We start from the raw sequence: 64,128 nt of genomic DNA on the forward strand, positions 1-64,128 counted from the left end.
TTTGATATATGAATGTGTATGTCTTTACAGATCGATATACGTTTAAATATTCAGAGTAGAACATGTTATTTCTAGCCTTAATGTATTGGTACTTTCATTACATTGAAAGGTAAAAAAGTATATGTACGTACTGACTTATAAAATGGTTCATCATCTAATGACAGCTACAGCATAAAAACTTAAATATAAGACTGCTAAATAGTATCGACATAATAAACATACAAACTTATTTCATTGATATCTAGTTCTAAATTCAAATATGCTTCATTTTTAAATATGCAGAATTATCAAACTACGAGTGTTGTCTCACTTTCCTTTACAATATTGTGCTACACTTAGTTAGAAATTATCCTGTTGCTTACTAGCAAGCTAAGCTTCAAATACAGTCAAATCCAGCTGCTAACATCGGGTCTTATCAAAGAAAATATGAGCGGTTTCTTAGATTAAGCGTTCTATGTTTCTATTTCACAATTTATTATACGTATAAAATATTTTTGTTAGACGTTAGCAAATTCAACAAAAATGGTACCTTTGCAATGGTAGCAATTTAGCATATGGAGTCAGAAGCGCACATTATTTCTAAGAAAAGAACACAAAGTCACGGTATCTTATAGTTTTGTCGCGTTTCTCTAAAGGTGTATTATCGTTGTTCGTATATTTTTGAGATATTTACGCAGTTTTAGATAACGAAATATAACATTCATAAACCTAAAGTTAAATAACTTGCATGTTGGTTTATGCAATATACGGAGGCAATTTCGTAACTATACATAATAAAATACTATGGAAAGGATTTATCAATTATACAGACTTTCTAGTAATGAGAAATGATGCCACTACCATACACCAAAATACTTCTAATTAAAAAGCAGAAGAAGAAAAAAACCAGGACACGTTTTTGTAATTAATACTACTGCGATGATTTTGTCAGATTGTGTCAAGATTTTTGTATTTTGAGTACACGTTTTCGTGGCAAATTTCGACTGTGGTGATAGTAATTATAACAATTTAAATAAAATCAAATGTACATGTTAAAATATAGATTTAATTTAAACTAAGAAACATAAGTGTTTTTAGAATGTTGTACTCTAATATTTGCACTTGACGAAACTTTTCACAGTCATAAGTATTTTAAAGCCATCAGTATTAAAAAAGATACCTAAATTTAATCCCTGTAGAACACCTAATTTAACACGTACTAAAAAGAGTCTTGCTGTTTATTATAACATGTTAAATTATTTAAGTATAGTCTTAAACAATGACAATGATATACATGCAACTAGCGCTGGAGCAATAAAATAAAACATAAAATTGACATTCAGGCTTTAAAATTTTATTACGTATCAAAAATTTACGTGACAGTAAATAAAAAAAAAAACTTATGGAAAGTATACCTATATATATTTTGTATTCAGCCTGCAACATCCCACTTTTTCATCAAGTATAAGGTGAGATTAAAAGACAAATCCGTTGACGGTCATCCACTACTAACCATCAAGTTCTCGCATGCTAGAAACTAGAAATATCTTTTAATTCACTTAAAGTTTGTATGTTGACTCACCACACTACTAAGGCATCAATAATAGTAACGCACCAGATTGGTAGTAGACGCCAAAATTATGTTTCCAAATACGGGCTTTTCCTTTCTAACACATTAGGACCAAAATAATCATCGATTCTCCAAAAAAGAAAATTTTAAAATATAGACTTCAGATCGATATGCAACTTGGTCATAACACCTAAAATGCTACACTTGGAACTTATCCGCACAATCGCAGAATCTCAAAACTGCCTCGATAACCTTGAATAAACGCTTATTCGAGGCTGTTTTTGTTATAAGAGTGCCGATGTAGTGCTGGCCAGCCCATCTGTTCGTTTTTGGCTGTTACCATGAATGTAGGTTCAATTAGGTTTTTAAATGTTCTTATATAAACTATAAAAATGCTTTATTAATATTTTAACATAATACATACATCTCAATTAAACTCATTACACATAGAACATTCTGTTATATTATGTGAGTCAGTGAAGCGAAAAATTCGTTACGAATGAGAAGACAAACTTTAAATTATATAAATATTGAACGCACAAAAAGGTTACAGCTAAGTTATAAATTTAACTTCTAATACTGTTATATTTTTTATCTGATACTGTAATATTTTTCATTCCAATTAATTTTCTTAGGGTATGATATTTTTATTTGTTTATGTCTAATATTTCTATCAATATTTAAAATGTGCCATAACAGTCGACTGTTACCTATAATTTAAGCATTAAGTTTCTTACCGTAGGAAGTGACGACCGTTTGTGTATTTTATACAACAGGATGGCCAAGGCCCTTGATAGTTCAAGCCATTTGTCAAAATTTAAATTTATCGCGAGCCACCATTAAAATCGCATTGAAAACGTATGCAAAAAAGGTAATAAATTTTTTTTTACAAAAATTATATTTAATGAAAAAATATAAATAAATGTACAAAATATATGTATTGAAATTAAGTTAATATTAAAAATATTTATTTTACTTACCTGAATAATTCTTTAAAATTTGGTGATGAATTGGTGGCAGCATTTCTCAGTAATTCTTGCAGATTCTGGTTAGTTAATACTGATCGATGTATGAATTTCACGAATCTTAAAGTAGAATAAAACGGCCTGAGGAGAGAAGATTACACCACTGTTTATATTCGTTCGTGCATTTTTCGATTAGTAATATCGTTCTTAATTTGTACGAAAATGAAATTCGTTACAACGTTGCACTTAATCGTTTGTATCGTAATTGTTGTCAGTAATTTAAAAGGCACTGAATCACATACGATACTGTAATATTTATTTAAAATATAATTAAACAAAAATGAAAAAGGAACTCGGGTATATTTATGGAGAGCCACAAACAATTCTTCAAACAGCCGCAGTGGCTCGCAAGCCGTAGGTTGGCCACCTCTGTTATATGATATTTATTTATTATCATTATTAAATTGCCTAAATAATGAAAGTAAAAATAATAACCTAAACTTATATAGTAATTCTGATATTTTATTTTCTGTAACTTTTTTTACATCAAAAAATGTTTTGTAAATTTAGTTCATTTTCTCCCTAATCCATTAAGACATGTGCTCCGAAAGGGACGTATTGAAATTAATAATGTTGATTCATGACATAATATATTGTATTTACAAGTACAAAGTTCTTTATCTCGTAATGTTTTCAGAGTTTAAAATGGCTTTGTTTGGTGTGTAACTGGAACGTTTGCAATGCGTCTTGGTAAAATAATCTCGAGTGCACCATTCGCTTAGAGTTACAAACTTCTGATCTGATGGGAAGAGACCACTAAGTCAATCTCAGCTTGCTTTAACTACTGATGAGCGGTCTCCCTATCTGCTCTGGGGTTATAACTTTCACATCTACCTCGAAGTTATGAATATGCTATGGTTACAGCTAAGTTTCAGAATCCAATTTATTAAATAAAAAACTTAGTAGTTTTTGTTATATATATTTTGTCGCAATCAGTTTATAGTTTCTTTTTTGTATTTCCTTATCGTTACTGTTCTTATAAGATAGTTAAATCTAGATTAAAGATTAAAAGCTTCATATGTTAGTGTACATATATGTTGCCTTTTTTAAAGATCATTTTTAAATTTACAATTTTAGCTTACTAGGGTACTGGAAAAACAAACAACAAAACAAAGGAATACTGGATTTAATTTATGTTTTTGGTTACTCATTTATGAGTAATTATTATAAAACAGTTTTACACGCGAATAAATATTCATTATAACTTTTTGTACGTTTACGACATTAAGATAGTATCTATATAAATTTGTAAGTTATAAAAATAAAGTAAATGGAAAATAATTGCGTTTGCTCGCAAACGAAAAAAAAACCGACTTCAATTACAGCGACGAGTAATACAACGTAGATCGACGAAAATATAGTCAAGTAACTACGCGTTATCAAAGATTACTCAAAAAGTAGTTATCATATCTCGATAAAATTTATATGTGACCACATGATAAACATCAGCTTTCGATTAAATTAAAAATTACCAAAATCGGTACACCCAGTAAAAAGTTATTGCGGATTTTCAAGAATTTCCATCAATTTCTCTAGGATCCCATCATCAGATCCTGGTTTCCTTATCATGGTACTAAACTTGGGATATCTCCTTTCCAACAAAAAAAGAATTATCAAAATCGGTACATCCAGTAGAAAGTTATGCGGTATAATACAACGTAGGTCGACGAAAAAAGCGTCAAGTAAAAACGCATTATTAGATATAGCTCGAAAAGTAGTTGTTAGATCTCAAATAAATTTAAATGGGACCAATTGGCACACACCACCTTTCGATTAAAAGAAAATTTGTCGAAATCGCTCCACCCAGTCAAAAGTTCTGATGTAACATACATAAAAAAAAAAAAAATACAGTCGAATTGAGAACCTCCTCCTTTTTTGGAAGTCGGTTAAAAATATATAAACTATTAAGTATTGAAAGGGTTTCTACTTCTCTGAATTTCCTAATATTAATATAAAACTTTTATTAAATATAATCCTGGCTCATCCCGAACCCACAAAAATTTTAATTGAAACAAAAATACATTCACATAAATCTGATAAAGCAACACAGCCGAGTAGCTTGACGTAAGTTTCTTGTACATTTATGACAGACCAAATTTCGTCGGAGAAAATATCAAGAGCAATATAAGAGCACCTGTCCGGTAAACTATGTTACAGTGTGACAATTTTCTAGTTCAGTGTTTCCCAAAGTGAAAGGATCGTTGGAGATATATAAAGAAATCAACAGTGATGGAAACTCGCTAAAGACGATTGATGAAAACGTATTATGAGAATATTAGAAAATGTAATAATTCTTTATATTTCAGTAAAAATAAAAATTTAAATTAACATTAAAAATTACGTGGACTAAACAAGTTGAACTTGACGATAGTTATCCATATCGAATAAAAAAAACGTATAAAGTTTAGAACGCATTTGCTTTGTTAATATGCAAGTGCACTTTTCTTTAAGCTTAGGTTATTAGTGGAAGGAGACAAATTCTAGCAAGGAGTTATTTTCATCGTCATTTTCATATCAGAAAAGTTTGTGATAGTGCCTATTATATATATCTACTAATAAGAATGTCACTGCTTAAAGTGTCTCGTCCGAAGTGTATCGTGTGATAAATCGATATGAAAAATCGATAAAAATAGATATATTTACTAAGCCAACATCTCTTACAATCCATTAATCTCAGTAAAAGATCACTAAAAACTGTACGCAGATATATGATCTTATATTCAAATAAACAAACCAGCTTACGATTTCATAAACCAAGAGATTTCTAAGAAATTATTTGTGCAAAATCAGATCAGAAGAAAATTCTAATTTCGCTTTCTAGAAACTCTTACACCTTAGTTGAAGTTGAGAAAGGCTGCTTAAGATAGCTCGAAATTGGATTTGTTACGTCTGTGACACGTCATATTGTTTCCATTTATTAGTCCGTTGCTACTATGAACGAAATAAATTGGACACTTGTTAGTTTCTTTCTCATTGTCATTTTATTATATTATAAAATGATAATTAAACATAATCTTTACTTACTAATTTCCTAAATTTCATATGAGAGACTTTTATTCGTGCTATACTATCGTAGGTACTTTTTAATTTATACTAACCAAGGAAATCAGAAACAAATACTTAGCAATACTACGCATAGCATAGGGTATACATTGAAATAAACATATTTGTGATAAGAAATACCATAGAACATGAATAATAGTAGTCGCTATTATTAAGATGGTTATTTTGGTAATTTTTTTTACATGTATCTGTGAAGTGCTGAAATGGACCACAGAGTCGATGATACGGGATTTAAAACCTATCGCGTCGGTACTTCACACGTGCTTCATACTAGTTAAGCTTATTTACACTTAATATTTAAAAAGATGCTTTTCAAAGTTAGTGTACCTTTAACAAATTTTACAACTACTATTACTTATGTACTTTATATTTAAAGATTTTCGAATGTGCTGAAACATGTAAAAGCTAAGGTTAATCTTGCTTACATTTATAAGACACATTTTTCTTCTAACTAGTGGTCGCCCATAATAAAAAATTTTAATTCAAGAAAACCAAAAAATTGTGGAAATAAAGACCTTTTTTAATTTTTTTCAATTTGACTACAGACTTTGACAATAAACAAAAGAGTATTTTATATCCATGTCAAATACATGCTAGTGTGTGCAATGTTTTTTTTATTGATTTAATATATTTTTTATGAATAATTAAAAAAAAAATATTAGCATTCTGCACTCCTTCTCTATATAAACTATAAGTGTACGAAATTTCATACTCGTCCGCAAATTTTCTTAAAAAAAGGGTACAAAGTTTTTGCTTTACGTTTTAATATGTTTTTCTTCTTATTTTAAAAATAGTATTTTACTTACTGTTACTAAAAACTTGGGCCTGCTTTTTATATTAAACACACACACGCGGTCATTCTTAAATTGCGCAAAAAGGTAGATAACGTAAAAAACCGACTTCAAATACGCATTATTAGTGATAACTACATAAAACTTAAATGTGGCTACATGACAAGCACCAAATTTCGAATAGGTACAGAAAGAATCGAAATTAGTTAAAAAACGGATCAACAACCAGTCAAAATTACTTTTGGAGTAAATGTGCAAATTTGCAACAATGAAAGGAATATAGGTCACTTCTTTTGCCTTTTCCGACGTTAATTTTCTATGCTGATTTCACTAATTTGGCAATTTTTGTGTGACAATCAAACACCCGTCGACCCTTTTATACTACTTGAAAGGTGTCACAATGTATCAATCATTGTTACTCTTTACTCAACATCAAAAAAGGACACGGTTCTCAATGCTATTATATTTTTATGTATATTATGTAACTTTTGACTAGGTGTATCGATTTTAATAATTCTTTTTGTGTTCGAAATACTGATCTGATCTAAAGGTTTGGCAGTTTGCATAGTCCCTAATTATACGTATTTGAAGTCGATTTTTTACTTTATTTTAGAACAAGCACACTTATTATTGTTTTGTGTATCGATTTTTATAGCAAAAATGCGAAGTAAAAACCAACAAATTTTAAAACCATTTGAGATATGTACTTATTGCATTTTATGTGGAAATAGGCAAATTTTTTGTCAAATTCCACGCATCATCTTAGTAAATCTTAGTACGTGTGATGTGAATCAATTAATATGTTATTATATAAAGATAATTTTTTGTTGTCTTATCGAAATTAAAACAAATAGAATTATTTAAGTTTATTCTTTATTACGATGAAATATTATGTTTTAATAGTATAACAATACAACTAGTTATACAAAAAAAATACTGTTCGGTATATTATATAGTTATATTTTCGTAAACAGGACATCTGACCTTTCTGAAATAATTTTTTTAGCATCCGGAAAAAAAGGTAAAATATTTATCCAAGCATCTAAGCTTAGAGTAAGAATGCTCACCTGAAAAACAAAGATGTTTCGAGTTATTGAAAAAATTAAAGTATAGAATAAAAGACTGCTAGAATGATTTTTGATTTTTATAAATTATTCTTCGTTAATTTATGTAACTAGATTTTAATAATTGAGGTATTTTTTTACTACTGTGTACTGTACTGTGTGGCTACGGTACTAAAGAATATAGCCACGCCCTCTCTTCCCGTGGGTGTCGTAAGAGGCGACTAAGGGATAACACAGTTCCACAACTAACATCTTGGAACTTAAAAAGCCGACTGGTGGCGGGATAACCATCCAAATGCTGGCTTTGAAATACACAGGCCGAAGACGGGCAGCAGCGTCTTCGGTGCGACAAAGCCAACCCTGCGGTCACCAACCAGCCTGCCTAGCGTGGTGACTATGGGCAAAACACATGAGTTTACGTTATTTTTGGCATAAACTTGTGGAGGTCTATGTCCAGCAGTGGACTGTATAGGCTGTAATGATGATGATGATGATGATGTTTTTAAGGTTTTTTGTGTGTGTTGCAATTATTTTGTAAAAGTAACGATGGGACTGGCGTGTCCATGTAGGAAAAAAGTCCCTAAAATTAATAAAAGAATTTAAAAAAACGTTTTCAGTATAAATAGCTTGTTGATATATAAAATTGATATTAATTTATATTTTTTTTTTATTATAAAAACGTTTATGGGCGAAAGTGATAAATTATTATTAATTGATATATCTATTTATTTCCTTGGTACTATCATCCATAATCCAAAATCAAAACTTGTATGTAAATCCTAAACCTAAGGCGGACAAGTCAGACAAAGACATTTGTTTCGATATCCAATGCCGTAACGACTATTTTAAAATAAAAATTTGAATAATTTAAAAAAGGTAAAATTTAGAAACACTAAATCATAATAAAATATTCTCTCCTTTTTTAATACCCTAGATCTTATCGCTACGAGATCAATTCTTTCCAAACAACCGATATACACAGGATAACACTGCTTAGAAGCCAAAAGAAATTAATTTATTACAAATAAAGGGGTTACCTTATCCTCAGCTCTATAAGAAAAACAGTGCGATACGCCATGGTTTAGTCCTTGTAGTAACCCAAATACATCTCCAGGGCCGAGGAGCTCGTGTGTGGTCTCAGTGAAGTCCTCTCGCACAGACACCACTGACACGGTCCCTGATGCCACCCAATGCATGCGAGCTTCGCTATCTCCTGCTACTACAATGTAATTGCCTAAAAGAAATAATAAAATACCACTACCTTTTATTTAGCACATTGATTAATACAATAGTTAATGACCCCTAATCATCTACCGTCTGAATTGAATGAAAGTATTACACGAATTGATTTAAAAAGTAAACTCAAAAGTCACTTAAAGCCGGCTTGATATCTCTGATATATTTTTATATGTGAATTTTCTTTTTATATAGTCTCTTTGTATCATTATTTGGTAAAAGTTATATGATTTGTCCAGTCCAATGTGTAAATGTGTGATTGCCTTAAGTTTGTTGTCTCGTTAGTGACTAAATAATAATAAAAAAATAATAATTTAACGGTATTATTTCACGTTAAAAACCATCCCTAATATATATATATATATATATATATATATATATATATATATATATATATATATATATATGATGGTATATATGATGGTATATATATATCTTACTCTGATTCTGATAAATGAATGATAGGGAAACCCCACCTGGGATTTTGGGAGATACTCGAGCGCATCACTTGAGCCCTTTATATAGTGTCGAATGCCTAGGGCAGCTGATCAGATTAGTAAAAAATACTATTGTTAAATGTAATCGGGCTCGTTAAATCATTATCTTATACAGACGCTTCATCTTGATGTTTGATTAATTATTTATCGTACTGACCCTTAATCTGACAATTGTGTGGAGAAAATTCTTTAATCTTACGGATTAAAAAAAATATACATATTTTTTTTTTAATATTTCTTATACCTTCGTATGATCACACAACAAATCTTCACAATAATATATTTCCATTATCAGGAACACGTAGAGCGCATTTAGTTACTATATTAATAGTACCTATACCCACTCGAGTATCTTTTTAGATTTTTAAAAATTATCACACGCTCTCCCCACCAGTAAAAGGCCACATACATCATCATAATATTTTTTTCATTTTTGCATCTAAACTCCACAATCTAATAGGTCCCCGCGACAGTCGAGTAAATCCCTATTTAGCTTTTTGGTCTCCACAACCATAATATACTGGTTCCACGAAATAATAGCTTTTTGGTGCAAATAATATCCTTTTATTATATGTATGTAACAAATTACTTCAATAATGTTATATAAAAAGTACATTATAATTTATATAAAAGACACTATAAGTCACATCCGAGCGTGATGTATTGCTTAATTAACTGACTCATTTTTCTCAATTTATCAACATCAGCGCACCAACTACTTACTAAGATTGCACGCATTTTGTTTGTGCTTTTTATTAATTAACTCTATTATATATTTATCTATATAAATAAATAAAATTGGAGTGTCTGTTTGTAATATTATGATTATATTTGCTCGCAAACAAAAAAAAAACGACTTCAATTACATCGACAAGTAATACAATGTAGGTAGACGAAAAAATAGTCAAGTAAATTTACTATTATTAAATATAACTCGAAAAATAGTTGTTAGATCTCAAATAAATTTAAATGGGCCCAATGACATGCACCACCTTTCGATTGAAACAAATTTGTCGCAATCGGGCTCCCAGTCAAAGTTCTGAAGTTAATATACATTAAAAAAAATACAGTCGAATTGAAAACTTCCTTCTTTTTTGTTAGTCGGATAAAAACAACATCTGTTAACTAAATTCATATGAATGTGTTAGTGGTACATATACTAAAATAACATTTTTTACAATTTTTGTCTGTCTGTCTGTCTATCTGTTTGTTCCGGTTAATCTCTGAAACGGCTGGACCATTTTTGACTGGTGTTTCACTGGCAGATAGCTAATGTAATAAGGAGTAACTTACACTACTTATATTTTAAAAATTTATTTATTTTGTAACTCTGCAAAGTGAATATTTTTTTTAAGTTCCACGCTGACGAAGTCGCTGACACAGCTAGTAGTATATAATTGATATCAATTCAAGCGACAATGACAATGAGAATCTTGGTACAGAATATTAGAAAAACAAATAAAAATTTTGTATAATATTCAACGTACGATATATTGACTTATAAAATCAACACAAAGCTACCTAAACGTGTACGTAGTTTTGTATGCTGAGATGATTTAAAGTATTCCTAATAGTAAACATTTGTTCTGTCGTCATTCCAACTGAAAAAATAAACTAAAGAAAACAGAAGCTAACATTTTTGGCTATTTTTTTGTTTGAATGTTTTCGTACCAGTTTACGGGAAGGTCCCCGTAAAAATATAATGATAATTTGATAATAAATAAGACTAGTCTAAAAAATAAGTCTAGAAATAAATAGTTGACGTCTTAAAAAATCCTTAGTGTGACAAAAGAGACACAAGACTGTTGTCCTTGAAATTGTTTTTTTCTTATATTACTTGTACCTTATTCAATGTAGATTGGTATCGACAAATATTCAGGCGCTACATTTAAACTTGAAATTATGAAGAGCCGTGAATAAAAACAGTATGGAAAAATCTTCATATATTAGAAGACATTCTTAAAAATATTCCCGCTGCAGTGGAACTGCGTGATCAATTAAGCTTCTACATATAATAAGAGGACTATGTTCAGTAGCGAGTAGTTTAAATGAGTGAGGTATTTTAGCAGCAACATTAAAGTATAATATTTTTTTTTATTTCCTAGAAGCACAATAGTATACAACAAAAAAGTAGGGATGAAGTACAAATAAATATATACTAGAAAGAGACAACTCTGCTACTGTACTTTCTTTATTGTGTACTAGCATTCCGCCCCGGCTTCGCACGGGTATCTAACAAAAATTTCATTTGTTTTAAATATAAAATAGCCTATGTCATCCGCGAATAGTGTAGCTTCCCAACAGTGAAAGAATTTTTCAAATCGGTTCAATAGTTTCGGAGCATATTTAATGCAAACAAACAAACAAATCTTTCCTCTTTATAGTACTAGTATAAAAACTGTGGAGTTTTTTGCCGATTCTTCTCTACAGAATCTGCAGTACGAATCGTTGGTAGCTTCACTTTTAACTATAATCAAATAAGACTAACATAATTTTTATTTGTAAAATGATGATTCAATGGTGCTTTTGAAGTCTACTTGAATCAAGTAATCTATGATTTTGATTTTGATTATTGTAGCCAATGTTTAGTTTTCGGGTAAGATTTGTTTTTACTGCTAAGCGATTTAGTTAATAAGGGTTATCGTTACCGGGAAAGTATATAGAATAATCCAGTAACACGGTGAGCTGGCGTAGGAACGGTTCGCCTGTGTCAGCGAATAAGTAACAGTTCCGCAAATGTTGGCCAAACATCGCCGACATAAGGTCGCAGCGGAGAACTTGGGGAGCTCTCGCTATCAACACTGGCAACTGCCACGAAAAACTTGTAAAATACCGGCTATTTTCGAACGGAAACTAAATTCCAGTTAAATTGTTCCTTTGAAACATTTCTATAATATATTTGAAAAACGAAACGAGCTACGAACATGTCGTGTTAAAATTTTAACGTCTCGTAAAAAAATTGCTGGGAGCAAAAAAAACTATTCTGAACACGGTAAAAATCTCTATAATATGTACTACGAGTATTTACGTGATAAAAAAAGTACCAAATAATGGGAATTTTATGGATACTAATATCGGAAATATAATTATTTACCTGTCGTCCTCTTTCGGTCTCCCAAAGCTGTCGTGCGTATTTCCAAAATTTCATTAATTGGTAGTCTAGAAAACAGAAAAAGAAAATTCAGATCATTTTTGAATAGATTTATATGTTAGAAAAATTCTTTTTTAGCCTTCGGTGTATTTAGACCTAACTATAAAAATTAGACGAATTTTACTTACTTGACAATCCTTGGTTCTTCAAAACATCAATTAATTCTTTAGTAGATTTCTCATAGCTATTCAAAGCATATTTAGTGGAGAACGCCACTTGCATACTAGTTGCTATAACCGTGGCTGCCAGAATTTTACCACTAACAAGTGATATTGCTAGAATTACCATGGGAAATATATTCTTCACTAAGAATTCATCACCTCCTGTTGACGTTAATTCTGCGATAACTACATATAATGAAGTCACATAGTCCCATTGCTGTTGTGGTGTATCACTGAAATCACGATTTAAATTTTATTTGTGATCTCTCTGGCGATTGTTAACGAAACTAAAATAAGTACACAATAAACGCAAATAATGTTTAAAAATAATAAAAATTGAATGCATGTGTTTAAGCTAAAGACCGTCTGACGTTAATATTTTTTTGTAATAAATGATTTTATTGCTTTTAATTATAATACTGTAACGAATTCTTCTGGATTACAAAAAAAATAGTTCGCTCACATTTATTAAAAAAAATATCCATGTACAAAAAATTCGAAACACCTTGTACTTACTCATCTAAAAAGTGTAATTTCACTGTCCGAATAATATTGTAAGGAGCTGTTGCTATCAAGCTTAAAAGCCAAATGCATGTCAGCGTATGTATCAACAAGATAACAACAAAAAATGTCATTGCGGACTGCAAACAAAATATGGATGTTATTCGTTATCAAACAATAATATTCTTTATATAATTAAGTAAATTCAGTGTGACCAAGATTCAGCCTGTAAAATCCTACTTCTGGTCACAGGCCTCTTTCTCCATGTAGGAGAAAGATCGAAGGTTAATCCACCACGCTGATCTGAGGGTTGGCAGATATATTTCCGACTATGATAACGATGGCTAATAGATGTATACGAGTATGATAACAACCGGGGCCGACAACTTCACGTGCTCTCCGAGTCATGGTGGGGAAATCCAAATATTTGTTCTAATATAAATATCCATTACGATCGTGAATCGAACCCACAAACCGCCAGTGTTTAGGCGCGTGTATGATGCACGCATCAACATTAGAGCGGTTGTTTGAATTAAACAAAATTATTAATAAATTGGGTTAATTTGAAGTGTATTTAATAAGTTTATATAGATTCGATAATCGTTAAAAGTAATTACAGATGTTTTATTACACAACGTAATTAATTTATTTAATACTAGCTGGTACCCGCGATTTCGTTTGCGTAGGATTAGTAAGTACTTCGAGTAGCTTATTATTTTCTCAATATCTATCATCATCATCGACATCATCATCACAGCCTTTCGCAGTTCACTACTGGACATAGGCCTCCACAAGTCCATGCCAAAAATGGCGTGAAATAAGGTGTTTTGCACATAGTCACCACGCTAGGGAGGCGGTTGGTGACTGCAGGGCTGGCTTTGTCGCACCGAAGACGCTGCTGCCCGTCTTCCGCCTGTGTATTTCAAAGCCAGCAGTTGGATGGTTATCCCGCCATCGGTCGGCTTTTTAAGTTCCAAGGTGGTAGTGGAAGTGTGTTATCCCTTATCCCTTAGGTTAGAGGGTTGCTATATTCTTTGATGCCGATATTCAAATCAATCTATATCTTTACACCAAAATTCATCAAAATTTGTTCTGTGACATAAAAATCAATTTGTTACTACCAATACTAGAAAAATATTATCAATTTGTATTGTATTTATGATTCACTATTTTTGCGATAATGGCTTACTCATATGAGATAAATATATGCTGTCGCGGACTTTTTTGTAGGACTAATTAAGATAAACATTTCTTTCATACATTATATACGTGTAAGCTCTACAATTTTTGCATCGTACGCCAGAATAGCTCGCAGATTGCAGATTTTTTCCGGCTTACTTGACAATTATCTTTATATTTTGGACAATTCACACACTATCTTTAAAAATTATAGCCTATGTGTTATTCTAATGTATAAGCTATATTATTGTAAACTTTAATTAAAATCCATTCGGTAGTTTTTGCGTGAGAAAGGAACAAACATCCATACATCCTTACATACTTATACAATGTACCACTTTATATACACATATTGTACGTTAATTAAATTGGAAGATAGCGTACTTAAGCCACAATAAACTAATCTAATCAAATAAACAGCCATCGTAATCAAACAATCTTATAATTAGTATAGGAACAACAAATATATTATACTAGAATACTATTATGCATGTATCTCTCGGAGAAACCGCAAAGCTGATTTGGTCGACCTCTAATCCCGCAGAAATATTTGGAGTAAGATCTTATTTACACTATCCGATATTTATGCCGTTCACGTCCAAATTATTACAAACTGTACAATTTGCGAGTATATTCACTAAATAATCAAAAATCTCAATCATGCTTTATTACTTTTTTAAGATTGTATCTGTTGTAAATATGTCTACCCCTTCTTATAAAACTTGTGCCAAAATTGTAGCATAGGGGAGGTTGGCTGATCATCCTTAACACAGATTATATCTATAATCCATATAGGATGATCAGTCTGAACTCAAAAATTTTGTGTATTTCACTTTATGCATAAGTGAATATTTGTAATTGTTACCATTTGTTTAAAATGTTTATTTTTAAATAAAGCTATTATTATTATTATTATTAAATCTAGTTCAGCAAACAAAATCAAAAAGCAACATAACTTTTCATAGTGACAATTATTTTATGTCAAAAAAAATATAAATAAAAAAATATATATAAAAAGCGTAAAATGATGTTATAATGGCGCGGATTCAAAGTTAGGATAGCTAGTTTTACTGGATTCCAATAGATGGCGTCGCGACAAACTACGTAACATGTGCACAGGCACGCTCACGCGTCATCAAAGATTACTCAAAAAGTATCCATTATATCTCAATCATATTTGCGAGATGGAAACACATGATAAGTATTAGCTTTTCGTTCATAAAAGAAAATTTAAAATGGGTGCACTCAGTAAAAACTTATGAGATATAATACAACGTAGGGTGACGAAAACACAGTTTAGAATATACGCATTATTAGATATAACTCAAAAATACCTATCAGATCTCAATTATTCAAATGGGACAACATGAAATGCAAACCTTTCATGTAAAAAAAAAAAAAAACTTTTGACTGGATAGTCACTACTTTTTAATGGATAGACACTCTATAATTCGTAATATTTTTCGAGTCCCCCGAGTTTCGAATTAACGAGAGTCGACTGTATTAGATACAAACAATAGCAATGTTGGGTAAGGCGCGGTTGGGCGAGCGCCCAGGGTACCAGATATAAAAGGGCGCCACAGTCTTGGACTCAGATAGGTCAGATCAGATAACTTTTGAAGGGATCCTAGATAAAGTTTCCCAAAGTGTGGAGACAAGTTGTGCTGCTATTAAGGATGCTGCTAAGGATGACTCCAGTGGCGATGTACGACAAATTTGCGTTATTGATTAATAAACAGCCTTTCTAAGGATCTAGTTTATTGTTATTGTTGCTAGCTATTTGATAGTAGACCAACGTCGAGCTTAGTACATGTAGAAACAACAACTGAAAACACATGCCGGAAGTGTCAAAAATACATTAAATTGACACTTCTTATAGAAGTTTTAAATTTCACTAGATGTATCATTAAATTCAATATTCGTTTAGTCATCGAATTCTATAAACTTTGCTTGCAGCAACTCCCCTGTCTCTAATTTATTATTCTCTACGAATAGCCGGTCATTTTATACTTCGAACAACACCCTTAACAACATTAACTAGGATGCGATTAACATTGCTGTTACGGTGTAACATAACTCGCGACCCTAGCGCTATATTTGCGTAATACGAGTATAATAACTCCACACACACGTGTGACTCGGGTTCAAATAGTAATTGAGATAGTTAATATATATTTTTTTAATTACAATAATTTTCAACTTAATTTTTAGATATTTTATATGGCTTTAAATTACACAGTGACAGCGTAAGACATAAGAAGATATAGATCATATTTTTTTAACACAAAGGTATTTTGATCTCTAGAGATCGCCATATTGGATTTAAGAGTAACGATATATATATATTTGACTTATGGCGTCCAAAATTCACCATTTTCATTTTTTTTGTTTTCAGTGTCAGTCGAGCTATCGAGACGAATCTAATGACACCTCAAACATTAAAATTCTTCAAGCCGTTTAAGTTGTAGTGGACAACATCAAAATCTACATACAGACATATACTCATAGATGCATACATGCATACATACATATATACACCCGAAAAACATTACCCTCCTTCTGTAGTCGGGTAAAAATGATACACACTACACGGTCCCGTAATCATACCTTACACCAGATGGAACGCTGTTAAAAATCACATTCTATACACTGTTAAACATCACATTCTATACACTGTGGCGAGGCCAAACCTGAGCTTATGCCCTTTACTCACTTCATGCATAATATTAATTTGCCATTCAAATGTATGTATTTATCACAACACATGTAAATGTCATGTTCTTTCAGACACAATTTAGGATTATCTTAAATCTGATTAATCCGTAGATATGTACGGTAGACAGTGCTCGATAACAATACCTTAACCTTGCCATAAAAATAATTAAACATTAACTCTATTTAACGAATGACAATATCTAACAGATAAAAATTTTTGATGCATTTTTCTTTTTCACTATCGAATTACACTTTATTTATGAGATATTTCTACTCGCAAATATGTCTTTAAAACTTGTACTTTATTGATTGATGTAAAACAGATCCTAATGGCCTGCTACTAATTTTTAATCGTAACTTATTTTCAGGACAACGTTCATCCATAACTGGTGAAACAGAACCTGACAATATTATCTGATTTTTTTTAATATCTGATTTTAAAAATAGAAATCCAGACAACTTAATGAATAATAGCATTTGATAAAAGCTAAGGTAACCGATGCATTGTACCACCTCCGTTCCTTTAAAGAGAGTGGTAGTGAGCAAATCAATAATAAAAAATCAACTCGAACTGAGGAGACTCGAACTCGTGAGAGGCAGACCTTGTACTAGGTAAAGTTGAGAGAATTGCTTTAAATAACTAGGAATAGTAATAGTAACAAGATAAGGTAAGGAAGATTTAATCTAAAGTAGACTCATCAATAAAAACGAGTAGAAATGTTATGAGACTGGTAAAATCGATTTATATCGATATAAGTAATATTGTGTTATGTAAACTCCTAAATATTTAAAATATTTTGTTAATATTTATTGTCATTTCGAAATATTGTTAAATTAATCGAACAACTTATTAATAAATGATTGTTTTTTTTTTTGTATTGATAATTTTTTTTTCTATTGATCACTAAACAAAGTACATTATAGTTAGCCCACTTCGAAAGGGGGCTGTTACGGTGTAACATAACTCGCGACCCTAGCGCTATATTTGCGTAATACGAGTATAATAACTCCACACACACGTGTGACTCGGGTTCAAATAGTAATTGAGATAGTTAATATATATTTTTTTAATTACAATAATTTTCAACTTAATTTTTAGATATTTTATATGGCTTTAAATTACACAGTGACAGCGTAAGACATAAGAAGATATAGATCATATTTTTTTAACACAAAGGTATTTTGATCTCTAGAGATCGCCATATTGGATTTAAGAGTAACGATATATATATATTTGACTTATGGCGTCCAAAATTCACCATTTTCATTTTTTTTGTTTTCAGTGTCAGTCGAGCTATCGAGACGAATCTAATGACACCTCAAACATTAAAATTCTTCAAGCCGTTTAAGTTGTAGTGGACAACATCAAAATCTACATACAGACATATACTCATAGATGCATACATGCATACATACATATATACACCCGAAAAACATTACCCTCCTTCTGTAGTCGGGTAAAAATGATACACACTACACGGTCCCGTAATCATACCTTACACCAGATGGAACGCTGTTAAAAATCACATTCTATACACTGTTAAACATCACATTCTATACACTGTGGCGAGGCCAAACCTGAGCTTATGCCCTTTACTCACTTCATGCATAATATTAATTTGCCATTCAAATGTATGTATTTATCACAACACATGTAAATGTCATGTTCTTTCAGACACAATTTAGGATTATCTTAAATCTGATTAATCCGTAGATATGTACGGTAGACAGTGCTCGATAACAATACCTTAACCTTGCCATAAAAATAATTAAACATTAACTCTATTTAACGAATGACAATATCTAACAGATAAAAATTTTTGATGCATTTTTCTTTTTCACTATCGAATTACACTTTATTTATGAGATATTTCTACTTGCAAATATGTCTTTAAAACTTGTACTTTACTGATTAATGTAAAACAGATCCTAATGGCCTGCTACTAATTTTTAATCGTAACTTATTTTCAGGACAACGTTCATCCATAACTGGTGAAACAGAACCTGACAATATTATCTGATTTTTTTTAATATCTGATTTTAAAAATAGAAATCCAGACAGCTTAATGAATAATAGCATTTAATAAAAGCTAAGGTAACCGATGCATTGTACCACCTCCGTTCCTTTAAAGAGAGTGGTAGTGAGCAAATCAATAATAAAAAATCAACTCGAACTGAGGAGACTCGAACTCGTGAGAGGCAGACCTTGTACTAGGTAAAGTTGAGAGGATTGCTTTAAATAACTAGGAATAGTAATAGTAACAAGATAAGGTAAGGAAGATTTAATCTAAAGTAGACTCATCAATAAAAACGAGTAGAAATGTTATGAGACTGGTAAAATCGATTTATATCGATATAAGTAATATTGTGTTATGTAAACTCCTAAATATTTAAAATATTTTGTTAATATTTATTGTCATTTCGCAATATTGTTAAATTAATCGAACAACTTATTAATAAATGATTGTTTTTTTTTTTGTATTGATATTTTTTTTTTCTATTGATCACTGAACAAAGTACATTATAGTTAGCACACTTCGAAAAGGGGCGATTTGACTATATTTTTAATGCATGTATCGATACATTTTACTGAGCTGGTGCTTACCATGTGGTTCAATTTAATTAAATCGGATATCAGGAATAATTTTTGAGCTATCCCTAATAATGCATATTTTATTGATTATTTTTTAACTTTGTATTACTTTTCGATATACATTAAAGTCGACTTTTTCGTTTTCGATCAAACACAATTATTATTATTTTTTAGCCGACTTCCAATAAAGGAGGAGGTTCTCAATTCGATTGCATTTTTTTATGTATGTTACCTCAAAACTTTTGACTGGATAGACCGATTTCAACGATTTTTATTTAATCAAAAGTTGATGTGTGTTATATAGTTTTATTTAAATTTAATTGAGATCTAACTAGTATTTTTTGAGTTACATGTAATAATGCGTATTTGCTTGACATTTTTTTTATCGAGCTACGTTGTATTATACCGCATAACTTTCCACTGTGTATATCGATTTTGATAATTCTTATTTTAATTAAAAGCTGATGCTTGCCTTGTAGTCCCATTTAATCGAGATCTAATGATAACTTTTTGAGTAATCTTTGATTATGCTGATTTATTTGACTATTTTGCGTCTACTTACGTCGTATACTTGTCGATGTAATTGAAGTCGGTTTTTTTTTGCGTTTGCGAGCAAAAACAATTATTGTTAATACGTAGACTGAATTGACATTACAAACTGTCTTTAATTTAAATTATTTAATTTGGAAAATCAAACTACCCTCGCAAAAACATATCACGACATAAAGAAGCTGGGTGACAACCATTGTACCTAAATTTTTTCGTCAGAATTTTCCAAAAATTCCCATCCATGGAACGCTTTCAATTTTGAGACAAACACATCCAGCTAAACTTATACGTTTTTACGTCTAGTTATTCATTCGGCAAGAGTCAGATATTCGAGTAATAAAGGAATTTCTGACAGTGCGTGAGTTCTAATAAAAAAATTGGCAAACGTAATGTGTCTTTCGATTAATATTAGATTTTAATGCAAGTATATTGAACTTAATATTGAGCACAGTTGGGCAGAAAAAATGTGAAACCGTTACGATTCTGTTTTATACCTGTAAAGTGGTGAGATTATTTGTAAGTTCTGCTGAAGTTTTATGATAGAACTCGACCAGATACTTTAATCGGAACAATTTGTTTACTCTCAGATAATGCATAGCTGTAAGAGGTACACTGAAAATAAAATATTTTAATTTTAAACCAGTTTAGAGATCGTAGAATTGCATTGTAAGCTATATTCTGCTGACGTTATTGTAGGTATCAAAACCGGATATGAAAGATTTTTAAAGAGGAGTAAATTCGTAATTAAAATTGACGTATAAATTATATAAACATTGTAGTTGAATTATTTCAATAACTATTGAATTAATATAGAAGATAACATTAATGTAAAACAGTTTACATTATACTCACGAGAAACAAAATCCAAATAGTTCTAGCGGTAGATTAGTTAATAAATCCGATAAGACCCACAGTTTGTGTCTGTAGTACCTGGCGCGGCATTTTGTTGCGTCTATTACGAGAATTCCGTGACGATTGACGTAGCCCTATAAAACAAGATTGTTTGAGCTCAAATTTTTTAAAATAAGCCTAACTTTTTTTGGTATCGCAGGGGAACCCATTTACGGGTGATATCTAGGACGCTTGGGTAGGCAGTCCTAGACCGTATATGTCAGCTTCAACACTTGGGGGTGCAATACTGACCAAAACCCCTGCGGGAGCCTTCGGCCGCTTCAATTGGAGGGTCCTGGATCTGCAGGCAACAGGATCCCTCCAGCGACCGGCTGGCCTCGGCGAAAAGGCCAGACTTCTCCTCCATGGGGACTGTCCGGCTCACCTCTGAACAATCCCGACGACGCCATATCTAGCAGGACCAGGTTCCCATCCCGGTCCGACACGGGCACAGGGACGTTACTGGAGGTGCATTAAGTAGCGCCTCCTACGCACCCCCGTTCGCCGCCTGCAGACGGAGGCCTTTTCGGCAACCTCCTCTCTCATCCGCTCGTCATTCTCCTTCTGGGACATTACTGTCTCGCAGAAGGAGACCATCATCTTCCAGGACTCATCGTCGCCGAGCATCGCGGTAAAATAAGCCTAACTTAGATTAGCCTAATTTAGGCGTATTAAGTAGTTAGTATTCTTATGAAATTACATACGTGGATTTCTCTTCACACATAAATATTAACACTATTAAATACTGGAAGTACTTACCGTATATATAATATTATTATATATAATATTATTAAAATTAAAACGGAAATGTAAAGATTAAAACGTAATGTTAAAATTTAAACGTAAAGGAATGTTTTTCAACTTACTCCTAGCAAGAGATTAATATTAACTGGAACAAATAATTTAAAACACTCACCTCGTGCATAGATAAATAGATTTTTATATAAAAATATATATCAAAAAACGACTGCAACCAATATATAATATAGCAGTCATTTAATGTTACAAGTTCGTAGAGTATCAAAACGTAATTTGCTGTCACCAATACACAGTTGAAATAACCAAAACCCTGAAATTGTAATAACAAATTTCAGTAGTGCAAAGATAGCTAAAGCAGCGACATCTTTATTGTAGCGTATAACATTTTACCAAGCTATTTAGGGCATTAATTGTAAGAATTTCTATATTCAAATATTATAATTAAATTATGGAATACTTGAAGATGAATTTTTTTCGTATCAAAACATTTTAATTAATTTTTTTGTATGTTACCTTCATTAAAGCATAAACATAAAGCGTAATGTGTAATTTGCTTAATTATTGTTGTTTTATATTTAGTGTACCGCTACTATGGGGGAAAAGTACAAAATTTAATATACCTGATACAACCTCGAACCAGGCTTCCGAAGACTGTTAACGTCTAAATAACTTTGGTATGTTAAAATACTAGCTGAAGACATCGCTTGACTCACGTTGCTTGTTGATTGAGAACTTGTGATAACGTACTGACCACCTTTGAATTCATACTAAATATATATTGGGGATTCTTATTAACTTGTTTTTTTTTTGTGTGTGTAACACATTATGACAATTTAAAAAACAATATAAAGAAATAGTGAGATGTAGTATCGTAAGTGTGTGTGTAAGTAATACTAAAACCTGCAAATGCTCCATCGTTGTTGTCATAAATGTTGGCTTTTTGAATTCATTAAAAAGTAAGTATTTTACGTAAAATTCAAAGCAAATAAACCGTACATTATTTATAGACGTGTAAGCTCTCAGAAACCACAGATTTATTTTTTCATAATACATTACAGTAAAAATATCGTTCGCACCCAATAATTATATATATATATATTTCTTTTATACAGATATGTGATTTACATATCATAAAAAGTCCGTAGTTGGAACAAGTGTAAATTCCACAATACCGATTGGAATAATTCCTTATCGTGTAATATTCAATAATAGACCGTCTTAGAAAATATTTAAAAAACAACCTACTTTATAGTAGTTATGAAATATTTATTCAAAAAGAAATTACCTGAACTATATCTACTGGAACCGCTTCTCGAATCAAACGCTGAATCTTGCGACAGTAAATCGAAATCAGAATTATCTAAAATAGCATTAATTTATCTTTATTGAAAACAATCACACGGTAGTGGTTATGATGATTCATGATAAAATCTTATGGTTGAAAATACAAAGAAATATCTTTGCTGTTCAGAATAATACTATAAAAGGATAACTAAGCAGATAATTTATGACACAAGTTTTTGCACAAGCAAGGCCTTGTTAGGTTTTAGTCATAGGAGAAAAAATAATATATTTTGAATTCATACTAAAGTCGCAGATCGAAATAGAACTGTGAAATAGCACGTACTAGTAGTCCCAGTAAACTTTTAATAATTCTGGAATGGTACAGACGAAGTTTGTATCTAATTTTTCACCTGAAGAGTCTTCCTCGACATTTTCCATAGATATAGGTAAGATGTAATCTTTCGATACTTCGAATGCCTTGCTTAACGGTTCTTGTATCCTCGGATAATACTTGACCAAACTAAAGAATGTTTGCGAAGGCAGCACTAGCAAGTCCAAGTTTCTGCTAGCGTAAATCGTAACTTCGGAACTTGAAATTGTTTGCTAAAAAGTCATATCTATTGAAGGTACTTCTCACAAAGACATATTAAACATAATGATTTAAGTCAGATTTGACTTAGATATTTGTTTGTTTCAATTTGCTTTACTTTATTTTCAAGTAACACTCTTAGATTTATGTAAACTTAGATAATATTAAATTTTCTTGTCCAATAATAGTTTGACATAGTTAGCTAACATAAGACAAACTTTGGTCTTACGTGTTGTTTTGGTAAAAAATAAAACATCTATGATCATAATCAGTTGGGACATTGAGAGATTTGGGCAAATTAATGAAAGTCAGATTTTTTGGATATGAAAGTTCAAATACATCATACTCACGCCACTAAAATTACCAAACATGCCACCAGGGCCCATGCAGGTGATCATTTCATTGTAAGAACTTAAAACATCAGCCTTTAATTTAAAAGGGAAAATTAAGATAAATATATTTTTTTTATTGGTTACGTTAACATCGTACTATGACTATATAGTTTTATAATTAAACAAACATTTCCGTTTAGTGATATTAATATAGAATTATAGACAGTACCTTCCCCCTGTAAATAATGTAAACGTTAGTTTGCATGTCCTTGCACTGTACTACAGTATCGCCTTTAAGGAAATACATTTCTTGCAAATGCTGTGTGATGACCCTGATAAAGGAACGCTCGACTCGCCCAAACAAGGGAACTTCGCGAAGAGCTTTCTCGTACATGAACACAAGCGTGTCTTCCATTAGCGCCGAATTTAGACCACGGCATATTTTCTGGGTTGGTAAATTAGAACAAATTGTAATTTATTTATCATTGAAGAACCGATGAGTCGGACGAGACCGAATGGAAAACGTAATGTCTATTTTTAATACTTAGTTCTGTTTTTGAAAAACTTATTTAGTTTGTAAATATGATTCTGGCAAATAATTATTTGAAAACAGAATACCCCTTGACTTAGATTATGGGTAAATTTAAAAAAAAAAGAGAAAATTACAAATCGAATGCCATAAAAATTTTCAATAAAAAATTCAAATATTATTATAGTTAACTAACATTAAATAGGACATTAGATTCTCCTTTGTCAGAAATAAATCTGACAACATAAGAATAATAATAGCCATAACTGAAGTCAGGTTATCATTTAGTTTTTAATAACGTCAGCAAGTTTATTATCACACATTTTTCACAAATTAAATTTTAGTTATTTCATTTCATCCGCGTAGATACCAAACTAACTACCTGTGTTTATACATTTAAAAGGACGTATTAGTTTAAATTATAGCTAGTAATAGCTAATAAATACGTCAATGAAAACTACAAAAATATCTATCACCACTCAAACACGTATATTTTTAAAAAATAGGAAATTGTATAATAATTTGTAAATAATAAACAAATTCTTGTAAAGGCTTTTTTTCTTTTATTAAAGAGCTTTGCCGCTACTGCGACCGAAATAAATTCTGATTTTGTCAAAATACTATTACATTCTCAAAAAAATCGGTGAATTCTGGTTTCATTCTTAACACATTTCATTAACATTTGATAGGCATCCCTACTCCACATACTGAATAATCAGGATGTGGAGTTATACGCATAAATTGGCAAAATTTATTGAAATTCGGTGCGAGAAAGTCAGCTCTGCGGTCACCAACCCGCCTGCCCAGCGTGGTGATTATGGACAACACACATGAGTTCACGCCAGTTTTGGCGCGAACTTGTGGAGGGCTATGTCTAGCAGTGCACTGCGATAGGCTGAAGTGATGATTGAATGGAATATGTCCAGACCGTAGCTGTAAAGCAGTGGCCACGTTTTTTCTGTCCCTGTAAAGTTTATTCAAAATAAACCGAGAATCCTGCTAAACGGCCGTTCCGTTATTTTTCCACTGCTATTTGAAATGTAAAAATGTCTTCGTAAAATTTCAAAGTAACGAAATAACGCGATGTGATTCGCTGATGAAAATTCACGCACCTGTGGATCGCTGCCGTGAGTTCTTTTCCAGACGTATTCAAAATATTTCAAAGTTTTTACAGTAAGCATTGGATCAACGTTCTGTCGATTCAAAAATTCAACCAAATCTTTTGTCTCTTCCTGTAAATACGCAAAGTTTATAAAAATTAATAAATTTTTCCATCCCGTCCCTTTTTATAAACCTTTTTTCGTAAAATAATAAACATTTACTCGTATACATTTTGAAGAAGCCCTTGTAAATATTTTCTCGTTAACACAAATTTTGCTCAGTGACCTTAAAATATGTTAACAAAATTACTTTGAATCTGAACTAACAAAAACAGTCGGTAATATCCTCATTTTTAATACATGAAAAGCCTTTTAGTAACTCAGTTGATAGGATTAGATATTACTTTCTTTGAACATTTTATTATAAACGTTAAATATGTAAGTAAAATTATTTTTACGATCTTTCAAAGTAATTTTATATACTGGGATTAAGATTCTCATTATAACTAATATTTATACTGCCTATGTTTATATTTTGGTGTATAATGAGAAAATAAATAAATTACATTTATGCATAACACACATTTACACATACACATATTATTACGCAACTCTGTGTGCCAACTTTGTCATCTCCGAAAGTTATTAAATAATTAAAAAAATGACTAAACTATTATGAATGAATAATTAAATTATGACTTATTAACCATTTTCTATGAACCACAAAGCTTATAATTATTGACATTAACAATTTTTTTTTTGCCTTTTCTCGTGTTTATTTGCTATGTTAATAACGTTCATGTCAATTAACTTATTTATAGTTGAGAATTGGTTCAAGGCCTTTAAAGATGAAGATTTTTAGAACGTAGATGCCATTTTATACAGACTATATATAATACGAGTACATAGAAAATGTGTCCATTGTAAAATAAATGCTATTACTATTTTAGTTTAAAATTATAATAATAAAAATCATATCAAATTAAAAATTTCATTTCAATTGTAAAAGAATTTAAGTAGATAAAACGTTACAGTCACACTCAAAAATATAAGATAGAAATCTGATAGGTAAAGTGAAAAATTCTTACCGTATGAGCTAGTAAGGCATGTGAAGCCGAAGAGCGAGTAGAAGCAATGTAACCAAACATGAATGCGAAATACATTAAGCCAATTATTTGCAATGTCATCGACAACCACACATCGTTTGTGTTAGAAGTTGTTTCTGGAGTACATCCACAACCTAAGACATTAAAAACTAAATTAGTGTTACTCTTATAAGATGTATACGGACTAGTCTAACATATTCTACTCCATTTACTAGAGACATATGTTAAAAGTATTACAGCTTAAGTGTCAAAAAGTTAGTGTTTAATGTACAGCGGAGGCTGAGCGATCAAACGTATTACTAAAAGCCTGCGTCAAAGGAAACACAAATTAGCTTTTCATGATAAACCTCTTGTGATGTGAATGTTTTATTACTAAAAAGTTATGATCATGCGATATACATATATATTTATTGGTTTAGTTATTATAAATTTAAAAAAATACATAGTCTGTATATATTTATTTAAAATACAAAATATATAAATGGATGAATGGATTTGTATCGGGAATTTTCAAATACAGACAACCCAACACCAAATAAATTAAAATTTTATTTTAATTAAAAAAAATTAATTAAATTTTTTTTATTAATAAATTTTGTATGGTATATAAATATTTCTATACAAATATTTGTCTAGAAGTATTGAATACGCGACAGTTAGAAGAACAGCTAGTTGCTATCGTCACTCAGTAAAATTGTCTTTAATTTTTATAGTACAAATGTCACCCTGCAGTCACCGACCCGCCTTCCCAGCGTGGTGATTATGGGCAAAACATATGAGTTCACGCCATTTTGGCGTAAACTTGTGGAGGCCTATGTCCAGTAGTGGACTGTGAAAGGCTGCTGTGATGGTGGTGATGAGTACAGATGTATTTATAAATCTTCTAATAACTTATACTAAAAGAGTTCCCTCCATAGCACACTCTAGTCAATACTTCATAAAATTTTAAATCAGTACCCGCAGTAGAGATATATTATTCTTCATATTACTTTTGTTAACCGACTTCCAAAAAAGGAGGAGGTTCTCAATTCGACTGTTTTTTTTTTTTTTTTTTTTAATGTATGTTACATCAGAACTTTTGATAGTGTGGACAGATTTCGACGATTTTTTTTTAATCGATAGGTGGTGTGTGTCAATTGGTCCCATTCAAATTTATTTGAGATCTAACAACTACTTTTCGAGTTATATCTAATAATGCGTTTTTACTTGACGCTTTTTTCGTCGACCTACGTTGTATTATATCGCATAACTTTCTACTGGATGTACCGATTTTGATAATTCTTTTTTTGTTGGAAAGGAGATATATCAAGTTTAGTACCATGATAAGGAAACCAGGATCTGATGATGGAATCCCAGAGAAATCGAGGGAAACTCTTAAAAATCCGCAATAACTTTTTACTGGGTATACCGATTTTGATAATTCTTTTTTTATTGGAAAGAAGATATATCTAGTTTAGTACCATGATAAGGAAACCAGGATCTATTGATGAGATCCCAGAGAAATCGAGGGAACTTCTTGAAAATCCGCAATAACTTTTTACTGGATGTTTCGATTTTGATAATTTTTAATTTAATGAAAAGCTGATGTTCATCGTGTGGTCACATTTAAATTTTATCGAGATCTGATAACTACTTTTTGAGTAATCTTTGATAACGCGTAGTTACTTGACTATTTTTTCGTCGATCTACGTTGTATTACTCGTCGATGTAATTGAAGTCGGTTTTTTTTTCGTTTGCGAGCAAACACAATTATTTACAAATTGTAACCGATAAATTTCTACAGTACCTACTCAAACGTATCTTAGTCATTCTTTCCTATTAAAAAAGGCTATCTAGAAGTAGCTTAGGCTATACAATTTTACGTTACGACGCATTAGCAGAAGTTGACATAAATGTTACAGCAGGTAAAATTAGGTAAAATAGGTAATAGCATAACATATAACAAGACGGTTATAGGGGGTTGTTAAAGGGTGGAACCGATTCGGTGTATGGCGCGAGCAGTCGCGTAAAACACCGAGGGTTAGCGGGTTTGATTCCCGCTCAGGTTGAAAATTTTATTTATACAAATATTTCATTCCGGTTTCGATATCTGTACTTGTGAGTCTCCCCACCGTGCCTCAGGTAGCACGTAAAGGCGTCGGTCTCGGTTATTATCATAAATACCTGGTTGGAATCGTTACTCATTGTAGGGAACATATCCTCCAACACGCAGTGAAGCAGCGTGGTAGATTGAGCTCCAACCCTTTTCCTACATGGAAAAAAAGTCTGTGTCCAACAGTAGAATGATACAGATTTAATCCGTTATAGAAAATTGTAGTGCAATTATATCATTACATAGTACAATCGGACTTACCCACAAATGTCTCGAATACCCAGAAAAAGTAATGAAAATATTCCGTCACAGCATCTAAAAATATTTCAAACTTTGTGAAAATGAAAGAATGAAAAGTCATAAATCATAAAATAAAAAAACAACTTACACTTTAATCGCTCTTTATTGCTAGAAAACATAAAATCTCTAGTGCAATTCACTATGATATAACTAGATGAAGGCACGGTAAAGGCCTTGCAGGAGTTCATAAATACGAATGCAGTGGCAAAGTTGACCAACGTTAGTGCGATCGGAAGGAATTTAAGCAGAACGACTACCTGATTCACTTGCATTATATTGCCTTCCCAGTACGAAAACGCTCCAGTTATTCGAAATACCTGTAAAATAGCTATTTTTTTAAACTGCTGATTTCCGTTAACTTTATAGTTTTCGCGTCCATTTAATCTTGAGCGCTACTTGGCAAATCGTCGAATTTACGGACTTTTTTTTATTATTTGTTTGATTTCTTATTTATAATCTGTGTCTCGATGTATATGTGAGAGTGTGTGTTTGTGTGTAAAAATGTATAGGAACTACTACTAAATCATTTTTTTTGTAATGTAATCACTCACCAGTAAAATTCGGTTAATCCTATAAAGATCAGCATTCGCATGCTCATTTATTACTTTGATCTGTAAAGTAAGTGATTATAATTAAAAAAGCGTTTATGGCTAGTAAAACGTTACTTTATTTTAAAGTCTGTTTTCCATTACGAAGGCAATAAAACACCTTTTTTTAACGTGGGGAAAATCCATCATGGATAGATTCCGGCGCGGGGGCGCCAGAGGGTTATGTCAGACGTCTACTGACTAAAAAACCACCACGTGTGAGCAGTCGTCCGCCTGGGTGGCGCGAGATGGGGTCGCGCTAGCATCGTCACCTCACTCCGGTGGCAATAAAATAAGTAAGTCAAGCATTGTTACGACGACGCGTTGGCGCAACGGTTACAGCCATGGATTGTACCTGTTGCGCTGGCGGTTGCGGGTTCGATCCCCGCACATGACAAACATTTGTATTTGCCATACAGGTGTTTCCGTGGTCTGGGTGTTTGTGCAGTCCTTGTGGTTCTCCCCACTGTGCCTCGGAGAGCACGTTAAGCTGTCGGTCCCGGTTGTTATCATGTACACCTGATAGCAATCGTTGCTCATAGTATATATATCCGCCAACCCACATTGGAGCAGCGTGTTGGATTAAGCTCTGATCCTTCTCCTACATGGGGAAAGAGGCCTATACCCAGTAGTGGGATATTACAGACTGAAGCGTAAGAATTGTTTAACAAATCATATTTATTCACTCTTAATACAATATAACAGCACGATCAAATAGAGAGTAATATAATTACTATTTTACTTTAATATTAATTATTATTTGCTATTCAATCAATTTCATAAGCTCACACCTACTACATATATCCCAAAACGCAAACTTAATTACAAGTAACTCGAGAAGTTTGTAACTAAATTCTCACCAATTCTTCAAACGGAAAAACACTAATAAAATCCAAGAGGAATGCGTGCTTCAAATATCTTGTAGCGGTTAGGAGCGGGTGTGTAATGAGAAGCGACTTTTCGTCGTAGTACGCTACATACGCCATCACAATAACATCTACGTATAATACTATATCAGTCCAATTGTATACGCCACTATTTTTACTTTGTTTTGTCTGAAATAAATCACACACTCAACGTTTACGGACAAGACTAACTGTAAGTTGGGAAACACCCACAACACAAACAGACCACTATCATGCTCAAATTTTATACTTTAACTGTTGCTATTGAAGAAGATTATAAATAGTTAATTACCATAGTCTTAATACATATATCTCTTTCTGTTTTTCTGCTTTCAACCTACCGCAGTCCATTGTTGGACACATTTTAAAATTTTTGGTAGATCCACAATTATACCAAAAAAACGAAATTTTTGGTATTATTGTGGATCTTATGCTTACTGTATTAATTTTTATAGTTTATGTATAATGAATAATAGTTTTATGGTGAAAAGGCATTGAATATGCAATTTTACTGCAGAATATGATAAGACCTCCTCAGCATCCAGTACTTAAAATGTTTAACATTAATTACACAAAAATGTTTGAAATTCGTTGACAAGAAATGCTTTGTCGCCTAAAATACAATTGAAAGCTTTGTATCCAAAATTAATCATACTTTACAATAGATCTTAATTATGTTACAAATTATTTTATGTATAAATTATTTTACATTGTTTAAATTGGATACCATATTTCAGTATTCTCAACCGATTTATTATAAAATATTAAATATTAAAACTTACAGCGATATTATAGGGAATGATCAGTACGTAATACATGGCCATTATAAATCTCACGATGCAGCAGAACTTCAAAAATAATCCGTGTGGTGTAATGCATCCCGGAAGAAAGAAATATCTTATATATCTATAAAGTAAACATAAAAATTGGTTCTCTGTAAAGTCAATAGTTTCAGACGTTCAAAGACGATAGTTTTACGTAATAACGTCATAAAGAAACATTTATGGAAAATTGCATACATTTATGATTTTAATTAGATTTTTATCACTAAATTATTTCGAACTGTTAGCTCTGGCGTCACGCGAGAAGAGAGATAAATTTGTCACAAGCCAAAGCTTGGGCTGATCGTGCCTCTCTATCTTGTTCCGCGCTCTTGTTTGTACGCTCTGGCTAAAGCGTAACGTAACACTTTTTCGTGCGTGCAGCCGGTGTCCATTGATAAAATATAAGACGTTATCCCGTCGAAAAGGTTACAAAATACTAATTAATCCTAACTTAGAGGCTTAGTATATAAAACCAAAATATCTATAGAATCTGGATTTTTGTGTGGCTAAAAATACGATTTTAAAACTACGTAAATATATTTTATATTTTAAATAATGATATTATAGTTAAATTGTATTATAATATAAAAGTAAAAATATTATAAGTTATTGATATGTTAACAATATTTATAAATAGCAGTAGCTAAACTTAAAGTAAATATAAAAAATAGCAGTAACTTTCATAATCACTAACACTATAATTTTTATATCTTACAAAATACCATTGTATATAAAATATGTTAGCACCATGGTCATCATGGGTACTTCCGTTCCCTTGCAATAAGGTAAAAATATCGTTTTTCTTATTTTTTTTATTACACAATACACCTACATACAATTATCTATATATATGTATACATACATAAGAAATGTACGCCCTGTAAGCATACAGCAAGTGAATGACTTACGCCGAGTTGCACGAAACAAAATTAAAATTTAAGTAGAGTTGTATGAAATTCTTGTGATTAAATTAGTTTAATCACTACTCAAATTTTAATTTCTTTTCGTGCGGCGTTAGTGACTTATATCATTTAGCTGTCGATATATAAAGCCATCGATATTAATTTACTAAATATACGTACCTCATAACGCCCAGCTTATCAAAAGCCTGTACAAACTGAGCTTTGTCTCTTCGCCCACTAACTACTACGAAACTCTCTTTTATTTCGCGCTATTAATTAAACAAAAGATCTATTAATATGCAACTAAATAAAATAAATAAAGATTAAATTAAAATAACACAAGATGTCGTAATCTTTGTGACTTCTCTGAACCTGGTCCAAAATAAAAAAGAACAAATTTTAAATTTAGAATCTACAATAGAAATAACATTGATTATCGGTACTCTTTTAGGAAAGCGACAGTCAATGCGATAAATAAAATTACTTTTCGTGTTTACGGCGAAATATATATGGTACATATTTTATATTGTGTTTCTAATATAGGAGTGTATTTATTTTTTGTATTCAATAATATTAGTGTAGAGTTACGACTTCCATTGATATTAAGATACGCTAAAACCAAACTCTCATTAAAAAGTAAATAATTCAAATTCTTTTTTTTTTAAGTGTAAAGAACGCTATATAAAGTTTAATATATCTTCATGTCGATTATCAAGATACGAGTAGAATCGTATCATCCTTATTATATGATTTGTACGCCGCGCGTAACATTTTTACATTACATTACATCATTTGACTAACGGAGGTTGGGCACAGCAGAAAATATCCTGCTCGAAAAAACTTACAGAAAATCACAATTAAATAATACTGCTTTTAAACAGTGTTGTGTTCTTGTGGTGAGTAAGGTGACCAGAGCTTCGGGGGGTATGGGGGGTAAGGACGGCAATACGCTTGCGATGCTTCTGGGTTGCAAGTATAAGCTACATTAATCGCTTTCCATCGGGTTCACCGTACGCGTGTTTGCCGACTTAGTTGTATAAAAAAAACCTATGCGGTTCAGCATAACGTGACGCTCACCCCTTGCACAATACTTAATGTGTGTCCGTTGATTCAAAATGACATTTATCGATTAATATTACAGCATTTTAATATATGTAAATGATACTTTTAACTTTTTGATAATTTTTTTTAAATCATTAATAAAAAATATTTGTCTTTTCAATCGAAACTATTTTATCATTACATGATTATTATTATTTTTAAACTATCATTATTTTGTCCTTTTTATTTATTATCTCTTGGAGAATAAATGAGATATAAATATTATTATTCCTGTATAAGTAAAGTGGCAAACTCTTACCGCTATCCTGTTTGTCTTTGCGTCTATTTTACCGACAAGAGGCTTACTTTCCTCGAATTTTGACGCCTGTCTACAAATATTTGGGTCTTTGATTGCCTGTTAAAATATAACAATAAAGTTAAAAAACTTTAGAAATAAAATAAGATTTATATTTTTATGGTCTCAAAATAAAATATTAAATATAATTACGATTTTATTGTGTGTAAATTATGTGTACTAAGTTTAGATGAAAAAAAATCGAAAATTTATCTTTTCTTAAGTAGTTTTCTATCTGTTAATTTTATGCAGAGTCACGTATAAAGTATTAAAAGAATTGTTATGCATTCATTAAAATGCTTCAGTTCAAAAACAATTTAGGTTTGTTTTCTTTAAACCGACTCTTATATTGAATTGTATTATCATTTTTAATTCAATCTAATTACTGATGTACCTATAACAAAAAAAAATGTCTTAACCATAATCATAACAAATAATAAATATATAGAGGCGTTAAGTTTTATAATTCAAGGAAAAAAAGTATTTTTATTTTTTAAATGCAAAAATGATAAGTACTTACTTTGTTACATATTGTCTCGGACTAAAAGTGATTTAAATAGTTATTTTCTCAATCCTTTATAATAAAAAGAGATTGTTTACGTAGCTGTTATAATTACTGAGGATGAGATTGACGTTATAGTACACGGATAGTATAAACTAAGCTGTAATAATTATTATACATATCGGTATGTTAAATTACGTCGTATATTCCGTGGTACGGATAGTATTAAAGTCATGAATCATACCGCTATAATAGGCTGACTGATGTCGGGGAATGTGCTCAAGCTCTGCATGAGCGCGGAGTATTCAACGTGCAACAATATGCAGTTTGTCGTTGTCAGGACCGTGTGCACCTGGATATGTTACATTTATTATAAATACAAATAGGTGTAGGGCTAGCCACGTCTCGTGATTCGGTCCGTTATTTTACCGATTACATTTTTAATTGTTTTTAATTAAATTCGGGTCGAAAGTTCTTACACTATGTGCTAGTCTGCGTAATCAACCGGATAAAAACATAGTTATACATCAAATTAGATCAAATTTTAGATTTAAAAGAAAAACATCAATTAAATATTAATTAAATTCTTGCTTCATTTTTGTATTCGTAACATTTAAAGGACACGTTGGTTAATAGTAGCCAGTACTGCATCAACCAAAATAATTTATACATCTACTAGCGACCCGCTCCGGCTTCGCACGGGTATAAAATATAATTATAGCCTATGTCTTTAATATGTACGATTTTTATTTTTGTGTTACCCACAATTAGGAATTCTAAACATTTTTTGAATATCATATCAAAAATTGACCGCTCCAGCGGGATTCGAACCCGCGTCTTCGACATACCGTGTCGACGCTCTAGCCAATTAAGCTATGGAACGATATACCACTAGAGCGAAACTTTTGACATGATGATTTTTACTTTCGGTTTAAGCGAACCGTGGCGCCGTCTATAGTGAGTTCTTTACAGAGACTCGTAACTATTCAAAGTTTCATATTACAATGAAAATCTTTGACAGGAGACGACACCATGCTATTTTTAATATGTACGATTTTTATTTTTGTGTTACCCACAATTAGGAATTCTAAACATTTTTTGAATATCATATCAAAAATTGACCGCTCCAGCGGGATTCGAACCCGCGTCTTCGACATACCGTGTCGACGCTCTAGCCAATTAAGCTATGGAACGATATACCACTAGAGCGAAACTTTTGACATGATGATTTTTACTTTCGGTTTAAGCGAACCGTGGCGCCGTCTATAGTGAGTTCTTTACAGAGACTCGTAACTATTCAAAGTTTCATATTACAATGAAAATCTTTGACAGGAGACGACACCATGCTATTTTTAATATGTACGATTTTTATTTTTGTGTTACCCACAATTAGGAATTCTAAACATTTTTTGAATATCATATCAAAAATTGACCGCTCCAGCGGGATTCGAACCCGCGTCTTCGACATACCGTGTCGACGCTCTAGCCAATTAAGCTATGGAACGATATACCACTAGAGCGAAACTTTTGACATGATGATTTTTACTTTCGGTTTAAGCGAAACGTGGCGCCGTCTATAGTGAGTTCTTTACAGAGACTCGTAACTATTCAAAGTTTCATATTACAATGAAAATCTTTGACAGGAGACGACACCATGCTATTTTTAATATGTACGATTTTTATTTTTGTGTTACCCACAATTAGGAATTCTAAACATTTTTTGAATATCATATCAAAAATTGACCGCTCCAGCGGGATTCGAACCCGCGTCTTCGACATACCGTGTCGACGCTCTAGCCAATTAAGCTATGGAACGATATACCACTAGAGCGAAACTTTTGACATGATGATTTTTACTTTCGGTTTAAGCGAACCGTGGCGCCGTCTATAGTGAGTTCTTTACAGAGACTCGTAACTATTCAAAGTTTCATATTACAATGAAAATCTTTGACAGGAGACGACACCATGCTATTTTTAATATGTACGATTTTTATTTTTGTGTTACCCACAATTAGGAATTCTAAACATTTTTTGAATATCATATCAAAAATTGACCGCTCCAGCGGGATTCGAACCCGCGTCTTCGACATACCGTGTCGACGCTCTAGCCAATTAAGCTATGGAACGATATACCACTAGAGCGAAACTTTTGACATGATGATTTTTACTTTCGGTTTAAGCGAACCGTGGCGCCGTCTATAGTGAGTTCTTTACAGAGACTCGTAACTATTCAAAGTTTCATATTACAATGAAAATCTTTGACAGGAGACGACACCATGCTATTTTTAATATGTACGATTTTTATTTTTGTGTTACCCACAATTAGGAATTCTAAACATTTTTTGAATATCATATCAAAAATTGACCGCTCCAGCGGGATTCGAACCCGCGTCTTCGACATACCGTGTCGACGCTCTAGCCAATTGAGCTATGGAACGATATACCACTAGAGCGAAACTTTTGACATGATGATTTGTAGTAGTGTAGTGGTATATCGTTCCATAGCTTAATTGGCTAGAGCGTCGACACGGTATGTCGAAGACGCGGGTTCGAATCCCGCTGGAGCGGTCAATTTTTGATATGATATTCAAAAAATGTTTAGAATTCCTAATTGTGGGTAACACAAAAATAAAAATCGTACATATTAAAAATAGCATGGTGTCGTCTCCTGTCAAAGATTTTCATTGTAATATGAAACTTTGAATAGTTACGAGTCTCTGTAAAGAACTCACTATAGACGGCGCCACGGTTCGCTTAAACCGAAAGTAAAAATCATCATGTCAAAAGTTTCGCTCTAGTGGTATATCGTTCCATAGCTTAATTGGCTAGAGCGTCGACACGGTATGTCGAAGACGCGGGTTCGAATCCCGCTGGAGCGGTCAATTTTTGATATGATATTCAAAAAATGTTTAGAATTCCTAATTGTGGGTAACACAAAAATAAAAAACGTACATATTAAAAATAGCATGGTGTCGTCTCCTGTCAAAGATTTTCATTGTAATATGAAACTTTGAATAGTTACGAGTCTCTGTAAAGAACTCACTATAGACGGCGCCACGGTTCGCTTAAACCGAAAGTAAAAATCATCATGTCAAAAGTTTCGCTCTAGTGGTATATCGTTCCATAGCTTAATTGGCTAGAGCGTCGACACGGTATGTCGAAGACGCGGGTTCGAATCCCGCTGGAGCGGTCAATTTTTGATATGATATTCAAAAAATGTTTAGAATTCCTAATTGTGGGTAACACAAAAATAAAAATCGTACATATTAAAAATAGCATGGTGTCGTCTCCTGTCAAAGATTTTCATTGTAATATGAAACTTTGAATAGTTACGAGTCTCTGTAAAGAACTCACTATAGACGGCGCCACGGTTCGCTTAAAGCGAAAGTAAAAATCATCATGTCAAAAGTTTCGCTCTAGTGGTATATCGTTCCATAGCTTAATTGGCTAGAGCGTCGACACGGTATGTCGAAGACGCGGGTTCGAATCCCGCTGGAGCGGTCAATTTTTGATATGATATTCAAAAAATGTTTAGAATTCCTAATTGTGGGTAACACAAAAATAAAAATCGTACATATTAAAAATAGCATGGTGTCGTCTCCTGTCAAAGATTTTCATTGTAATATGAAACTTTGAATAGTTACGAGTCTCTGTAAAGAACTCACTATAGACGGCGCCACGGTTCGCTTAAACCGAAAGTAAAAATCATCATGTCAAAAGTTTCGCTCTAGTGGTATATCGTTCCATAGCTTAATTGGCTAGAGCGTCGACACGGTATGTCGAAGACGCGGGTTCGAATCCCGCTGGAGCGGTCAATTTTTGATATGATATTCAAAAAATGTTTAGAATTCCTAATTGTGGGTAACACAAAAATAAAAATCGTACATATTAAAAATAGCATGGTGTCGTCTCCTGTCAAAGATTTTCATTGTAATATGAAACTTTGAATAGTTACGAGTCTCTGTAAAGAACTCACTATAGACGGCGCCACGGTTCGCTTAAACCGAAAGTAAAAATCATCATGTCAAAAGTTTCGCTCTAGTGGTATATCGTTCCATAGCTTAATTGGCTAGAGCGTCGACACGGTATGTCGAAGACGCGGGTTCGAATCCCGCTGGAGCGGTCAATTTTTGATATGATATTCAAAAAATGTTTAGAATTCCTAATTGTGGGTAACACAAAAATAAAAATCGTACATATTAAAAATAGCATGGTGTCGTCTCCTGTCAAAGATTTTCATTGTAATATGAAACTTTGAATAGTTACGAGTCTCTGTAAAGAACTCACTATAGACGGCGCCACGGTTCGCTTAAACCGAAAGTAAAAATCATCATGTCAAAAGTTTCGCTCTAGTGGTATATCGTTCCATAGCTTAATTGGCTAGAGCGTCGACACGGTATGTCGAAGACGCGGGTTCGAATCCCGCTGGAGCGGTCAATTTTTGATATGATATTCAAAAAATGTATAGCCTATGTCATTCACTGAAAAAATGATTAAAATCGATCCAGTAATTTTGATTTATTCATTACTGCCCGTGGCCCGCACGCGTTAACTTAAGAGTAAAAGCCGGCCGGAACCGCCGCAAACGCTACGTACCGCGATTTTTAAATCTGTAATATCTTCGAAAATATTCATTTAAATCATATGCTGTAAAGGGCCATATAGATCTATATTAAATAAAAAATATATTTAAGGTATTTAATTGGATAAGGATTAATGCTGTATTGGTTAAAATCGCTTCGAAAATTAGCCATTATTTGTCGTAAAAAGTAAATGACAAAAAAATGTTATTGTGGGATATCCATAAGAGATAGGTATATACCATCGCGGAGTTTTCTGTAGACCTTTTCAATGTGTACAATACTTAGTACATTATTTTGATAAATTTCGTAGGGTTCAGCCTGCGTTTGCAATTTAAACGAAAAAAATAATAATTATTTACGACATAACATTAGAAAACTCAAAAATAACAGTATTTCTCCACTATTTAATGGATGTTATTATACATATAAACCTTCCTCTTGAATCAATCTATCTATTAAAAAGAACCGCATCAAAATCCGTTGCGCAGTTTTAAAGATTTAAGCGTACATACATGTGCAGGGACAGAGAAAGCGACTTTTTTTTATACTATGTAGTGATTCTGAATTTAAATATCATAAATGTGATGTGTGTGCGTGATGATCTGATTTTTTTTTTATGAACAACACTTTATCGATTGAAATAACGAGAAGCGGAATTATTTGATAATAAGAGTTGACAAACATATTCATTCACGTTTTACACAAGTACTATCGAGTCCTATGCAAGTTGACTGAAGTAGTTTCAGCTTATGAAACAAATTTGAATAGTCAGATGTACTAACATTGTCTAAACTCAAAACGTTTAATTAGAAGCAGAGCACAGTTGCTGTTAAACGAAAAAAAAATATACGAATACTCTGAAATAAAAAAGTATTCCGTCGTATTACTTTTTCTCAATGAATAACATATTAATTCTATTGTAATGATAATCTGATATCAATAAGTCTTACTTTCGGAAGACCATATAGCATTTCCACAACTCCGATATTGCTCCCGGGACCAATGGAGCACTCAATCTTTCCATTATGATTCAATTTATTACAATGACCCTACAATATAAATAGTTATTAATAAAGAAAATTTATTAACCTTGTGCAACTGAGGTGGTAATCTATCAGCTATCACTGCTGACCAATCCAACCGTCACCATTTCTAAATGTGGCATCATGAAATACTGTACCGTTCGTTACCTGCCTAAAACGGTTTCTATTACCCGACACTTGCGGCCGGAGGACCGTACCGTGCCGACTTTTAGTGCTATGAGTTATCAGTATCTCAAAGACGTAAGTACAACAATAAGTACTGGATTCTAATAGACTTGACATCAACAAGACCTTTTTTAATTCCCTTGTGTCTGTGCTACGTCACCTCAGTACATCATTTATATTTACGCTTCAGCCTGTAATATCCCACTTCTGGGCATAGGCCTCTTTCCCATATAGGAGAAGGATCAGAGCTTAATCCACCACGCTGCTCCAATGCAGGTTGGCGGATATATTCCCTAATATGAGTAACGATCGCTATCAGGTGTACATGATAACAACCGAGACCGACAGCTTTGCTCTCCGAGGCACGGTGGGGAGACCCACAAGGACTGCACAAACACCCAGACCACGGCAAACACCTATATGGCCAATACAAATGTTTGTCATGTGCGGGGATCGAACCCGCAACTGCCAGCGCAACAGGTACAATCCATGGCTGTGACCGTTGCGTCTATCTATATTTGTTTAGTGTCTATTAGACATAACCTCATTTTCATTTTCTAGTGATATTTCAAGAATAAATTGCATATATTTCTGTTTTTGTATAAAAATTAACCATTTAGCATCGTATACTATTTTAAGGTTCCCGGTTTCGATTCCGGCAGACACATATATTGATACGAAAAATTGCAATTTTTTGTTATCTACATGCCCAAGAAAGTAGCCAAATACAGTCTAAAAATTATCGTTACATCTGACGCCATAAAATTCGCCAAGATCCAGAGTGAAAAGGTATTTCAACATTTTAATTTGACGTTTGACAAACTACACCTCAGTCAAATATTGATAATAAACTCACCCCAGTTGCAGAAGGTTAATAAGTTTTTTAAAACATTTATTAATTTTGGAAAACTAGTTGACTACTATATATATATATTACAAATTGTACGTAACTGTAGCGTATTGTAGCTTTATTGTTTACCTATGTATGTTACATTCATACAAAGCTTAATTAACTTTATTATTTAAATGTGTAAGCTTAATACATAATTTAAGCTAGAAATGTAACAGTTATGTGTTTTTTTTTTTATATTTACATTTTTCAAAATGTACATGTCACGTCCGATGTCGCCAGCGTGTTGCACGATCTCGTTGTCAGGTAACACTATAATTGTAGTGTTAGTTGCGATAGTTTGTAGGAAATCTCTACTGCTGTCCTGTTGATATTAGTCTTTGGTTAATAGTCAAGTTCAGTGATTTACAATCGTACTCGAATTAATTGAAAAGTTTCGTTTTACAACGGATCCACCGAATCCAAAATGTAAAGATGCGGATTTTATCAAGGGTAATTTTGTGTAACTTTTATTTGATAAACATACTTGAAACAGTGGACAAGACGAAAGGTTATTTATCGTCTGAAGCGACAGGATCTCCTGTTCGATGTTACTGGACATGTCTTTGAATATTTCTTCATTAAGTACTGCGCTGTTGTAGTACCTAATTGATATTAAAAATTAAACTTTCATAGTCGAAACAAGATATTTCTTTTGTACAACAAATGTGGTCGATTGGTCTCTTTAATTATGAATTACAATATCAAAATTTCCTGTGAATAAATTTGTTGAAGTTAAACTTGTTCCTTAAGTTGTTCCATATATTTGTTAAATTTATTCAAGTCAAACTTCTTAATGTAATTTTACTAAAAAAGCAACGATTTCAACAAGATGTTGCTGTGAATATATCAATTTTCTATTATGTTATGATCACAGGTTCAATTCCCGAACTCAACAAATATCTGTATAGCACATGCAGATATTTGACGTCGTCTGAACATGTGCCCGTTTCGTGTGGTTTCTTTTAGCTATTGATGTGTATCATTAAAAACAAGAAATAAAATAATGGTCACTACAGAAACAAATTTTACTATTAGTGTTATTTTAATTTTTTTTTATTATGTAATATGTTTTTAAATAAATGTTTGCAGAATAAGGTAAACTAAATAATAAGTTTAGTAGCAGTAACACTCGTGAGTGACATTGGGGGTAGAGTCGGCAACGCACTTGCGATGCTTCTGATGTTGCAGGTGTCTATAAGCTACGGTAATCATTAACCATCGAGAGTCGTACGCTTGTTTGCTGACCGAATCGTATAAAAAAAAGGTATATTAACTAACCTGTTAGTAAAAAATACAAGTTTAAACATACTACATAAACAAACTCTTACCATTGCACGCAAAAGAATTTTTCTACTCGAGCTTTGATTTTGGTGCTGACGTGGTTTACAGAGAGGAAATAAAATAGCTCTCTCATTGATTCCTGTAACAACTTTGCTTAGTACTTAAAAAGTATTACGTTTTCAATCGAATAAATAAAATAAATGTACTCAAATTGTTTAATGAAATAACGTAACTAAAAAACTTTACCTTATATTATTTACTCTTAAATAATCAAAAAAGTAAATCGAAAGCGGCTATCCAGTAATATAAAAATAACTATGTATAAAATTTTATTTCTTGTTATACAGGTATTTGATTTACCTTAAAATTTAACTTCCTTTGTGTTGATAAAATATAAATAGAACATACTTTTGCAATATAGAAGTAAGACAAGTATGATCCCATAAATATAAGACCTATAACCTAAAGACAAAACATAATGATATTAATAATGAAATGAACTGAATTATTTTTACTGATTAAGCATATATACTATAAATATGTTACTAAAAAAACAAAACAGAAATCCTTAACCTTAAAATCTAGAAATATTCCAGTGCCAGGAAAAGTCCCTTTCCTGTCACACAGGAGATTATAACTTAAACCTGCCATGCTTCATATAAGGCGTTTAATTTTTGAATCCAGTAGATGTTAACTACGTTAAATTTAAGAAAATCGATAATTGCCATAAAAAAAATTTTAATTTTAAAATCTATAATAATAATATATATAAAAGCGAAAGGTCACTCACTCATCACGAAATCTCCGAAACTATAACACTTACAAACTTGAAATTTGGCAGGTAGGCTCCTTATAAGACGTAGGCATCCGCTAAGAACGGATTTTACGAAACTCAACCCCTAAGGGGGTAAAACGGGGGTTGCAAGTTTGTATGAAAGTCCTATGTTTTTGAAGTAAGAGACTTGAAATTTAAAATGTATGCCTTATAGATGATGAGAAGGTGTCCAAATGATGTATCTTTAGAAATCAACTCCCTTTTGGGGTTAAAACGGGGGATGGTAGGTTTACTCATTTATCACGAAATCTCCGGAACTATAATAGCTACAAATTTGAAACTTAGCAGGTAGGTTCCTTATAGGGCGTAGACATCCGCTAAGAACTGATTTTACGAAACTCGACCCCTAAGGGGGTAAAACGTGGTTTGGAAGTTTGTATGAAAGTCCCATGTTTTTGAAGTAAGAGACTTGAAATTTAAAATATATGCCTTATAGATGATGAGAAGGTGTCCAAATAATGTATCTTTAGAAATCAAACTCCCTTTTGGGGTTAAAACGGGGGATGGTAGGTTGACTCACTCATCACGAAACCTCCGAAACTATAACACCTAAAAACTTGAAATTTAGCAGATAGGCTCCTTATAGGTCTTAGACATCCGCTAAGAACGGATTTTATGAAATTCGACCCCTAAGGGGATAAAACGGGAGTTGGATGTTTGTATGAAAGTCCCATGTTTTTGAAGTAAGAGACTTGAAATTTAAAATGTGTGCCTTATAGATGATGAGAAGTTGTCCAAAAAAATGTATCTTTAGAAATCAACTCTCTTTTGGGGTTAAAACGAGGTATGGTAGGTTTACTCATTAATCACGAAATTTCCGAAACTGTAACACCTAAAAACTTGAAGTTTAGCAGATAGGCTCCTTATAGAGCGTAGACATTCGCTAAGAACGGATTTTAAGAAATTCGACCCCTATGGGGATAAAACGGGGGTTGGAAGTTTGTATGAAAGTCCCATGTTTTTGAAGTAAGAGACTTGAAATTTAAAATGTGTGCCTTATAGATGATGAGAAGGTGTCCAAATAATGTATCATTAGAAATCAACTCCCTTTTGGGGTTAAAACGGGGGATGGTAGGTTGACTCACTCATCACTCCGAAACTATAACAGCTACAAACTTAAAATTTGGCTGATAGGTTCCTTATAGAGCTTAGACATCCACTAAGAACTGATTTTACGAAAATCGACCTCTAAGGGGATAAAAAGGGGGTTGGAAGTTTGTATGAGTCTTATGTTTTTGAAGAGACTTGAATTTTAAAATATATGCTCTATAGATGGTGAGGAGGTGTTCAAATAATGCATAATAATCTATATATATAAAAGAGAAAGGTCACTAACTCACTCATCACGGGAAATCAAAAACCGCTAGATGGTCTATCCATCCAGGTTGGACAAAGATAAAATTTGGCAGGGAGGTAGATTATGGAAAGCAGACGTCCGCTAAGAAGGGATTTTACGATATTCCACCGCTAAGGGGGTTTAATTGGATTTGATAGTTTATATGAAACACACACAGCCTGAAAATAAAACTAAAAATGTGGTGTATAGAGAGGTTTTATAAAAATAACTATTAAATTTTACTAAATTGTGCCTTTTAAAAAGCTACTCAGTCTAATAAGGATTTCAAGTGACTGAAATAAAAAAAAAATTGCGTTAAACATCTTAATAGTAATGCATATCTTCATAACCACGCGGACGTAGTCGCGGGCAACATTTAGTGTATTATAAAACAAAGTCCTCAAAAGTGTATGTGATCGATTCACTCAAAATCTACTGAACGGATTTTCATGCGGTTTCACCATTGGAGAGAGGGCTCCACCATTGGCAAGAGGAAGGTTTACGGAACGGCTAAGCCGATTTTGACGAGAGTTTCACTGGATGTTTGCCGGGAAAACTTTGTGACATACTAATTTCAACGCGGGCGAAGCCGCGGGCACAGCTAGTATATTTATATTAATATCTATATAGGTATTAAATAGGTGAAGTAAAAACTTTGTACCTCTTTTTACGAACATTGCGCGGACGGAGGAGTATGAAATTTCTCACACTTTTAGTTTATATAGAAAAGGAGTGCAGAATGATAACATATTTATTTCAAATTATGCCAAAAAATACATTAAATCTATATAAATAAACATTACACAGACTACCATGTAATCAACACACACACACGACCATGTATTCGACACACATGCATGTATACTCTTTTGTTTATTGTTTAAATCTGTGGTTAAATTATGGTTGAATTTCGACCACTGGTCGTTAAGAAGGGGTTGTTAAGAACGGGATAAAAGCGTTGTTCTTAAAACCGCTTATCTTGAGCACCCAAGAGTGGTTTAAAATCTTCTTTTTGTATTACATTATATCTATAAAAAGGCGATGCTACGCTTTGAAACATTACCTATAATTTATAATCTTTGATGATAAATAATAAACAAAAATTTTTTTAATTCTAATATCTTAAACCTACACATATAATAATCTGTTCCGAAGATAGGCAACCTAATGCCTGTCTGTGGAGACAGTCAACTGATATAGCACTTTTTTTAAACACGAATGTATCTCAAACTGGTCGGTAATCGAACTCACAACAGCCGTATCATAAAGCTCCAATTGCGCCACCACGCTAGTCGTAAACAATAAATTAATATTAAATACCAAGAATAAATCTTCACCGCCTGGCGATATACCCGACGTCCCACTGCCAGTAAAAATAGATGTGCCAAAAGCAAACGCAGAATTTAAAGCTCTCTCATGCTTAGCGGTATTAGTTACGAAAATCTTTGTTTCCCAGTAAATGAGTAAGTCCATCCACGAATTCTGAAAACATTGTTAGAAAAGAGTAAGCGCAATTTTGAAAAACCTTATGGAGATAACTTGGTACAACTTGTGTTTTCACCCGGGTAATTTCAGATCCCGTAAAAGTATCGGGATAAAGAGTAGGCTTTTTGTTATTCTGGATCTAAGGCTATCTACCAAATACTACAAGCACAGTAGTACAGCAATTTTTGCCTGAGTAGTAACAAACATCGATCCGACCACACATTATAATATTAGTAGAAATAGTAGGACATGGAGATATGTGGAAGCCGTTACTTACACATTTCGTAGAATTCTATACTCATTAAATTTATTTATTTTTCATTAAATTCATTAATATTCATTCAAATGTTTTTGTTAAAAATTACACCCTACTCGCTAAAATATAATTATTTTGATGATAGTTTTTTTTTCTTTTTTTAATAGAAAAATAAAGATATATTTTAATTACAACTTTATACCAGGATCAACGTGAGTTATAAAATTGTAATACAGGGAGTGAATTTTTCTATAAAATAATCAAAATCTGCGTGACATTGACAAGCAATTAAAAATTACTTGTTATGGACAAACTCTTTAAATTTCTCTATAGTTTCAATATCAGCAAAGCTTACCTCTCGACATATGTTTTTCGGACAAGCAAATACGTATAAAATGTATCCCGACCAGTAACAAAAGATAGCAAACAATAAGAAATATTTAATTAAGCATAAGAACTGAAAAATGGAATGAAATTAATTTAAAATCAAGGACCATCAAATTACAAAACAATTATTAAATATGTCTGAGTCAAATATTGTCTGATTGAATCTAACCAATTTGTCTATTAGCCGCATTTACCTTAGCGTTGCTATTGAAATTCTTTTCCCATTTATCTAAATAATCCCATATATGCCATACTTGTAAAACTGGGCAAACGATTGCTATTTGAGAAACAATTGATTCTCCCTTCGGGTCTAATGTGTCAGTAAATATGTAAAGGGGAAAGACCGAAATGACGTCAAGGTAAAAACCAAAAGTCGCCATTTTTTCCTCGGCTATTTCCCGAACCGTCACTTTTCTCACATTCTGCAATTTAAATTATCTACCCATAGTATAACTATAATAGAGAATAACTTACATATAAAAATGATTTCAGAGAAAACAAATCTTTATAGTTAAAAAAAAATTGTTATATAATAGTGTCAAGAATATTCACGCGAAAATTTTGAAAACTGTCTTTTCGAATCTTCAGTAAAGTGTATTAACTCTTATTTTTGAACATTGGCAAAATAATTATGTGTTATAAAAATATATTAATAAGTTTCTACCTCTTCATTTTAACAGAAATACCGTTAAGGTTACGATAGGCCAGAACATTATAAACAAGTACAATATGTATCACCAATAATTCAAAATGTAAAATATAACAATACAATAATCAACCATGGAGTAAACGTAAACAATACAATTGTAAAATGTTATAAAAATGTTAACACTGTGAATGAAATTTTATTCTCAAATACGTGAAAGTAAAATAGTAAAATACAATGTCTCACTTTTTCAATGACCGCTGTAGTGAGTTGAATATAAATATTGAGCAACAAGCCCGCAATCACGATTGTGTTCAAGACTCGCTCCCAATCTGAGTGCAGAGAGTCGGTCGAGTAGTGCGGGCACATTATACAAACAAAAACTACCAAGAGGAAATGCGCTACGTCGAACATATTTGTCTGGGAATAGAATGAATATAATTTTGAACCTTTTGAATATTGAACTAAGTTATTACTAAAAGTACGATAATTAAAGCTTTGTTGTCTAGTGTAGTACTAAACAGAAAATAAGTATATATAACTATACGCAGAAAAACAAAAAGTATAAAGGTATAAATTTTAAGAATTATGTTCCAAGGACGAAGGAACAACATTTGTTATAATAAATATAGCTAACATCTTAAAAATATGGCTAAAATTATATTAGTCATCAAAAGTTTTCCATACAAATCCCGTGTTAGGTTCTAAGATCCAGGGAAAGCTTGCACGGATACAAATACGAGGCTCGTCAATGGTTGTAACTTTAACAGCTAATTGGTATAATTCCAAGTAATCTGTGGTAAATTTCCGCTGCTTTACGTTATTTTCATCTACAACATAGAATTGACAACGTATTCTATTCATAGTCTATTAAATTTTACGTTATTAACAATGAACCCCAACAGGTGAAAAACCTCAACCTTACAGATCACACCTAAATAATATTGCTCTCAAGCTGTGTTTTGTTCCTGTGGTAAGTAAAGTGGTCAGAGCGCCTGGGGAGAGTCAGGGTCGGCAACGTGCTTGCGATGCTTCTGTTGTTTCAGGTGTCGTCTATAAGCTACGGTAACCTCTTGCCTTTAGGTGAGCCGTACGCTGGTTGTATAAAAAATGATGAAATTATTAAATATAAATACTTTTGTTATTAAACGAAATCTATTTATGACATATATTTATGAGCTTGGCGATAAATTATGGATAACTGGCTACAAATTAAAATCCTAAAAAAAGCTTAAATAAAATATACACCTTTATAATACATGTGTGAATCATCAATAAACGTAGGATCTTCTTCTTCAACGCCAGCTAAATAATCTTTAAGCAGTTTCATTGGTCTATATCTAGTCCTTATCAGTCTTGAATCATTTTTATCGTATTTAGTTATAGCATCCTGTAATGTATAGTGTGAATAGCCTGGTTATTATTTCCAGACGTCTCAAGAGCTGACTGGAGGCTTAATGTCTACTCGGCTCATAATACAACGTTGAATTTATTTATTTTTTACTTTGTTTTTTTTTTTAAATAGTAAAATTATTCACAATTAAATATAATTAATACTATTAATCAGTAATAATATTTTATTTATGTTTGACCCTGGATACACACGTGAATTAAAATTGATATCATTTTTTTTTTTTTAATTAAAATTTTCTTTTTTGACAATACTATATAGATACAATAAAATTACTAAAAAGAACAAATTAAACAATTTCAACTATATTCCATACCAATTTAAATTATTGTACTTTTTACGAAAAATGTGGATCACATTTTTAAGCAAATAGTGAGATTAATTTGTAACCACATTTCAGTACAAACCAAATTTGATTAAAATATACGAGTAGGTATGTTTAAATCAAAATATGCAACCGAAATAACATAAATATTAAAACAATGCTTTATATTATTTCGGTTTTCATGAAATAAAACAGTAAAAAGCATTTAGTTATATATAGGCTTCATATATCCACGAGGTTATCATTCATCATGATCATTTCAGCCTATTGCTATATATTATAGGATGAAGTGATGAGTGATTTCGGCCTATTGCAGCCTACTGCTGGATATAGGCCTTCACAATTTCGCGTCAAAAATGGCGCGAACTCATCTGTGTTGCCCATAGTCACCACGCTGGGCAGGCGAGTTGTTGACTGCAGGGCTGGCTTTGTCGCACCTAAGATGCTGCTTCCCGTCTTTGGCCTGTGTATTTCAAAGCCAGCAGTTGGAGGGTTATCCCGCCATCGGTTGGCTTTATAAGTCCCAAGGTGGTATTGGAACTGTGTTATCCCTTAGTCGCGTCTTACGACACTTACGGGAAGAGAGGAGGCCGCTATATTCTTTAATGCCGTATCCACACAGCCAAAGACTCACCAGATCACCTTGTCTTAAAGTTTGCAACTCAATACATGTAGGTAACGGCCAACTGATATTGATACATATTTTTTTATAATAAAACTATATACAAATAATACAATAAGTATGTATATTATACCCAGACTCGGAGCGGGAATTGAACCCACAAACCCCTGAACCCCTAGAGCAGCAAGCAGTTGCCAGTGCAAACTGGTTCGACGGGTTAGCCAACACAGTTAAGAGACATTTTATAAATAATATCATAACATTAAGAAACTTGACATACATATGTGTATGTATACTCGTAATATGTATTTTTAATACTTCAAGAGTAATAAATCAGACTGAACACCTGCTTCGTTTTGGAACTTTTAATTCGAGTTTCGACTTTTTCTCGGATTTTTTGGAGCGCGTAAGGGTTCTCTGTCATCGCCCGTATGAATTCGGTCCTCCTTAATACCTTAAAAGATTAAATAAATAGCAAGATAAACAAGTTTTACAATTTCAGCCGTTTTAAGATACACATTAATCTATATTTGTGTATCCTTAACATCACGTTCGTCTAATAAGCTTTATTTAAAAAAAAAAAAAAAACTCGGTCTTCGGAGTTTTTTCATAAGAGTTTAATTACAAATAACCAATTACTAATGTTGGAAATAACAGGATATTAATCCCATTTCATTTAAATTAATTGAGAATTTTTGCCGTTCGGCCAATGTGCAATAAGACAAACAAAAATTAAGAATTGTAAATTTTTAGTTTCAGTATTAAACATATATTTTTTTTGTCTCTACAATAAGTAGACTTAGAGAGGTTTAATTTTAACTATAAATAACAACTATTTAGCTACGAACATCCATGTACATTATAGGTATATGAATAGGTCAATTTAAAGAAATATTGCAATGTCAATGGTGTAATAAATTATAAAAAAAAATTGAGAATTTATGTAGGGTTGTTTTTAGATAATACCCGGTTATCGAAAAAAGTTGTATTAAAGGCTATCATATAATATTTATCTCCCGTTATAGCACATCGGAAGTACTAACCATAAACGCCAACCAATTTGGCAAGCTCTTGGTAAGTATGGGAAATGAGAACGATAGACGATAAAGGCTTGCAAAATAATCAGATGGAAGGTAATATAAAATCTATTGTATGATAAAAGGAAAATCCATATGAATTCTGACGTCGTAAGGAGATACAACATTTTTTCTATGAATTTCGTACTGACCTGTACACTTAAGAGAACTTTCAATAAAAAAATTATTTCTTATTTAGATATTTTTATAGTATGTCATATAATCCCAATAAAATTGTTATTAAAGTAGGCTTTACAATCATTTTATATCCTAGTTGTAAAATATTAGATAATATTGTTTATTTAATTGCTTATAAAGTTATAATTTATGTGAAAAATAATTTGAATAATCAGTTTAAAATCCCAAAAAATTGTATGTGCTTATGTACGCACGTAATAAGTTAGCTAACTTCACGTTGCTAACTTCTTCTTCGTTGACTGGCTAACTTCAGGGTGTCAGATCTTTTGTGTGCGCGCGCATCTTAAAAATTTACTCTCATCGTTTTTCCCGAACGCGCCTAAATGTACCTCCTACACGAACGCAAGTGTTAGAAAATGCACCCAGTTTTATCATTTATAGAGTTTTATACCAAAAACTCTTTGGCTATCAACTAACCTACTTTAATGAAATGGAACAAAATGGTAATAGTCGCACAAATTTTACCTGTAGTTCAACATATGTAGCAGCCTTTACCGTTACTTTTGAGGGTATGGAATAAAATAAACTTATTTCACCTAAAACCTGAAAAATTAATTGATTTGGCAAATCAATATTCATTAATCTCATATTCAATTTCTTGTTTAAGATATTTCCGACTCACCAAAACATTAAAAAATCAAATTGTTTTGAAACTTTCTTGTTTTTAAGTCGGTTAATAAAGAGGGTGCTAGACTAGTGTTTGGAAAAAAAACCTAACTTTGACCAAAAAACTTTAATCATAACATATAACTGTATGCACACATTACTTAAAGACATATTAAGCACCAGCTGTGCCTGCAACTTCATCTGCGTTTTGCGTATTTACATGTTCAACGTGATGCTTCAAATTGGCATAACTTTTTTATTTACGAACCGATTGACTTGAAACAAACATTAATGAATAATTAAGTGAAGCGTACGACAATATATTGTTGAAAACCACTTCTAAATCGGACAAGCCGTTTCTGAGATTAGCCTGCACAAACGCACAGACAAACAGGGAAAAATCTCATATATCTTACATGTACAGACAGCGATCCGTCATACTTTTATTACATGTATTGATTGACACAGTGTCGTTAATGTTTGATTATGACTTGCAACTTCAATAATTATCATAAAAAGTTTCACTTACAGTTCCTTCTTTGAAAGCAATCATTGGGCTCTCATCATCTTCATCAGAAAGCATCTCTAGAACACCACGCTTGATGAAGAACATGCCGTTCTTCACCACGCCCTGGTCCCAAATGCTCTGACCCTCAAGGTAGAGCTCATGTCTCATCAACAGTGATACATGACGCATGAACGATTCGTCTAGTTGTTGTAATAAAAAAACAATTAACTATTTGGCTTCTTATAATTTTTTGTCACAATAATTAATATTTTTAAACAACTTGCTTAAAGTAAAAATAAAAAAATTATATCTTATTCAGAATACATATTTATGATTTCGTAGAAAGGCACAAAACCAAGGCCAACAGCCTTTCCTATCAAAATTGTTTTAACTGGCTGACTTTTCTTTTCAAAGTTAGACATTTTATGGAAACAGACGAAAATTCTAAAACATATTATTTTTGCTGATTTAATGTTATAATTTACTAGCGACCCGCCCCGGCTTCACAGGGGTACAATGCTGATACCAAATTTAAAATAAATATTTGCAATGTAAGTGCAAAACAATGTGTTTTATTTACGACATCGCATTAGAAACCTAAAACTATCAGTGTTTCTCTACTATATTATGCATGTATTATACATATAAGCCTTTCTCTGGAATCAAACTATTTACTAAATAAACATAATTGTGTTTGCTCGCAAACGAAAAAAAAACCAACTTCAATTACAGCGACGAGTAATACAACGTAGATCGACGAAAAAATAGTCAAGTAACTACGCGTTATCAAAGATTACTCAAAAATTAGTTATCAGATCTCGATAAAATTTATATGTGACCACATGATAAACATCAGCTTTCGATTAAATTAAAAATTAGCAAAATCGGTACACCCAGTAAAAAGTTATTGCGAATTTTCGAGAGTTTCCCTTGATTTCTCCAGAATCCCATCATCAGATCCTGGTTTCCTTATCATGGTACCAAAACTAGGGATATCCCCTTTCCAACAAAAAAAGAATTATCAAAATCGGTCCATCCAGTAGAAAATTATGTGGTATAATACAACGTAGGTTGACGAAAAAAGCGTCAAGTAAAAACGCACTATTAGATATAACTCGAAAAGTGGTTGTTAGATCTCAAATAAATTTAAATGGGACCAAATGACACACACCACCTTTCGATCAACAGAAAATTTGTCGAAATCGCTCCACCCAGTCAAAACTTCTGAAGTAACATACATAAAAAAAAAATACAGTCGAATTGAGAACCTCCTCCATTTTTGGAAGTCGGTTAAGAAAACAACATCAAAATCCGTTGCGTAGTTTTAAACATCTCAGCATACAGACAGCGGGAAGCGACTTTTTTTGTAAAACCCAGTACAAAATACACCTACTGTTGATAAAATAGAAATCAATAAACTCATTACCCATATCCCTAAAAAGCAAGGAATCGTGAAAATGTCCGACATTTATATCAAAAATAAGCTCCATCTGCAACGGCAGTGGAAGAGTTTTAAGGTGAGGCGTAGAAAGAACGCCGTCTTTCATTCTCCAAAGTTGCTCTTTGTATAGCATTGCTTGTTCTACCAGCCAAGAAGGTGCTCCACGGAGTTTTAGAAAATTAATCACGTGATGATACTGCAGAAAATATGTACTATTTAATATATAAAAAAAACAAATATGAATTTTGTTTTCAATCTGCAGTAAGCTATTAACGGCTATTAAGACAATATAAATAATGCATGAGATGTGGCTCAAATATCAAAAAAGCAAAATATGCTTAAAATTTTTAGAAACCAAACAATGGGAAAATATTTGAGATCCTTACAAAAGATCAGTGTAAGTTTTTAAACTTTCACAGTCTAGTAACCACTTCTGATTCTACGAGACTCACCGCAATTACAACGTCGCTGAAGTATGGAGAGTTTCAAAATACCAATCGTAGTAATTCCCGTAGATTCAGAATATCATTTGTCAAATAATACGATTCTTAAGAAATGTTGTGGTCCTTTCTCAATTAAGTGGCTTATAGAATGAGGGTAAGGTTCGCAATGAGCTTGTGATGCTCCTGGTACAGGCGTCCAAAGGTTCAGCCAACCGCCTACTTCGGATGGAGCGTAAGTTTGTTTTCCACCAGAACGTAGAAGTATTTTTTTAAACTAATGTGTAGAAGTAATATACTACAAAGTATAAAATAAAGATTAACATACCTGTTCGACGAAAATTGACCAGCGGCTATTTTCCAAAACAATTTCCCAAGTCAGACCTCCAATAAAGCGACAGCGCATGCAAACGTAACCAGTGATCATTAAAAACGACGTCAACCATTTCTCACGCCAATACTGTTACACATAAAGAAAAGTTTTCTTACTTTTAATATGTGTACAATTAATTAGCTTAATTCTTTTTTTTTTAATAATAGTTTTCAATGGTGCAAAAAAAAAACAGATAATTTCATCAATGTATCTTATCTTATACTATTAAACGAGCAATTCTTGTATAATATATATATATATAATTTGAATCTCAGAAACGGCTCCAACGATTTTCATAAAATTTAGTATACAGGAGATTTCGGGGGAGATAAATAAATCTAGCTAGGATTCATTTTTAGAAAATGTCGTTTTATCCCAGTTTTTAGAAAATGAAAAAATATCGTTAGAATACGAAGGTAAATTTCGCAATTGTCAATAAAGTTGTATTAGCTCAGGTGGGAAATCGGCCGGTCGCGATCGTCCGAAAAGACCACTGTTCTAATCCTCGTTCGATTACAATTTTTTCTTTTTTTTTTTCTAATTGAACTCGTTACTTTTAATAATGTATGTAAAATCGAAAAATATTATTCACATTTTATCATTATTATTATAAATTTTTTTTTTGACTTTTTATAATAATTTATATTTTGTTATCATTGTCGGTAAAAAAAAAATAGTATCCATATTTTATAAATATGTAATTCATATTTAAATATGATTTCCAAAAAACACGATTTACTAAAAATACCGAGCTAAGCTCGGTCACCCAGGTACTAAAAAATAATAAAGGCACGATGGAGATTTCTCGATATCAAACTACTTTAAAATTAAGCGAAAGGCTGGTGTATAACATTTTGCAGCGTATAAGCAAGAAAATATCTCGAAAACAATAGTCGAAAAGATTAACGGTTTCTTATATTTTCAGATTTTAATAAAAATATTTATTTAAAAAATTCATAATCTTAATGCATCATCAGGCTGTGTGCGTGAAGTAATGGATGGATACACTAACGTGTGACAGAAGGCTTCTGTGTGCGGGCTTATTATGAACTTTCCCAAGCAAACATTTTACTATATAGATTTTTCCTAGCAAAATATTTTGAACCTACGGTCAGCTTGATGTATATTACATCAGTTATTCTACTTTATTATAAGAATTATCTTTTAAATTATATTTGATATATAAAGTTCTCACAACTGGAAAGCTGTCACCAAATATACAGTTGAAGAAACGGCTTACACTGTAATACCAGCAAGCAATGTAACTGCGAAATATAAACATTTATTATATGATATTTACATATATAAAAAAACTAAAATTTGTAACTAATGCCGTTAAAAACTTTTTGAAACATCACGAATACAATCTTTTGTTAAACATACAAAAAAACGGTTTATTTCTACATACATATAGTATACCGTTACAAGAGTCCTAAAATGATTTTAATAATCTTTTATTATTAGAAAGCAAGGTATAAAAAGTTAGGTATTACTTTATAAGAATAATGCTAACAAATGTCTAATTGTGACTCCGCGGTCTATATTTAAATTAAAAAAAAAAATAAGTAAAAATATGATGAACATGTCTTTGAATTTAAAAATTTAAGCACCTGTCAAACTCCAATTTTTTGGTTGTCATTTGAAATCCTAGAGAGTACCATTCAGTAACTATCTTTGATCGATGCAGAGAATACCAAAGGCATGTTGTACAATGTAATAACAGGATAACCAATAACATGTGTTCCAGAATGTATAACTTTTTACGAGAATTTCGCATCTGTTTTAAATTATTCTACTTTTAATAAAATTTATTTTTAAATTATTTTAAAGAATTTATGAGATTAAATCATGTAAAATCTATTATCACTAAGTCTATTTATTAGCTGTTTCATATTATGGATTTAAAATTTACAAGATGTGTTCGTAGTTACAAAAAAATGAATAACTTACTTCCTCCTTAATCATTTGAAAGAAACAAACCGTCCTATAAATTCGTCCTATTACCAGCCATCTTCCAAATAGTAATAGTACATCATATCCATGTTTATATTTAACTAAAATCATAACAAAAGTAGTTAGCATCCGACATAATATCAGAGCCGTCATTATTAAAAGCAATCATCTTTCCATATATTTTTTTACAACTGAAATTGAAACCATTAATTCGTTTCAAATAAAGTGTTGCATCAAGTGTTTTCAATAATTTAATATTATTTGAATTCTTTAAAAATAACTTCAACTTGGCTCTTCTTAAAAATATATTTGTTACGGGCATATGTATACGACAGAGTAATGGAGCTAACAGTTTAACAGAAAACACTAAGAACAACATAACATACATTTGGTAAACGATAAAAAAGTCTTTGTAACTTTATTCTATATATGGAATGATAATTAGAAACTACGTATTGGAAGACTAATCAGCTACAAATAAATATCTTTAATATTTTATCGTAAAATTTTGAACCATACCTAGTTGATACTGCGTTAATTAGTTTGTATTTCTTTACTACAATTGATATAAGTGTAGCATTTGTTAATAATTTAACGTTTTAAATAAATAGATTACACACAAAACATTGTCGGTTTGCATAATAATTACGGTACCTGTAGGTATCGTCAGATCTTAGAATAGGTCACCTCATCACACATTCGTGATTCGACAATTTCATTTAATTTTGTGGCTAGACATAAGAAAGTTACCAACTATAAGACGATGTTGTTACTACATCCGTTCATATACTCTTATACGCCCGGAGCCTTGCACTCATTGACTCCCATTAATTTAAAAAAAAAATTAAAAATATATAATTATTAGGATTGTAATCATGTGCTAAGGATCCAAACACGTGACACATATACATTAATTCCCAGATCATAACATACGTCTGTTTGGTTTATACAAATCTTAGTTCATGTGCGGGGATCGAAACCACGACCACTAGCGCAACAGCTAATTGTTACTACTATATTAATGCTTCACTGAGTAACGAGATGTGTTAAGATCAATTTGAGATAAAACCGAGTTAGACGTCTAGTATTGTAATTAAAATATACTTACAAATGACACTTAAAGGCACCAGGCTTACTACATCATAAGTCAATAACATATAATTCCGCCTGTACACTCTTACATGTAATCTCAAAATAGGCCAAAATGTATGTAATAATTGTATGAATACATCAATAAAGAAAATAATCTCGCCAATAAAAATACTCGCATCCAAATAAATGTAACTTCTTTCAAAGTAATACGCGAGTAGGAGATGTACTATGTATTTATATATCACCACAATGAATATTATTAGCTGTAATGCAGAAAACCTAAGTTAATTTAAACTTTCTGAAATGTAGCACAAATTTTTTAAAATTAGATATAACCAAGTCGGTCGGTGACATTATTGCATACATGACAAATTATTTCGGTAAACTATATGCATATGAAAATTACACAATTTTTTTTTATTAATATTTTTTATGATTTTTGTATCAGAAAATGCAATTGTAGAGCAAGTCGTTTGGAATTTTTAGAGCAGAAATTCTTACCTGCCACCACATGCTCCAAGGCGCCATTACAATCTTACGAGTTACAAAACCAAATTTTCCTTCCCAAAGGCATTTTCCCCTATAATTCTTAATTATATTTTTTACTGGAATATTTATACGGCTGGCTCTCCCGGTCGCAGCTGTGGCTATTGTGCTGAAATTTATTAAAAGCTATACCTATAACATTGTAAGGAAAAAGGACATTTGTCACTTGTAATAAATGAGACGACTTATAAAATATATTTTACAATTTGAATAGAATTTCGAAAGACTAATTACTCAATTGAAAATAATATTAAAATCTAGCTGACTTAGAGTTTAGACACATTTCGGTAATTTACTTTTAACTGTGTGAGATTAAAGTAGTATTAAGTAGTTTTAATTGTGAGAGTTTTTTTAATTGTTTGAGAGTAGTGAAAAAAAAATAGATATTTTTCCTTTTTTTGAATCATCACTTCAACCTATCGCAGTCCACTGCTGGACATAGGCCTCCACAAGTTCGCGCCGAAAATGCCGTGAACCCATGTGTGTTACCCATAGTCACCACGCTGGGCAGGTGGGTTAGTGACCGCAGGGCTGGCTTTGTCGCACCGACGACGCTGCTGTCCGTCTACCACCTATGTATTACAAAGGACTAGACCTTTTTTCTTGTTCGTGGAGTGAATTCGCAAAAGTTACTTTGTATATAATATGTTATGAGAAATGAATTTAATGTTTTTATATTTATTAATGTTACATTGTTTGTTTTTAGTATTATGTTCAAGTCAGCTAATTCTTTTTTAACTGTAGTTTATTTTTTTTTTCCTTTGGCTTTTTGTCTCCTTTACATGGATTATGTCTAATGAATTGGGTTATGCCTGTAATATTAGGTGCAAGAAAATAAAAATAAATAAATAAATAAAGCCAGCCTTTGGATAGGTATCCCGCCATCGGTCTGCTTTTTAAGTTCCAAGGTGGTAGTGGAACTGTATTATCCCTTAGTCGCCTCTTACGACAGCCACGGGAAAGGAGTGGGTGGCTATATTCTTTACTACCGTAGCCACACAGCTTCTTTTAAAAATATTTACCATTATTTGTTTCTTTTTATTTTTATATTGGTATGGCCTTTATAACGCTTTTTGAGTTAACTATGTAATTCTAACATAATATATCAATAACATATTGTGTTGTAAAAAAAGGTTCCTTTTTCATTTTTAATGATATTAAAAAACATTTTTGAAGAATGAATGACATTGTATAATTTGTATTAATTTAACTTTATGGCTGATATTGTTAACTTAAAAAAAATCATCAGTTTTTACTTAGCGCAGTGGGCAGAAATTTTGCTGTTCGCGCCAGGGTCGTAGATACGATTCACTTACCGAGTCTTAATGTAATATTTATAAATGAATTATTTAAAAAATATATTACAATGTATCAGTCATAAAAGTGACAACTTTGAATCTAGGTTAAACGATTCAATTATATATTTATTATTATCAATTTACCCGGTGACTGTTCCAAGGGATGGTTCGCTCACACTCCTTATCATGATGATAACTGCCTAAAATATCTTTGCAAAATGTTCGAAGATAATATTTCAAGTTTTTTTATCCCTCAATATCGGACTTCATATTTAATCATGGCTTAGTGGATATTTATATTTTGTATTAAACCATATGTAAACTTTTTAGTGCCTTTGAAAAAATTTATAGTATAAAGTCAATAATATATTATAAATAAAAAAAAAGAATAATAATAATGCCCGAATTTTTTTCCGGATACCTCGTTTTGCAAGGTTATATTGATTAGCATTAACCAATCTCGATGATTTATGTTGCAAATTCCTCAACAAACCATTTATAAATACTTTATGTAATAATAAGAATGTTTATTTTTTTTTTTTTCTTAAAGACAGGATCAATGTCCCAGCAAAAAATGTTATTTTTATATTCGTCTTTTATATTGTCATAACCATTTCAGAGAATTATTGAAGTATAGTCGTATTTATTTTTTTATATTATAATAAATTATCATGCTTACCTTTTTATTGTTAGATAATATATTCGCTTATAAGACAGTTAAATATAAAATAGCAAGAAAAATATTATTATTTAAAAATTATCATATATATACAAATAAATAAAATCGGACTGTCTGTTTGTAATATTAAAATAACCGCTTTTTACTAAATGCATAAGTATAGATGTACACGGTGCCAATACCAAAATAACATTTTTACAATTTTTGTCTGTCTGTCTGTATGTTTGTTCCGACTAATAAAACAGTTCTAAAAGGGCTGGACCGATTTTGACAAGACTTTCACTGGCAGATAGCTGATATAATAAGCAGTAACTTAGGTTACCTTCATTTTAGAATTTATTTTCCTATAGCCGTCGAATTATAATAACTAGGTATTTAAAATTTACTTGCTGACCCGGAATTTCAAATGTTAGCTTTTTTTTAGAATTACATACATACAATACATACAATACGTTTTACTATTTTCTAGAAACTACTAAAAACTTATAACAACAACGAACTTAAAACAATAAAATTATCCTTAACAAGAATATATATGGTTGTGTGTGCCAATACATGGTAATGTGAGTAATGTTTGTTCTTTTGATTTAATGTATTTTTTATACATATTTTTTTTTAATTAGCATTCTGCACTCCTTCTCTATATAAGCTATAAGTGTGCGAAATTTTATATTCCTCCGTCCGCGCAATTTTTGTAAAAAGTGGTACAAAATTTTTGATTTACGTATAAATATATTGATTACACTTTTACGAAACTAGCGCGTAGCGCAACTATAACGATCTTTAACATTTGTTTTTACAAACAATAATATCTAGTAATAAGTAACTATAACACAATAAACCAATTGCAAATGCGGTTTATACTGTTTGCATGAATGATAAAATATATTACACGTACTAGGCAGAAGCCTGAGGTGTTAGTTCTAAACCGTTGATTAATAGGACACAGGAGACAGACTAATCTGTGCAGCTTGGCAATTTGTCACCAAACTTGTAGCATTAACTAAGTTAACTATTTTCAACTAAAACTTCAATTTCTCTTATTAATTACGAGTTTCATCAGAATATTCCGACGTCAAGGTAACGTCTTAATTTTATATGTATACTATCTCTTGCCCGCGTCTTTGTATACGTAAGTATTGAATTTAGATCTACGATCATAATTATATTTTAAAAATATATATCATCATTACAGCCTATACAGTCCACTGCTGGACATAGGCGTCCACAAGTTTACGTTAAAATAACGTGAACTCATGTGTTTTGCCCATAGTCACCACGCTGGGCAGGCGGGTTGGTGACCGCAGTATTGGCTTTGTCGCACCGAAGACGCTGCTGCCCGTCTTCGGCAAATAATAAAAATATATATAATCAATGAATAAATTGTGTAATTTATTGTTACCTTATCATGTGTATATGGATATAATATAATTATATTTATAGCTATAATATAGGTGCGTCATCATCATCATCATCAGTTCAGCCTAATACACTCCATTGCTGGACATATGCCTCCATAAGTTCGTACCGAAAATGGAGTGAACTCATGTGTTTTGCCAATAGTCACCACGCTAGGCAGGCGGGTTGGTGACCGCAGGGCTGGCTTTGTCGCACCGAAGACGCTGCCGCCCATCCTGGACCTGTGCATTTCAAAGCGAGCAGTTGGGTGGTTATCCCGCCATCGGTCGGCTTTTTAAGTTCCAAGGTGGTAGTGGAACTGTGTTATCCCTTAGTCGACTCTTACGACACCCACGGGGATGACTATATTCTTAATGCCAAAACCACACAGCATAGGTGCGTAAACACTATGATATATATATTCGTATTTACTGAAACATTTGAATTAGTGGATTTCAGCTGTACTAAATATCCCACCCACATCAGACTGTTATAATTTTATTATAAAAATTAAAAGTTAAAAATGGTTTGCCAGCTTTTTGGTTATAAGTTTTACAGAAGTTTTATTATATATTTTAATTCAACTGTTACAAATTTTACAAATAACAATTTATATCAATATAAAGTTGTTGAAAAATTTTGACTAAAATGCAATTTTTTAATGCAGATAACATGTTCTTATAACATGATAAATTAATAAAATAATAATCGAGTACATGCAAAACATAAAAGAATATGTTTCCCTTATTATTAAGATTAATAATAATAAAATAAGTAAAATAAAAACTATAAAAAATAAAATAAAAACATAAAAATAAAATAAAACATACACTGTACATTAAAATAAATTCAAAGATAAAATGTAGAACATAAAACGATATTATAGTGAAATAAAGGTTTCGAAGCGTCACTAAGAGTTTTATGTAAACGACCGGATTTCCGTTCTTTAACGTCCACTCAATCTGATTGTTTTCCATTCGATCTAAATCCGTTTGAAGACAGATAAAATCCAGACAATCATGAATCTTTTATTCGATTTTAAACGACTCAAAATCGATATTTAGATGTGGTTTACTCACAAGTGATAAGATAATCGATAAATGTACTCTGAATACCTATACGTGTTATCAACTCGACCCAAAACTTCCTTTGGTAGCCCTGATAATACTTGGAGGGACCGTTTTCCATCAAGCTGGATTTCAGGAATAAAATTTGCATACAAACGTGTTATATACGGTAATATACTTACAGAAACTCGTTTTGGTACTACCATCTGGATTCGGTAAACTTTTAGGTCCGACTGTTGTAATTTGTTTACGAGAAAAATATGTAATATTTTTTTTCATATTTTTAAATATCGTCCGCATGAAAATACAAACGATAAAATAAAAACAAAATAGCAACTAGTTGATGACATACGGCACCATAGAATCAAATGGATGGAATTATATATTTTAAAACATATAATTACGAGTATTTCGGTATCCGATTTCAATTGTATTCAATTTATATAAAGAACTTATCGTTAGTACTATATTATGTATCCATGTAATAACAGTGCTCAACGGTGAACTCAAACTAAGCTAACAGATTTAATTTAATAGCTTTTGAAGAATGGCACTGACCGTATACGGTACCTAAGCAGATACAACCCTAAAATGTACATCGTTGGCCGAAAGCACTGCAGTGCGCAATTTATATAACACTTTTACTGCCCAGCCACATGTTGCAGCGATTTAATGTGAGCCATCTAATGGGCATGAAAATCCTTTAGAGTTAAAGTGAATCATCTAAAATATTCTTTGGTAAGCATGTAGCCAAATCGATGCTATATTAAAATACACTTCATTAAAAAAAACAGACAAATTAAATTGTTCTTTATGGCAAAGATATTAAAGAATTCCATTATAATAAATTTAGGGAATATTTATTTTCAAATCAAAAACGTTTTTATATTTTAGCTTCGGAGACATTAAAAAAGTTAACCAAATTTACATATTTTTCTTAATACGATTTTTTTCAGGAAAATTATGAGTATAATATTGTACTGATACGTATACAACGCATTACGTTAATACGACGTGTTGGCGCAACGGTCACAGCACTGGTTTGTGACTGTTACGCTGGCGGTTGCGGGTTCGATCCCCGCACATGACAAACATTTGTATTGGTCATACAGATGTTTGCCGTGGTCTGGGTGTACCGTCCTGGGCATACAGTCCTTGTGGGTCTCTCACCGAACCTCGGAGAGCGCGTTAAGCCGTCAGTCACAGTTGTTAACATGTACACCTGATAGCGATCATTACTCATGATAGGAATATCCGCCAACATTGGAGCAGCGTGGCGGATTAAACTCTGATCCTTCTCCTACATGGAGATAGAGGCTTATACCTAGCAATGGAATATTACTACTATTAGCTGAAGCGCATAACCTATACAATAAAAAAATTACTACTTGTTTTGATATAATGATACGAGTAGTCGTCTTAAACACCAGCGGTCGTAGATTCAATTTCCACTCGAAGCAGACTTTTGTATTTACACAAATATTTATTTCTTGTCTAGGTCGTACCTAGGTCGCCTTACCGTGTCTCCAAATGAATAATTATGAAGATAACTAACAGCGATTTTCACAGTAGAAATATAATGTACCAAGACTTAGTGGAGCAGAGTCTATTAAGTTTAGGTATACCTTTGTCTTACATATAAGGCAGAGAGGAATCTTATTATCTTTTATATAAAGGCAGCCTAAAACAATTTAGTAGGACGCTTACAGTCTGATACCAAAAGTTATAAAAAAGCACCTAGCTATTATTATCAGAAAAATATTACCTAAAACTCCAACTACAGATTATACAAAAAGTTTAAACTGATCCAAAATCAATATCATTTCAACGTTCATCCAAATTTAATAAAAGATTAGTATCGCTTTAAGCAATGACATTTATTATTTACCGATAGATAAAAGAAACCCCGGATCTTATTGATTTTCCGCTCAAGTTCTATTAATGCGGTAATCCCGTTATTGTCTAATTGCTCTGTCAGCTCTCAGACTGGATTACTGACTGAAGCACGTTCATA

The 64,128-nt window shown here is 32.1% G+C and overlaps 1 protein-coding gene across 1 annotated transcript; it reads right to left on the reverse strand.

Moving 5' to 3' along the window:
- Positions 1–13,049: 13,049 nt before the first annotated feature.
- On the reverse strand, positions 13,050–59,158 carry LOC123657289. Its single transcript, XM_045592867.1, is given in 41 exon segments — positions 13,050–13,178; positions 20,569–20,686; positions 20,927–21,060; positions 21,882–22,034; positions 22,345–22,511; positions 23,016–23,084; positions 23,419–23,611; positions 23,948–24,022; positions 24,159–24,374; positions 25,571–25,690; positions 26,647–26,798; positions 29,018–29,071; positions 29,145–29,373; positions 29,608–29,667; positions 30,504–30,698; positions 31,331–31,454; positions 32,455–32,543; positions 33,635–33,730; positions 34,417–34,524; positions 39,706–39,804; positions 41,058–41,177; positions 41,340–41,457; positions 42,184–42,275; positions 42,497–42,598; positions 45,628–45,789; positions 46,404–46,505; positions 46,630–46,857; positions 47,328–47,501; positions 47,769–47,911; positions 48,330–48,471; positions 49,786–49,893; positions 51,179–51,256; positions 51,849–52,027; positions 53,254–53,464; positions 54,037–54,168; positions 55,277–55,346; positions 55,692–55,858; positions 56,032–56,135; positions 57,143–57,389; positions 57,628–57,781; positions 59,115–59,158. Coding segments are annotated over 41 exon segments (5,457 nt in total).
- Between the last annotated feature and the right edge of the window lie 4,970 nt (positions 59,159–64,128).

This window comes from Melitaea cinxia, chromosome 10 (genome assembly GCF_905220565.1).
Source record: "Melitaea cinxia chromosome 10, ilMelCinx1.1, whole genome shotgun sequence".
Taxonomy (NCBI): Eukaryota; Metazoa; Arthropoda; class Insecta; order Lepidoptera; family Nymphalidae; genus Melitaea; species Melitaea cinxia.